Below are 66,918 nucleotides of genomic sequence, written 5' to 3'. Positions count from 1 at the left end.
ATGCTTAACACTATCCCTTCATAAGCCGAGGTCATGGAAACAGATAAACTCTACTTCCTCTGCCCCGTGGATCACCTGATCTGAAAGCGTAGGTTACCTGTTGTAAAGGTGACAATGAGTCATCGGCTATGACTCACCGTGTAGCATTGTTACCGTGTTTTCAAACTTTACTCTGACACGGATAAGCACATTTATCAACTTGGAAACGGACAATCAATTGTAGCACATGCGAAAACCCGCGAGCATTGTAAACAGAGCAATGGGCCTGCGACAGGTGGTCATAGACCTGCGACAGGTGGTCATACCTGCGGCAGGCGGTTGGGCGTGTAACAGGTGGTAAACCATGCGTGTCGATTGGCTAGATCCGGGTTCGCTGAGCGTATGCGTAGCACGCCTCACATTACTTTGAAGCCTGGGCATGCTGTAGTGGGTATGGCGATTGAAATGAGACCGTTCGGCTTAGTCCTTTTAAAAGCTGTCGTGTACGATAGTAAACGACTCTTCTGTTAGTCTTGCGTACAACTGACGTATAGATTTTTATCACAGCTGTTGCATGTGACACTTCTTGTAGATTAAATACCTTAAACCGGTGGACTCTTTTTAACCGCCTTAGTACAGTCGTTAAGGAAATCTCGTAACAGTACTTCAGCCTGTGACTCTTATATCAGCCTAAATATATTCATCATCAGTGTTTTCTTCCAGGCATCTCTGTGGGAGGGGGTGTGGGGGCGAAGAAAGTCTACTGCACTCCCCCCCCCCCCCCCCGAACGAAATGGAATTTAAAAAAGAAAATGTATACTTTTAACAGTGTCCGCCGCACCCCCCCCCCCCCAACCCCGAGAAAAAAGTCTAGAACAAATAAAAAACTGTTCATCGTACAAGCTTTAGTATATTTATTTTGTGACGCATAGAGCGGTCAAATAGTCTATATTCATAGTTACTCTTGTACAATTTTTTTTTAGTAAGAAAAGCTTTTATCCTACATTGAGTACAAAAAGCGTACGGACTCTTACAGACGTAATGTACATTCACCGAGTAATTCTTGTACAAGCTTTAGTACATTTAATGCGTGACTCTTAAACTAGCATTACTATTTAAGTTGCGACTCTTACAGAAGTCTTTACTTTAGTCACGCTTAAAACTGCTTTATTGATTTAGAATCTTTGTTACTTCAGTATTGTAAGCCCATGACTGCTAGTGCAGCCTCATGAACTGTGACTGTTACACCAGCTGTTGTCACTTCTCACAATCTTACTGTGTAGCACCCACAGTACTAGTATATTGATGGCTTTCTTAGCACGTTGTAACTTTTAAAAACAGACTACTTTGTAACTATGCGATATGATGAAGACCTTAATATTTTAAAATTGTGACTCTTGTTTAATCTATTGCTCTTAGCTTATGACTACTACAATAGCCGTAGTACACATTAACTAACACAGTTGTAGTACTTTTGTGACGCTCTGTGACTCTAACAGCTACATTATTTATGACTCTTATTACAGACAAGCACATATCCTTAGTAACTTTAGTGTGTGACTCCAACAGCTACAGTATTTATGACTCCTATTACAGGCAAGCACGTATATCCTTAGTACCTTTAGTGTGTGACTCAAACAGCTACTATAATTATGACTCCTATTACAGACAAGCACTAATATCCTAAGTACCTGCAGTGACTCCACAGCATCCCTTGTACTGTACGCCACACAATGTTGACAATGCGTGACAACACCCACCCCGGAACCTCTAACACACAACGTAAACATCTGTTTACTGTTTTCTCTTTTCTAGATCGCCCGCTGACCTCTTTCATCCAGCCAGTTCTCGTCTGCTTTAAGTCCCTCAACACAGAAAATGAACATGTCCATGAAATGTAAGTTTTCTTTTTAGTATCACTAACAATCGAAACATTAATGTAACTTACGCCAGTTTAGCATTTTTTGTTTTATGTAGATCTATATTTGGTGCTTGTTTTTTGTTTGATGCGTTTGACTAGTTTAAAGATGTAAGCCTAATATATAAAACAGAGTATGCTAAGTAAATCACAAAGTGAACTATTTAGTTAATAAAAACACTTTACTATGAAATGTATATCTACATAAATTGACATATTTACATAAATAGCAGGGCCTACGTTAGAGGTTACAATGAATTACGAAGTGAACTGTTCACACACAAAAAAAACTTTTGTGATATAGAATCTAGATTCTAGGTCTATAACTATGAAATACAAAGTGAACTAGATCTAGATTTTTATTTTATTTGTATCATAACGAGATGTGAAAGAAAATAGTCCACACTTAAGAAGCTGTTGAATCTCAATCGTATTTGATAATTTATATTTTGTTGGTTATAGGCACTTTTTTTTTTTAAATTTCAGATCTGCTGGCTTTTGCTGTATTGTTGAGTAAGTAGATTTAGTCGACCTTTTGCATTTTATTTAGCTCAGCTGGTGAAGATGATACTCCACATGTCACCATGCCTTCGTTTGAAATGAACATGATAAAAAATAGCCTATATTCTGACTGAAATGCAAGAATTCATTCACTTTGTTCTTTGTTCAACAGCATCTAGATCTAGATTCTATTATGTTTCAAGTTGGCTTTAATGTGCAGTTTATATAACATGATTAATGTATTTTGCTGAGGCATGTAATTGCAGAATTAATCAACATTGTTAGGACTCACCAAAATGTATGTTCAATACCAACATGTATTCTAGCATGGTTTATTATTTGTTTAGCAAAAAAAAAAAATACTTAGATTCTAGATCTAAGAACAATTTACAATTTTATGAATACATCTTTGAATGTTAAAATATTTTCTTTAATTGTGTGATAGATCTATATTCAGTATTGGAAATCTATTGGTATCTGTAGAATGTACCAGTTTTTTAAAGTGTATAGTGTATACTCCAGTATTGGTGATATCTGTAAAATGTATCAAAATGTTTTCTTTTTTAGCTCTGTTTGCGTTGGCTTCAGCAGCAACAACCACTACAGGTTAGCGTTGGAGCTTTATTAGCTCACTTATTCAAGCAGAACACTTCTATCCATTTATTAGTCCTATTGTGAAATATGTATCATTTAAACAAAACAAGATAGTAAATATAAATTATATATTGCATAAGATTATAAATATATATTGGATAAGAATGCAAATATATATTGGATAAGATTGTAAATATATATTGGATAAGATTGTAAATATATATTGGATAAGATTGTAAATATATATTGGATAAGATTGTAAATATATATTGGATAAGATTGTAGATATAAATATATATTGGATAAGGCTATTAATATAAAATATTGGAGCAGAAAGTAAGTTAATTGGCAAAGTTTTCAAATTATTTCAGCATTTTTTTAAAAATTATTTTAGTTGAGGAATTTTTTTTTATTATAATTGGTTATAACCATTTACATTTGTTTTCTTACAACAAAACAGCAGCACCAACAACATCAGCATCAACAACAACCATAGCACCAAAAACAGGAGCAACAAACACAACAGCACCAAGTTCAACATCAACAACCCCTAAAAGTAAGTAGCCAATGCATTACCTGATCCTTTTGTATATGCTTATTATCACTTTTTGTTTTTCAAATATATAAAATTCTATTTTAATAATAGATAATACATATAACTCATACAAAGTGAGGTTAGCGTATTTGTATGCAGGTGTGATAGTCTGCATAATGTATATGTGATGGTCTATGTGTAAACATGTTATTTTATTTTGTGTTTTTACATGTAAGTTTGATAGTCAATGTGGCGGTCTATATACTTGCACATGTAATAGCTTACTTGTTTGTATATGTAGGCCTATATTTTCATAATCTGTGTGTGGTTGTTGTTTTGTTTAATAACCAATCAAATAACCCAGTTGTACACAGATTTCAAATTACACAAAATCTCAACATATGATAACCCAAATATAACCCATTACAACTCTAAACTCATGTATGCTATTAACAAGGCCACTTACTTGTACTCCTTTATCCAGCATATTCAGCAGTATAAAGCAGCTAAGCAGAGGCGTAGCGAGGGCGGCGGGGGGGGGGGGGAGGACATATGTCCCCGGGTGCCGACTTTAGGGTAGGGCGCCAAATTGAAAGTTTGAGGGGGGGGGGTTGCAAATGAAAAGTTCAGGGGGGGGGGGGTGCAAATCGAAAGTTTGAGGGGGGTGCAAATGGAAAGTTTAAGGAGGAGGGGGGGGGGGTGCAAATGAAAAGTTCGAGGGGAGGGTGCAAATCAAAAGTTTGTCCCCAGGCGCCGGGAGGGGTCGCTACGCCTCTGCAGCTAAGATCGTTCATTTATTTACACTTAACAATATTAAAGTGTAACCAAAATGTTTTTGATCTATACAATCAAGATGTTTGTTTTTTATAGATGTGTAACAGTATTGACACATTTTTTTCTAAACATATTTATCAGCATTGACACAACCTAGAGATTTTTTAAAATACATATTCAATAACATTGACACATCTAAGACATTTATCTTGTACACATTTCATATTAAGAAGCAGCAACGATATTTGTTCTTATGTAAATATTCAACAGCATTAAGCAGCTACTCTGTTTGTTTCAGATGCTTGTGCCATGCTTCAATCTACTGCTCTAATGGTGGTTGCTGCTGCCTTCATCAGCTTGTTCAAACTGTAACTCTACAAGCCTGCCCTGGTGTTTTACTACTGTAACAAATGGTTGCTGTATATGTAACTTTATTTTTATTTATATAATGAACATAATTTATTTTATCCCAATGACATTATAAGTGAACTTGGACCAATGAGATTATTTTAATTAGATGTGACCATATGATTAAATTTGACCAATTAGATTATACCATAACGAGATGTGACCATTTATATTATACTATGATTAGATTTGACCATTTAGATTAGGTTTGACTAATTACATTGCAACATGATATTTGACTTATGAAGTTTAGTCATTATACATTCCAACATTAGATAGTCATTATAAATTATACAATTGTGGTTTGGATGTTAAAATATACTATTTAAAAAAAAATGATTTGCTTTTTAGATGCACTTTCAACATGTTATTTCATTCAAAATGTATTTAAATTTAGACGCAGAACACATGTTTTTGGAGTTGACTTAATATAATAATACATTTATTCCATTTTTGTAATTTTTAGAAATGTATGTAATTATTTTTTTTTCAAAGATTTTACTCAGCCTGCATTATGTAAAGTTTTTTCATGTTTAGCATGGTTTGACTGTGTTGAAAGTTTATGATGGGGACTAAGGTAAATGACTCTGTTGTAGGTGGCATGACAGCGTGACTCTGAACGTAACACTTCATTTGTTTTTTCCAGATTGATCTGGCAAAATAAATTTGTCTGCTCAGAATACCAATAAAATATTTTTAGCTGTAAATAATTTCAGATGTTTTATTTGTTTAGACCCCAACTTGTATACAATCAAGTACAACTTTGTTTTTTTATTCTTTTTTTTTTTAATAGTAAAAAAAAATACTTTTTGTAACATACTAACTAGAACCACCTTAAGTTTTACAAAAACCTTGTTTTTTTTTAAAGTTCTGCTTTTATTTTAATTATACCTGCCTTGTCATAGCAAACAGATGACTAGCCTAGCCCTGGATGACTTGAATGTTGGATGACTTGAGTTGTTTGTGAGATTAATTTTTTAAAATTCCTACTCATAGCTTGAGTTTAGTTTGTGGTAAATAAAATAAAAAAGTTAAAACTTATCCATTCTTATTCTTTGTACTGTATTGATTTGTCACTGTGATGTGAAAGTTTTTTTTTTTAAACCTTGTGGTCCATCGGGCAAGTGAAGTAGAGTTCACCTGTTTTCTGTGACCTCGGCATATGAAGGGATAGTGGTAGTGAAGTATCCAGTGGTTAATGTATAAAAACTTAACCGGCAATGTTTAAAAATTTAACCGGCTAAAAGTAATTTATTCAAGCACCAATTAAATTAAAACACTCGCCACACCACTATCTGGAAGTCTCGTCAAAATTATAAAAGATGTAAAAAAAAATCTTGGGTCAGGATGCTTTGAACCATGCAAGAGGCAGCTACTGACCCCACCCAGCACTGATAGTCAAGAAAACCATAGAAGGTTGAGCTGTTTCCAGGGGCGTAGCGAGGGGGGGGGGGGGGTGACACCAAGGCAAAAAATAGCAAAATATATAGAGAAAAACTCGAGGGGGGGGGGGTGCAAATCGAAAGTTTGAGGGGGGGGGGGTGCAAATCGAAAATTTGAAAGTTTGTCCCTGGGAAGGGTCTCTATGCCTCTGGGGGGTGACACCATTAAGTGCCGCACCGGGTGACACCCGACCTCGCTACGCCACTGGCTGTTTCAACCCCAAATCCTGTTTAACTTTACATGCCATGGATTTAAGTTGTCAGGTCTCAAAGTTTTAATTCTCACAACTCTATTAAAATCGTTGCATATTTCTGAAAACCATTGTTTTTTGTTGACCATAGTGCGTTGAGCCAATCTTAAAATTATACCTCGTATCGTATTTTTATGAGAACGATTCTGGTCAAAGGGAAATAACCGAAAAATATATTACGTATTTTGAATAACGCAGTTAGATCCCATTTTTTTTCGCGTGCTGCCTGATTAAATGAACAAAGACTTCATCCAGACTTCGGTAAATAAAAATGCACTGAATTTTTTAAAATGTCAAAATAATAAAATAACTAAGTAATAAAAACAAATTAAATCAACTGTTATTTAAAAACAAATATAAAATTTTCAATAGGCAGTGTCCTATACAGGGATTAACAACACCTTCACATCTGAGAGAAATGTTTTGATTATGTTCGTTGAGAAGGGAGATAGTTTTTGAACAGACTGCATATTATTTATTTAGTCTCCATTAATTAGGCTGAAACCCAGATGTTTCTAAGTAGAATTAGCAAGTAAGTCTGTATTTTGTACAATGTTTCTATAGACCGTTAGTAGGCCAACTATTGACCACTGTTTCTGTCCAGGAGATCTTCTATGGAGTAAAGCTATTATTTGTATAAGGAAAAAAATATTTAAAAAAAAATTAAAATGGTGAATCACATGAAACTGTTTTTGATAATTTAATATTGGGGTAAGGGAAACAACCAGGGAAAATAATACAAAATTTGTTAAACAAAGTTATTTAGTTATTTGTTTACAGTAAACTAGATTTATGTGTTCTGAAATATGTTTCAGTAAACTTATAAAAGTGTAATTCTAAGAGACGTGTTTGAATATTTTGGAAATAGCTAAAGGTAACTGAATTAATTAAATAACAGATTGCTGTTGTTATAGCTCCTTCACTTAAACTTTTCGTAGATCCGTATCAACTTTTGAGCGATTTCCGATAACAGGAAGTGGAACTTTTTCTATATGAATTTTTCAAAAGCCTATACTTTGAGTACTATTTCAGATAAATAAATGAAATTTCACAAGTAAGTAAAAGATCCAATTCTCTGCTTTCTGTCAAATTTTGAGTAATTTCTGTCGACCTGAAGTAGTAATTTACGCTATTTCCGATTTCTAAAAAAAACGCATGTGAATTTATAAAGTACTATTAATATCCCGCACTATTATGCATATTTTATTTGCCGTTCACTTGGTGTTCAATTCTTTTTTTTACGAGATTCTATTCTATTATAAATAGTTTAAGTAATTAAAAATGGAATACAAATATTGTCTATGTCCTGAGTTGCCACCCCATGTACAGAGTTTCTTCCATGCATCTTTTCGGCCCCCCCCCCCCCAAAAAAATTCTACCACCCCCCCCCCCCCCCGAAAATTTCAAGTGCCCCCCCCCCCCCCCCCCCGGAGAAAAAAGTCTGGAAGAAACACTGCCCCCGTAGTGTTATATTATAGTATTCGAGAAAGTTTAGCGGAGACGCAGTACCCCAGGGTTGTGCCGTCAAAATACCGCCCGCCGTAGCTCCCATCCGGCACGAAGCTCATGGCTGTCAGGATGGTGGACGACGACAAACACGATTGAGATGGTGGACTACGGAATTAAGCAGACGACAAACACGATTGAGATTGTGGACAGCATGTCCACCGTCTTTTTCTCTTTGTTAGAGATGTTGGTCGCTGATTTCACCATAGTCTGTCTCCATTTCGCCTGGTTCTTAAGTTTCACAGCGATGATAGAAGTGCTTATAAGTATAATAAGAAACGTAGCGTAAGGCGCTAGAAGATCTGTAATGATGTACGATACATAAAAAAAACAACGTAGGGATTCTGACGATAAATTACAGTCAAAACGGATCTGTTTGTATTAGGTAAAAGCACCCAATCCAAGTAACCAATGTAATATGGGGGGACTAAATTTAATGCGGTGAATATAAAGATAAAAAAATTAATAGCTATTGCTGTTTTGGTGTTGATGATGCGTTTGACTCTCAATGGGCTGACCACACAAATGCATCTTTCCAGGGAGGCGAATGCGGTGACGAAGCCGCACACCCATATGAAGTATTTGTGCGGGTAGAACGACACCATCATGACAAGGTCTCGCGCGTGAATGTCAAGGTCGGTCTGCGGGAACCAAGGGTTGATCATGACGTGGAACACCTGCAGGGTGAGCAGCGCCCCCGTGTCGCTGAGAGCCAGGGAGGTGAGGGTGATGTTGACGCTGTCCCTGGGAGCAGTGAGGTGAGGGTGATGTTGACGCTGTCGTTGAGAGCCAGGGAGGTGAGGGTGATGTTGACGCTGTCGTTAAGAGCCAGGGAGGTGAGGGTGATGTTGACGCTGTCGTTGAGAGCCAGGGAGGTGAGGGTGATGTTGACGCTGTCGTTGAGAGCCAGGGAGGTGAGGGTGATGTTGACGCTGTCGTTGAGAGCCAGGGAGGTGAGGGTGATGTTGACGCTGTCGTTGAGAGCCAGGGAGGTGAGGGTGGTGTTGACGCTGTCCCTGGGAGCCAGTGAGGTGAGGGTGATGTTGACGCTGTCGTTGAGAGCCAGGGAGGTGAGGGTGATGTTGACGCTGTCGTTGAGAGTCGGGGAGGTGAGGGTGATGTTGACGCTGTCGTTGAGAGCCAGGGAGGTGAGGGTGATGTTGACGCTGTCGTTGAGAGCCAGGGAGGTGAGGGTGATGTTGACGCTGTCGTTGAGAGCCAGGGAGGTGAGGGTGATGTTGACGCTGTCGTTGAGAGTCGGGGAGGTGAGGGTGATGTTGACGCTGTCGCTGAGGGTTAGGGAGGTGAGGGTGATGTTGACGCTGTCGTTGAGAGCCAGGGAGGTGAGGGTGATGTTGACGCTGTCGTTGAGAGCCAGGGAGGTGAGGGTGATGTTGACGCTGTCGCTGAGGGTTAGGGAGGTGAGGGTGATGTTGACGCTGTCGTTGAGAGCCAGGGAGGTGAGGGTGATGTTGACGCTGTCGTTGAGAGCCAGGGAGGTGAGGGTGATGTTGACGCTGTCGCTGAGGGTTAGGGAGGTGAGGGTGATGTTGACGCTGTCGTTGAGAGCCAGGGAGGTGAGGGTGGTGTTGACGCTGTCCCTGGGAGCCAGTGAGGTGAGGGTGATGTTGACGCTGTCGTTGAGAGCCAGGGAGGTGAGGGTGATGTTGACGCTGTCGTTGAGAGCCAGGGAGGTGAGGGTGATGTTGACGCTGTCGTTAAGAGCCAGGGAGGTGAGGGTGATGTTGACGCTGTCGCTGAGGGTTAGGGAGGTGAGGGTGATGTTGACGCTGTCGTTAAGAGCCAGGGAGGTGAGGGTGATGTTGACGCTGTCGTTGAGAGCCAGGGAGGTGAGGGTGATGTTGACGCTGTCGTTGAGAGCCAGGGAGGTGAGGGTGATGTTGACGCTGTCGTTGAGAGCCAGGGAGGTGAGGGTGATGTTGACGCTGTCGTTGAGAGCCAGGGAGGTGAGGGTGATGTTGACGCTGTCGCTGAGGGTTAGGGAGGTGAGGGTGATGTTGACGCTGTCGCTGAGGGTTAGGGAGGTGAGGGTGATGTTGACGCTGTCGTTAAGAGCCAGGGAGGTGAGGGTGATGTTGACGCTGTCGTTTATAGCCAGGGAGGTGAGGGTGATGTTGACGCTGTCGTTGAGAGCCAGGGAGGTGAGGGTGGTGTTGACGCTGTCGTTGAGAGCCAGGGAGGTGAGGGTGATGTTGACGCTGTCGTTGAGAGCCAGGGAGGTGAGGGTGATGTTGACGCTGTCGTTGAGAGCCAGGGAGGTGAGGGTGGTGTTGACGCTGTCCCTGGGAGCCAGTGAGGTGAGGGTGATGTTGACGCTGTCGTTGAGAGCCAGGGAGGTGAGGGTGATGTTGACGCTGTCGTTGAGAGTCGGGGAGGTGAGGGTGATGTTGACGCTGTCGTTGAGAGCCAGGGAGGTGAGGGTGATGTTGACGCTGTCGCTGAGGGTTAGGGAGGTGAGGGTGATGTTGACGCTGTCGTTGAGAGCCAGGGAGGTGAGGGTGGTGTTGACGCTGTCGTTGAGAGCCAGGGAGGTGAGGGTGATGTTGACGCTGTCGTTAAGAGCCAGGGAGGTGAGGGTGATGTTGACGCTGTCGTTGAGAGCCAGGGAGGTGAGGGTGATGTTGACGCTGTCGTTAAGAGCCAGGGAGGTGAGGGTGATGTTGACGCTGTCGTTGAGAGCCAGGGAGGTGAGGGTGATGTTGACGCTGTCGTTGAGAGCCAGGGAGGTGAGGGTGATGTTGACGCTGTCGTTGAGAGCCAGGGAGGTGAGGGTGATGTTGACGCTGTCGTTGAGAGCCAGGGAGGTGAGGGTGATGTTGACGCTGTCGCTGAGGGTTAGGGAGGTGAGGGTGATGTTGACGCTGTCGTTGAGAGCCAGGGAGGTGAGGGTGATGTTGACGCTGTCGTTGAGAGCCAGGGAGGTGAGGGTGATGTTGACGCTGTCGTTGAGAGCCAGGGAGGTGAGGGTGATGTTGACGCTGTCGTTGAGAGCCAGGGAGGTGAGGGTGATGTTGACGCTGTCGTTGAGAGCCAGGGAGGTGAGGGTGATGTTGACGCTGTCGCTGAGGGTTAGGGAGGTGAGGGTGATGTTGACGCTGTCGTTGAGAGCCAGGGAGGTGAGGGTGATGTTGACGCTGTCGTTGAGAGCCAGGGAGGTGAGGGTGATGTTGACGCTGTCGCTGAGGGTTAGGGAGGTGAGGGTGATGTTGACGCTGTCGTTAAGAGCCAGGGAGGTGAGGGTGATGTTGACGCTGTCGTTTATAGCCAGGGAGGTGAGGGTGATGTTGACGCTGTCGTTGAGAGCCAGGGAGGTGAGGGTGGTGTTGACGCTGTCGTTGAGAGCCAGGGAGGTGAGGGTGATGTTGACGCTGTCGTTGAGAGCCAGGGAGGTGAGGGTGATGTTGACGCTGTCGTTGAGAGCCAGGGAGGTGAGGGTGGTGTTGACGCTGTCCCTGGGAGCCAGTGAGGTGAGGGTGATGTTGACGCTGTCGTTGAGAGCCAGGGAGGTGAGGGTGATGTTGACGCTGTCGTTGAGAGTCGGGGAGGTGAGGGTGATGTTGACGCTGTCGTTGAGAGCCAGGGAGGTGAGGGTGATGTTGACGCTGTCGTTGAGAGCCAGGGAGGTGAGGGTGATGTTGACGCTGTCGTTGAGAGCCAGGGAGGTGAGGGTGATGTTGACGCTGTCGCTGAGGGTTAGGGAGGTGAGGGTGATGTTGACGCTGTCGTTAAGAGCCAGGGAGGTGAGGGTGATGTTGACGCTGTCGCTGAGAGCCAGGGAGGTGAGGGTGATGTTGACGCTGTCGTTGAGAGCCAGGGAGGTGAGGGTGATGTTGACGCTGTCGCTGAGAGCCAGGGAGGTGAGGGTGATGTTGACGCTGTCGTTGAGAGCCAGGGAGGTGAGGGTGATGTTGACGCTGTCGTTGAGAGCCAGGGAGGTGAGGGTGATGTTGACGCTGTCGCTGTCGTTGAGAGCCAGGGAGGTGAGGGTGATGTTGACGCTGTCGTTGAGAGCCAGGGAGGTGAGGGTGATGTTGACGCTGTCGTTGAGAGCCAGGGAGGTGAGGGTGGTGTTGACGCTGTCGTTGTAGCCCTATCGGTAGAAGACGAGGATGTTGATCACGTTACCGCAGATTCCGAGGATCCCGATGGTGCCGCAGACAACCATGTTGAACACCTGGAAGTAATCGAGGACGCGAGGGTCGAGGTAAAGTACAGATGTGTCCATTTGTACAGCAGTCAAATCGGGTAACGACACATTGACAAGATTATTCATCATTTTAATTGCAATTCAGCTTTATGAAATTTGTTTTTTTTTTTTAGAAATAAAACATGTGTTTTGACCTTTTTATTGAGTTAGCCACCGTGCTTTTACATTGAGAAATGCTGCCATGCTGAGCTGAATTGTTATATCTGTTTACCGAAATGACAAAGTAACTTCATTTGTTTTTCGAAATCCAAATATTCAGGTTATAAGCTAAAATATACCAGTTCACTTTTGATGCAGAAGTCCAAAAATCACATACTCTTATTAATCTTTTTATTAATCTAATAAGTAACACAAACTAAAAGACGGTCACAGTTAAGAATTAGGTGCGAATAAGTACTTTAAACTCTGTTTGGCACTTGGAATCGTAGTTTTCACCCAGTTGTGAATTTTAAAGTTTTACTGGACTAAATGAAAATACAATTAAAGTAATGAAAATATCTCTATTTTTTAACAATTCAAACAATGTGTATATGTGTATGTATGAATCCTATGACAATAGGTGGAATTGGGTGTTTACTTTAAATTAAGTAATTAAGTACTTGCATTATTTAAAAATATGGAATAAAATATACGACCCGCGGCGTATCATACCCTCCTTTCCCCCAACCTCAACCCCCCCCCCCCCCAAACCCGTGAAAGCAGCTTCCTCTTAGTTACCTCCCCTAAGTTTAAAATCGTTTCAAATTAAATTATCTGCCCCTAATAACCGTCTCAAAACCCTGCTCTACGATTGTAAACATTTAGCGTGATCCACAGCTCACCTGACCATGTGGGGGTGGGGGTGGTAGGGATATGCATAGAGAGGAAGAGAGTGGGCTGCTAGGCGCGCTTACAGCTTGGTGTTTTTATGGTCTTCATGAAGAGAATCTATATATATATAATTCTCTTCTGGGAGACGCTAGAAAACAAGCTGTAAGCGCGCTCCCTACCTCCCCACCCCTACATGGTCTGGATAATTAAGTTTGAAACGATTTTAAACTATGGGGAGGTAACTAAGAGGAGGCTGCTTTCACGAGGGGGGGGTGTAGGGTAGGGGTTGGGGGAAAGGAGGGTGGGGGTAGTATCGTCCATAACGACCTACTGATAGTTTTTTAAAGCAAATATTTTCAGTGGCAGCATTGGTACTGTCGAATTCACAAATTATGAATTACTGAAAAGTAGAAAATAAAACAACTAAATAGCGGCGTATGATATGCCGCGGGTCGGCTCGTTATATATAGATAGATGACTTTACCCTATGGGAATGTCTACGCGCTAGACCTGATATACTAGTGACTATGTATAGTACTTTGTATATTATTTAATGTGCTGCACATTATATACTTATGATTGTGTATTCTAACTTAAATGTCAATGACTAAGTAGCACGGAGCAAGTGTGGTGATGTCATGTGTAAGACAAGTGTGTACGTGTTACCGATCACTTCGTGTGTGTACACATTAGTATTGTGGAGGGGGGGGTGGAAGCAAGCGTTGTAAATGATATAGCAATATAAATAGAAAGTGATATTTCTACGTAAAGGGTAGACAAGGTACAGAATATAGTACAAGTAAAGACAAAACAGTCAGAACCCAACGGGATCCGAACCTACCATTCCACGCGGCACCAAATCGCCTCGCCTTCCATGCATCAAGTCAGACGTGTAAACACTACTGGCAATCAGCTCTAGCGCGAAGCTGGGTGTGTTAACGTGTGTGTTACTGTAGGGAGTGAACGAGGGTAACATTGGAATCGACTGGTTGAGTGATAGCGGGTCTGTTGACGTGTACGTTACTGTACGGAGTGAACGAGGGTAACAAGGGAAGCGAGTAAAAGCGCTATGTTGTGGGGTAGAAGTAGGAGGTGTGTAGCGATGAATGTTGAAGACGTAGATCACGGTTGGATCTGAGAGGTTGTGATGATAGATGCTTTAAATCTTTTTGTACATTAACCTCACCGATTTATGTGTGGCGTGTCCTTATACCTGCATTGTACGAGGTTCCTTAGTCTCACGGCAAAGTTTAAAAAAATAAAAATATGGACAATTTCGGGAGCCATGTATTAGAGAAAAATGTTTCCGACACGGTGGGCGGACATTATTGTGACATTTAGCTGCTGACATGACAAGTGTAGTCGCTACACTGACCGGTGGTCAGTGATGTTAGGTGGGGGATGATTTATTAGTTTACAGCTTTAGGCTGATAAAAGGACTAACAAAATCGGCATGGTTAGAGGATAAATACTGGCCGGAATAAGGTTTAGTTTCTCTTACTCATTGTGTCCTATAAATTAATAACAATCTTATATGTTTTAATATTAATTACCATGGGCTGATCATTATATATTAATGTCTATGTCATGTACATTGTGTAAACAGGACTTTGTTTCATTGCATCTACCGGACCCTATATTCTTGGATTTACCGGACCCTGTTTTATTGCATCTACCGGACCCTATATTCTTGGATTTACCGGACCCTGTTTTATTGCATCTACCGGACCCTATATTCTTGGATTTACCGGACCCTGTTTTATTGCATCTACCGGACCCTATATTCTTGGATTTACCGGACCCTGTTTTATTGCATCTATTGTCTTGTGAATGTACTCGAAACGTACACAATAAACACCTCTGGACACTCGATGTAGACCTATGTGTGAGGGTGTAATACAACTATGGACTTTACCTCAATGACTGATTACAATAAATTATATTCGACCCGCCAGTTTTAATGTTAAATAGCAAATAGTTCCCTGACATCATGTTAAAGTACAAAACTCACACTAAACTAGAACTTGATCGCAGTTTCTAAACGTAACAAAGTAAAAGTAATCCAGAATCCCCACGAAAAATAATCTCCCACAGCATTGAAAATTATATCCATTTCCACCCATCTGATTATAGATTTGTTAATTTTCGTTTCTCTACAAAATTGCTATATATTTATTTCTCGGACGGTAAATGAAAATAAACAACGGTTACTGACGAAATCAATAAGAAAATTGGCAATTTAATACAGGTATTTGTGAAATTAGATCAGTGTTGCTTCCTTTTAAACTATTGTACCTAGTTTATCTTTTTGTAAACTTTTATATTTCAACCGACGTTTTTCAAATGAAAACGTAAGTCTGCGAATATAGATTGAGATTTAATTAATCAAGTTAATTATCATAACCCCGAGCAGAAATTGTGTTTTTTTTATTGATCTGCGAATCGATACTATTTTAGTGTGTAGAGAAAGCATTACCAAGAAATTAGTGAAAAATTAGAATTCATCAAAATATTATAGTAAAAGTCGATAGAATTGTTTGAAAATGAATTGCAACGTCGCGTATTTAATATTCTGTGCCACTACCTATAAAAGTTATCGTTGAAAGTCAAACCGGTGATTTTTAATCGAAATTATTGTAATGAAATCAAGTGCAAATTTTTTCAAGGAAATATAAATTATATTGTTTGGTTTTCAAATTAAAAAAAAAGTTTTTACATTTTAGGCGTAAAATGAAATAAAAATGTTCTGTTAACACTAATTGTGTCGTATTTTATATATTGCATATATTTTGTGCGTTTCGAACTTTTCCTTTTCGAAATTAGCGGTACATCAAACTAAAATTAATATTAACCAAAAGTAGGCACACTTGAAATATTTGTAACTATTTTTTTTATCTCCCTTTAAAGATTTGTTTGTATTACGGGTAAGTAAACCTGAAGCATTTGAAACTACTTTGTTTTTATAACTACACAGATTTTTTTTTACTTAAGAAAAGTCACCAGGTTTAATGGCAAGTATTTTTGTTTCAGTCTTTCAATTTATCAATTCTCATTCATTTATCTCGACATAAAATAAAAAAAAAGGTCAGACAATAAGGCGCGTTGATCAGCTTTTAATGATCTTAAAACATAGAAGGGATACAATTAGGTAACATTTCTTTTGATTTTCAAACATTAGTAAAGAAATGCCACAGATGCGAAGACAGCTGTAATGTTTAATCTTTAAAGTTCAAAGTCGACGTAGTTTCATTTCGACGTATTCCAGAGAATCGGTATGTTGTGTTATACCTGCCCAGATAATTCCTTCAGCATGGACTTTACTTGCCCACAAGCCGTTCATGTTCACAGTAAAACAACCTTTAAACCACCAGCCGCTCCTCCACGTCCTGGCGCAAGTGTATGTGTCTCTATCAAAAGTGGCAAAAGCCATTTCATTGTGATTACTAAAGCTATCTGTAGCATTGCCTGTCTTGTATGTAAACTTTATCCTATACAAATCTGCTTCATTTCCCACCGTCACATTACTGTACACGGCGTAGTAGGATTTACTTTTATATTTCATGTCAAACCTCAGTTCATTGTAGCCCTGTAAAAAGTTCATTGAGTATTTTTATTACAAAATCTTAACGAGTATAAACTTGAACATTATGTCATTATGGTTTACTATTACAATAATATAGAGTAATATTATATTTTAAAATAATTATATATTTTCTGGCTCATTCTAGGTTAGACCTTGTATACTAAATATAAGAAAAAATGTTTATTATACTTCTGGTTCATTCTAAGATAGACCAAGTGGCGTCGCGAAGTCAGGTGTCACCCTGTTCGACACATCTGGTGTCTCACCACCCCCCCCCCCCCAGTACCCGCAACACAAAGTATATATAAAAAGTATATATATATATATATATATATATATATATATATATATATATATATATATATATATATATATATATATATATATATATATATATATGTAATGTAATGTAATGTAATGTAATGTAATGTAATGTAATGTAAATGTAATGTAATGTAATGTAATGTAATGTAATGTAATGTAATGTAATGTAATGTAATGTAATGTAATGTAATGTAATGTAATGTAATGTAATGTAAGTAATGTGATGTGATGTGATGTGATGTGATGTGATGTGGTGTGGTGTGGTGTGGTGTGGTGTGGTGTGGTGTGGTGTGGGGTGGTGTGGTGTGATGTGATGTGATGTGATGTGATGTGATTTGGTGTGATGTGATGTGATGTGGTGTGGTGTGGTGTAGTGTGGTGTTGTGTGGTGTGGTATGATGAGATGTGATGTGATGTGATGTGATGTGGTGTGGTGTGGTGTGATGTGATGTGATGTGATGTGATATTATGTGATGTAATGTGATGTGATGTAATGTAATGTAATGTAATGTAATGTAATGTAATGTAATGTAATGTAATGTAATGTAATGTAATGTAATGTAATGTAATGTAATGTAATGTAATATAAATATTTTGGGACTATGCGAGAGTGTGTGTATGTATTGTCGAGATGGTCAATAAGACTTTAAAACAAATTATCCATTAACTAAACAGGCAAAAAGCAGTAATTTAAGTAGTAATTTACTCTATTTTCGATTTCTCAAAAAAAGCATGTGAATTTATAAAGTGCTAATAATATTCCGTACTATTATATACATATTGTTTTTCGTTCACTTGGTGCGCAATTCTTTTTTCTACGAGATTCTATTCTATTTTAAAATGTTTAAGTAATTAAAAATAGATTAAAAATCATGTCTATAACCCGAGTTACCATCCTCCGTAGTGTTTTATGAGAAGATTCGTGAAAGTTTAGGGGAGATCACTTCAGGTTTATTTTCAGTACTTTAAACTTTTTATTTACTATAGAAGTGCATGACTTAAAACTATTGCGTATAATAGAGCGGAAAGAGTAGTACAAGACTGCCGACTAATTTCAGATAATTCTAATTAATTCATAAAACATTAATTAGTCATCCAATTAAGTCAAATTTGATGTCAGATTGCATTGTCTTCACGTCGGAAATAGCATAAAGTAATACTTCCGGTCATCGGAGATTACTCAAAATTGTACAAAAACCAAAATAATAAGATCTTATAACTATGTATGACATTCGGTCTATTACCTGAAACGGTACTCAAGTTATCGGTACTTTAGAAACCAGTAATAAAGTAAAGTGCCACTACCGGAAATTGGAGGTTAATAAAAGATTGTAAGTAATCAAAGTGTAAGATCTTTTATTATACATCAAATTTCGATTATCTAAATTAAAGAGCACTCAAGTTATCGTGTTGCCGCTTTCGGTTAACCGAAATATTTCGAAATTTGAAAGATACCCGCGCATACAAAATAATACTTGTATGTGAAATTTCGTGCCCCTAACGAAAAGGGTACTTAGGTTATTGGCTTTTGATAAACCGGTTGTAGAGTACCGTAGAGTTACCGAAAATCGCAGATAACTACAAATTTGATATAATACTTATATATGAAATATCTCCAAAAAAACTGACTGTTTACAAATAGACAGGCATACAGACAAAATTGCCTAACTAAATTTTTCTGACTTAGAGAGGTGTAAAACGTCGAGATTTTTGAAAATCTCGACTTAACGGTGAAACAATTACAAAGCATAGGAAAAATTACTGTAATTATAGTTTTACATATTATATCGAGAAACATTTAACGTACGTTTTGAGTAAGGTATGAGATCCAGTCATTTCCCAGCCAATAATCTCCTGCCAAAGATCCAAAACCATTTTTGTAGTCGTCCCAGTTTCTGGTGAAGTTTTCGTCCCCTTTAACACGTCTCTGAAAAAGCAACGTATGCGCAGAGATTTTATCAACATAATTCATATACGGATCATATAACACATGAGGAGAACTGTAATGTGATCGGCACTTTTGAAGATGAATCAGGTTTCATTTGTTTCTGTCACATTATGAAGTAAGTTACCCTTGCAGACCCTTGCATGTCGGTCGATATGCAGATGAATCAGGGTTCATTTGTTTCTGTCACATTGGCATATGAAGGGATAATATGGCCAGTTCTTCTATGCCGAGTCGCCTTTACTTTCCCTAACGTGAGTCACAGCTGGGTGGACTTAAAGCACATTAATACAATTTTAATTAAAGAGTGTATTAAAGTAGTATAGAAACAATGTAATTACACTTACAATAAACTTCTAAAGAGGTTTCCTGAGGTTACAAAATGGCATTGTGACTTTGTTAATTTTTAAAGACTTCTTTAAGGGGGAAGGCTCGGGTAAAAAACAAAATTTTTAATATTCTTTAGAAAACAGTTATTTCTTTACAGTTTTATTAACGTTCATCGCATATGCATTTCCACTTTAAAAAACTACGTGGAAAAATCTTGGTAACTATTACAACGGCGGCCATCTTGAAAAATTAACCCCTTCTTAGGTTTTCCACCATTTATAAAATATTATATTTTTAGCCCAACAAACAATCAATTCATAATCTTCTTCCATATTTTGGGAAACTCAGCTTAAAAATTTTAGTGCATATCTTCAAACTAATTTTTTATGAATTTTCAAATTGTGGGTCCATTAAAAACAAAAGTTTTAATGCCCCTAAATTCCCCAAAATTAAGTGTTTTGAACGGACCCAAATATTGAAAATTCATAATAAATTATTTTGAAGATATGCACTTAAAATTTATAGCTCAGAGACCCAAAATATGGAAGAAGATTATAAATTCATTGTTTATAGGGCAGTGGTTCCCAACCTTTTTCGAGTGGCGACCCCTTTTTATAAAAAGTAAGTGACCCTCGACCCCCGTAGAATTAAAAAGCCGAAATTAGTATGGAAATTAATTAGCACTAAAGTAAGATTTTCGAGTAGACTTTCAATATTAACTACTCTTGATAACTATTTCAATAGCATGAGTAAAATTGCATACTATTCACTAAACCTTCGTGGTTAAGTTTTTAATTTAAAAATTGTTTGTGTTAACGCCAACCTATGTCATTATAATTATCTTATTTTTTGTTTTTAATCGAAGAATAGTGTTGAAAATATATTCTCCAAAAGTCAATCAATTTTAGGTTTGGGTATGAATGGTGAATACTACACCAAAATTGTGTCTGCAATTTTTCATTTTACTCGGAATCATTCTGCAAATCAAAGAATTCATCTTGTAATTCATCGGGGATGCTGGCAACATCACGGGAAGAAGAGAATGGGTAATGCGTAAATGCAGATTCTTCTGTTTTCAGCTCAGAGAAATAGCGATGCAGTTCGTTTTCAAGAGATTCAAGATGCCCAGAAATCGCTTCTTTCAAAATGTTAATTATCTCACAATCAGATTCATCTACCACACCGCAGAGTTTCTCAAATTTACAATATTTCCAAGATTTATTTTCTTTACCGATTTTGCAGCTTTGATAAAAATGGCCCGAGATTATCATGAAAAGTTATAATATTCGTTGTTTTGTCCTGAAGCTTCAGGTTAAGCTTATCTTGATGCTCGAACACATCTGCTAGGTATGATACTCTCTCCAACTACTCTCTGTATGCAGTGGCGGAACTAAAAAAAAAAGGGCCATCCCGCAAAAAAAATTTTTTAGGCCCCCCCCCATATATATATATATATATATATATATATATATATATATATATATATATATATATATATATATATATAGGCGTATACATGATATGATATATATACAATCATAAAATACGAACATAAGATACTCATTATACTGGCCTGTTCGGGATTTGAGATACATCAATTTAAAAAAATTTCAACTTCATGTCAATGTCATGTGTGTTAGTGCATTAGTGTGTTTTGTGAAAATCAGTTTTAATTAATTATTAATAGAAGCCATCTTAACATCCAGTAGGTCAAAAATAATATAAAACATTAAAGCTTTGTATAAGTAATGGTGTCTCGTGTTATGTTTATTTTTATGTTTTTTTTTTTTGTATTTATATTATTAATTTTTTAAATATTATTGATTTAATACATTTCCTTTTTATACAATGTCATTCTTTAGTAATTACTTATAAAAAAATAATAATTAAGAGAATTAAATGGTTTTTAATTTGTTTAGTATAAATCTATTAAAAGGAGCTTATAAGCACCCCTATTTGACTATTTTTAAAAAAGGGAAATAAATCATGGAAGTGGTTTGAACATTTGCTTATCTTTGATAAGTTTAATTGTAGGAGAAAGACTCGGCTTTCACAGTGGTTTAAAAACAAAGGGAAAAAGAATATACAAGAGCGTGGGGTGGTGTCTATAGAATAAAGATAATCCAACCGCAGCTACGGTAAGTTTTTTACAAAACAACCATAAGTCAAAAAAAAAGAAACATTTTTTTTAACTATAATTTTTTTTATTATTGTCGGCTCTGGGCCCCTAAATGGCGTGCCCCCCCCCCCCGCATTGCGGGGTCTGGCGGCACTGTAGTTCCGCCCCTGACTCTATGTCGTTTTAAGTATACCAAAAAGTCTTGTTTCCTTTGCACTTCCAAGAACAATTTGATTTCAGATTTCAATTCAAAAACACAATTTACAAAATTTCGTTTGACAGCCAGTGTACTGTAGTGTAGAAGAGCAGAACTCCGTGATCAATATTAATGTTTTTGCTCAGTTCTTTGAAGGCTCCAGATTTTATATAATTTACGACTTGTACTAGCAATGGACTCTTGATGTCGATTGGTTAGGGCAGTGGTTAGGGAGCTAAATCTTTTCTGTTTTCTGAAAGCCCGATTTTGAGCTAAACATGATGGCGCACCATCCATACAAACCCCCACAGCCGTTTTAACCCATTTTAATCATCTAGTTTCAAAAAAGGTATTTATTTTCTCCATGCTATCTTCACAAAATATCAACTCTTCTTTGCTATCATCCGCATGAGTATAGACACAGACCAGCAACTGCGAACACGAACTCACGTCTGTTGATTTATTAACTTGAAAAGCAAACAATGATGAAAGCTTAATTTCGATACAAATGTGTTATTTAACATTTAGTTACATGCAGCGTTTGATGAGATTTTCTCCTATTGTTTTTTTTTAGCTTGGCATTTTCTATCGCGACTTCATTTGATGCTTGCACTAACGCTGGTGAAAACTTCCTGTTCGATCAAGTCTTTGGCGTTTGCAACTAGCTTCTCACCGACGAAAGAACTCCATATATTTTTGGTGTGTTCCGAATGACTCGTCTCAAATGGCGTTTTAGTTTTGAAGATTTCATAAATTCGTGACTGAGAACAACTTTGTACAGTGCGCTTTGTTTCTTCTCTATTACATTTCCAGTGAATTTAAAAAATTCTTCTAAATATTTATGTTTTATTTCAAATTACTAAGGTTTAGTATACCAGTTGGCGACTCCCTAGAAAGACCTTCGCGACCCCCAGGTTGGGAACCCGTGTTATAGGGCATAAAATATAATATTTTATGGATGGTGGATTTTTCAAGATGGCCGACGTTGTCATGGTTACCAAGATTTTTCCACGAATTTGTTTTAGTGGAAATGCATATGAGGATCTATCTTAATAAAGCTGTAAAGAAATAACTGTTTTCTAACGTGTATTAAGTATAGGCCTGTATATTTTTTAATGTTGTACTTGTTTGAGAAAAATAATTTATGAAATAGTTATTGGTCAAAATGCAATGTGCTTTACTACACGCTGAACGATATTAGTGACAAAGCAAAGAAATAACTAATTAGCTAAAAATCCGACACATTTAACATAACAAAGGCACACACTGATTAAGTGACTTAAATGATTCCGTTAAAAATCTGGCCACTCAATGGTCATTATTTTGTTTTTAAGAAATTTGTATTAGTTTGACCGATAAAATTGTGTAAATTTAATAGCGTACGTCTTGATGAGTAGACCTATATCAAATTTGAATGAAGTAGTTCCTTTCTTTATAGTCTAAAATCAAAAGATTCACACAAAAAAATATAAATTTATAAAACATGGAGAATGAAAGAGGTATTTTAAAAACTTAACTTACGCGAATATGCTTATTCTTTCAAATTATTTTTTTCCCAAATTAGCCAGTTCCATAGCTAAGCAAACAATGATTTATATACAATAATTAAGGCCTTAAATAGTTTAATATAGAAATGTATTTTTGGAATAGATTCTAGAGTAGATAGCGTCTAAATCTAGATCTTAGAGACTTAGCGTCTACGTCTAGTTTTTGCGTAGATTTAGATCTAGTCTAGATCTAGAATCTCTAGATCTAGAATCCAAATAGATAAAATAAATTTTAAAAGTAAAGGCCAGAAAAATTGTATTGTATATATTTCATAGCGTACGTAGCCCTAAATCAAATTCGAATGAAATACTACATTTCTTTTTATTCTAAACTCGGCAGATGACGTCATTAGTTAATGCATAAACATGAGTGATGTCATTGTTTGATGGGTTTTTTTACAACTATAAACACTTTTCCTGTTGCATAACTAAAACTGTTTTTCTACATTTTTTATTTTTCTTCTTTAAATAAAATGTTGGTTATACATTTAAAACATCTACCATATTATTTTCAATAAAAGTCCGTATCACGTTCTCCATATATCGCTGATTCTGATGTGATACCCTGCGAAAATATTTTGCGGACAGAAAGAGAGAGAGAGAGAGAGAGAGAGAGAGAGAGAGAGAGAGAGAGAGAGAAGTGCGCACATGGTCTTTTATATATTAGGATGACATTTTAGCGTCCTGTCATGGGTTAAAACATGAATTTATAACGAAATGTCTTCTTTAAAATTGGCTAACATTCAGTAAAAACATTCAACCACAAAAATGACACTGTGACTACGAGAAATGTATAATAATGAAATAACTACCTGTATAACAATCCACCCTCCGCCATCTGTTTTGGTATCACACAAAGCGAGTTTGCTTTCACTTAGCTTAACAGTCATCTGTCCTGGTAGACTTGAGACATCATTCCCGACACACTAATCATACAATACATAAATCATTGTATATTATTATTTAGCATTGTGTTATATAAATATCAAAAAATATAAACTGTTTGAGGTCGTAAAATTTAATAAATAAAATAAAAATATTTAACTTACACAACGCATCTCAAATAATGCGTTTAAAAAAGTATTTATGTTTTCCGATTTCTGTTAAGAACTACTAGCTATACACAGTTCACGGGAAATAACATCCATTAAAATAATAAAGTAAATTTGAAACATATTTTTAATATTTTCTAGTTAATGCACTAAATAAATACCTTATTCATATGTAAGGCCACGTAGATAGAATCTCGCAGCTTATTATTCTCTTCTGTGATAAATGTCTGGAGTTTGGATTTCATTTCTGTTAATTCTATATTTAAATTTTGTGTTTGGTTCTGACTATTGGCTTGCATTGATTGCATTAACACAGCCAGCGCATTATTAGTGTATTCTGATTTTGATTTGTTTTCCATCATCTCTAAAGCTTTGGTTAAGTTTAAAGTAATTTGATTCATTTTCTCATCCAACATGTCCTCAAGTGAAGAAGAATTGATCTGTTTGAAAAATGTATTTTAGGTTTTTAGCATATATCTATGAATAATTAATAAGCTATATAATAGTTGTATTTACTTGATAGAAACAAAAGACAAAGCAGAGGTAAATTGCAACTAGATAAATCATTAAAAAAGTATAGTACATTATTGTTCGCTGTTTTATAAATCATGAATATATTTACGTATCTGTTTTCTTAATTTTGAATTCATAGGGTTACCGTAGTACTCTTTTATAAATTCTAGTAGAGTTTTGTTTAGACTAGAAACCAAAAGTTAATGTTGTATGGATATTTTCTTGTGTGATAATTTTCTTTATATATTTATTTCCATCTCCTTTAATGTACTATTGAGTTGTTCTGTTTCGTTCTGTGTGCTGGCTAACATTGTTTGCATTGATTCGTTTACAACGGCCAAACTATTTTTATTTACATCTGTTTTTGAATTTAGTTTATTTTCCATCATCTGTAAAGTTTTGTTTACATCAAGAGTTACATTCATTATCTTTTCATCCAACATTTTATCATCAAGTGAAGAGGAACTGACCTGTTTATAACTGTTATTTAACTCTGTATCTGTTAGACCAAAGCTTTTGTCTGTGATGAACTTTTCGCCACCAGAATTTGGCATCTGTAATGACATTGTCATATCTCCCTTTTTCAGATTCATCATTATTAAAGATTCACGTGATTTTCTTTGTAAACTTTCCGTCTGTTTCCCAATTCTATCAATAGACCCAGTTGTATTTACATAATGTATTTCACACAGAAAAATGCCACCATTGCAGTCAGAATGTTTGGAGAGAAAAATGTCCAATTCAGAAAATGTTTTCGATATTTTCCCATCTACTTTTGTTCCAGCCCTTTTATAATCTTGAAGCTTTGAATCTAATTCTGAAATAGACGCCACCAAAATCTTCCCCTCTGGTTCACTGATCCTATAGACTGACATGTTGACAAGAGCTGATATCTGAGTGTCTTCTCTTATGTTTTCTGTACACTGGAGTTGTGCACAAAATAAATCCTCGCCGTGGTAAAAATATTCTACGCTGATATCGACATTTATACCTATAATTAAAAGACATTTTAAAAAAATAAATGAAAAACTATATTAGTTAAATATATAATTTCTTAATGCTATATATATATATACTAGGCATACAGCCTAGCTTCGCTTAGGTTTTCAAAAAATTTGAGTAATTGAATGATTAATTAATAGGTGATTGGCTGTTATGTTAAATGCTTAGGGCCTAAATTGATACATTGGGGTACTGTTATTGTAATCATAAATTAATGGAATATTCGCAAACTTATTACTCGCAAGGTTCTTAGAACTGAAAGGGCTTTCAAAAAAATTATTAATCAAATATAATTTAAAATTACTTTTGCAATTAATTTTACAATTCCAATACAATACAACACTTAATTTATAACAAAATATCCATTTAAAACAATGCTATACATTATGATTTTTGTTTTTTCTTAAAAAGAGTATACAAAATATTATAAATTGTTACATTAAAAAGTTACCTCCCATGTTCATAGACCAAATGCCCAAATCTCGTATAATTAGAATTTCACTCGCAGTCATTTTAAGCCCTCTTCGAGGGCTTTGAGTCAAACCGACAGTTTTCCCTAAAGGTCAAACCATTTACCTAAAAGTATGCAAAAAATTAGCCAGATATACTGAGTTTAAGTACCCTAAAGTCTGCGTTGAAATGACCCTCTGTTTTTCCCATAAAATACAAAGATTATATAGGGAAATACAACTGGTCAGTTTTGACCCCTTTACGAAGTTTTCCCAGATATGCCGAGTTTTTTGTGACACCCCAAAGCGTTCTCCTACCACCTCACAAAATTTCAAGGGGGGTCGTCGGAGGAAATTTGTTTTCGTAATAGAGCTCAAATCAAGAGAATTTCACTAGCGGTCACGTTTTAGCCCTCGTCGAGGGCTTTGAGTCAAACCGACAGTTTTCCCTAAAGTTCAAGCCATTTACCTAAGAGTATGCAAATAATTAGCCAGATATACTAAGTTTAAGTACCCTAAAGTCTGCGTTAAAATGACCCTCTGTTTTTCCCATAAAATACAAAGATTATATAGGGAAATACAACTGGTCAGTTTTGACCCCTTTACGAAGTTTTCCCAGATATGCCGAGTTTTTTGTGACACCCCAAAGCGTTCTCCTACCACCTCACAAAATTTCAAGGGGGGTCGTCGGAGGAAATTTGTTTTCGTAATAGAGCTCAAATCAAGAGAATTTCACTAGCGGTCACGTTTTAGCCCTCGTCGAGGGCTTTGAGTCAAACCGACAGTTTTCCCTAAAGTTCAAGCCATTTACCTAAGAGTATGCAAATAATTAGCCAGATATACTAAGTTTAAGTACCCTAAAGTCTGCGTTAAAATGACCCTCTGTTTTTCCCATAAAATACAAAGATTATATAGGGAAATACAACTGGTCAGTTTTGACCCCTTTACGAAGTTTTCCCAGATATGCCGAGTTTTTTGTGACACCCCAAAGCGTTCTCCTACCACCTCACAAAATTTCAAGGGGGGTCGTCGGAGGAAATTTGTTTTCGTAATAGAGCTCAAATCAAGAGAATTTCACTAGCGGTCACGTTTTAGCCCTCGTCGAGGGCTTTGAGTCAAACCGACAGTTTTCCCTAAAGTTCAAGCCATTTACCTAAGAGTATGCAAATAATTAGCCAGATATACTAAGTTTAAGTACCCTAAAGTCTGCGTTAAAATGACCCTCTGTTTTTCCCATAAAATACAAAGATTATATAGGGAAATACAACTGGTCAGTTTTGACCCCTTTACGAAGTTTTCCCAGATATGCCGAGTTTTTTGTGACACCCCAAGGCGTTCTCCTACCACCTCACAAAATTTCAAGGGGGGTCGTCGGAGGAAATTTTTTTTCGTAATAGAGCTCATATAAAGAGAATTTCACTCGCGGTCACTTTTTAGCCCTCGTCGAGGGCTATGAGTGAAACCGACAGTTTTCCCTAAAGGTCAAGCCATTGTCCTAAGAGTATGCAAAAAATTAGCCAGATATACGGAGTTTAAATACCCTAAAGTCTGCGTTGAAATGACCCTCTGTTTTTCCCATAAAATACAAAGATTATATAGGGAAATACAACTGGTCAGTTTTGACCCCTTTACGAAGTTTTCCCAGATATGCTGAGTTTTTTGTGACACCCCAAGGCGTTCTCCTACCACCTCACAAAATTTCAAGGGGGGTCGTCGGAGGAAATTTTTTTTTGTAATAGATCTCATATAAAAAGAATTTCACTCGCGGTCACTTTTTAGCCCTCGTCGAGGGCTTTGAGTCATACCGACAGCTTTCCCTATAGGTCAAGCCATTTACCTAAGAGTATGCAAATAATTAGCCAGATATACTGAGTTTAAGTACCCTAAAGTCTGCGTTGAAATGACCCTCTGTTTTTCCCATAAAATACAAAGATTATATTGGGAAATACAACTGGTCAGTTTTGACCCCTTTACGAAGTTTTCCCAGATATGCCGAGTTTTTTGTGACACCCCAAGGCGTTCTCCTACCACCTTATAAAATATCAAGGGGTTCGTCGGAGGAAATTTTTTTTCGTAATAGAGCTCATATAAAGAGAATTTCACTCGCGGTCACTTTTTAGCCCTCGTTGAAGGCTTTGATTCAAACCGACAGTTTTCCCTAAAGATCAAGCCATTTACCTAAGAGTATACAAAAAATTAGCCAGATATACTGAGTTTAAGTACCCTAAAGTCTGCGTTGAAATGACCCTCTGTTTTTCCCATAAAATACAAAGATTATATAGGGAAATACAACTGGTCAGTTTTGACCCCTTTACAAAGTTTTCCCAGATATGCCGAGTTTTTTGTGACACCCCAAGGCGTTCTCCTACCACCTTATAAAATATCAAGTGGTTCGTCGGAGGAAATTTTTTTTCGTAATAGAGCTCATATAAAGAGAATTTCACTCGCGGTCACTTTTTAGCCCTCGTTGAAGGCTTTGATTCAAACCGACAGTTTTCCCTAAAGATCAAGCCATTTACCTAGGAGTATACAAAAAATTAGCCAGATGTACTGAGTTTAAGTACCCTAAAGTCTGCGTTGAAATGACCCTCTGTTTTTCCCATAAAATACATAGATTATATAGGGAAATACAACTGGTCAGTTTTGACCCCTTTACGAAGTTTTCCCAGATATGCCGAGTTTTTTGTGACACCCCAAGGCTTTCTCCTACCACCTCACAAAACTTCAAGGGGGGTCGTAGGAGGGAATTTTTTTTCGTAATATAGCCCATATAAGGCGCCGGTCAGTCGAGGTCAGTTTTGACCCCCTGTCCGTAGACTTTTCGGCAAACCGTCACCGGCCCTCGTGTTCTATCGCCCCCAGGCACCATCGTGCCAAATTTGACGCACCTGCGGCGCCGAGAAGTGCCCTGTCGGGCACCCGACCATTTTGCTTTATATATATATATATATATATATATATATATATATATATATATATATATATATATATATATATATATATATATATATATTTTTATATATATATATATATATATATATATATATATATATATATATATATAAATATAAATATAAATATAAATATAAATATATATATATATATATATATATATATATATATATATATATATATATATATATATATATATATATATATATATATATGTGTGTGTGTGTGTGTTTCGTGTTTTTATAACAGTATCGCCTTCAAAAGGATGAGCGGTTTCGGCTTGATCGAGTCGGTTAAGCTCATGTTGCTAAACCGAAAAGTCTCGAGTTCGAACCCTCGGGCAGATGAGGCTCGAAAGCTGGGGATAGCCACTCTTCTATAAGAGACAACTCCAAAATAAAAAACTGCTTCCTTGTAGTTTGTTCTTGGTTGAACAAAGGCTATGGAAGCAAATCCAAAAAGAAAAGCTGGCTGAAATCGGAGTCAAACGGCCTATATGACGCATACCAAGTTAACACGTAGTACTTAATTGTATTGGAGGAAATCCTTTCCAACATTAAAATTTAAGATCGAAGAAGAAAGAAGAAAGAAGGAAGAAATGATGTTTGAACTTCGCTGGTGTCATTTTTTTAAAGACATGGAACCTAGCAGGTAGAAAGGTTTGACAGGTAGATTTTTAAAAAAAAACATTTTAATAATACTAAGGAAGGTCTTCGTTTTTGCTTCAGAGATCTATTTTAAAAAGTAGAAGCGAAACAAAAAAAAACATTTTCAAATAAAGGTGATATTATTAATAGCTAGTGTAATACAAGTATTTAACAAAAACAACAGCAATTTATAAGTAATAAAGTAGTTAACGGGATGGGTCATAGGTGCTTTGACCACAGGTGCTTTGACCATAGGGGTTTGACCATAGGGGCTTTGTCCACAGCGGGGCTTTGACCACAGATGGGCTTTGACCATAGGGGTTTTGACTATAGGTGGTTTGACTACAATGAGGCTTTGACCATAGAGTGTTTGACCACAACGGGGCTTTAACCACGGGGTGGGGGGTTAACCATAATATATAGATTTTAAAATCCATTAATAGAAATTAACATGTACTAAAAAAGTAAAGAACGAAATTTTAGTCTCCACACAAAGGCTGGTACTAGGCCTCATAGACTTATTTTATATATAAATGGAACACAAATAATGCGACATATATCAAGTTTCACAAATAAATAATGTAGATGTACTTGAAAATATATAAATATAAAGGATAATGAAGGATAAAAAAACATGCCAACAGTATAGTCAAAGAAGACATACTTATATAGTTTAGATGACTTGTATTTATACATGATGAATTAACATTTTATTACATCCTGTCGCAATTTAAAATATAATTACACAACTTTTGAAGTTAATCCTTACAATTAATGGACAAAGCACTTGTTATCAAACGCCAGTATTGGACAAACTACCTGTAATCAACAACCCTACATGGACAAACCATCTGTGGTTAAAGGCGGACACAGCTCTTGTGATCATACACCCGTTGATTAAAGACCCTCTGCTGAGAAAACACCTGTGGTCAAAACCCCTATGATCAAAGCCCCGCTATGGTCAAAGCTTTCTGTGGTCAAAACCCCTATGTTCAAAGCCCCTCTATGGTCAAACCACCTATGGTCAAACACTCTATGGTCAAAGCACCTGTGGTCAAAGGTCCGCGCACCACCGGATGGTGTAGAGTTTACCAGTTTCTGTGACAGCGACATATGTGTTTAGCACTATGCCCGGCCGCTTTTTTTTATAGACTCGAAACAAAACTCAAAGAGCGAGACTAAGCGGATACAATCTACCACCCAGCCTCACAATACAAATATTGTTGATATAATGTTTTTAATGTGAAGCGTAAAACAAGTATCTAAAAATGTCTAAAACATGTGAAGACCGAAACAGTTTATACTTTGTGTAAAATAAAACTTACATGTTTATACTTTGTGTAGAATAAAACTCACCAGCGACGACAAAAACAGTAATAGCAAGCAGGCAAAGTTTCATGATGCAGGCCATTGTGACTGCCGGAATCTTGTCCGCGTACTCTGCAAACAGATGGCTGGAGAGCCCGTCAATGCTGTTTATAACGTCTTGACAAATTGTTTATATCACGTGTTTTAATTTAATCCCATAGGCGGATCCCATCTTACAGTTTTAGGGTCCGTAATATTTGTATGTATGTGTGTTTGGATCAGGCGTCTAAACATACACCATTTGTAACGCTAAATAAGAGCGTCAGCAATTATTAATGTTTCAATAATGTGTGTTTGTCACAATAAATAAAAGTATTAGACCCGATTGGTATCAGTTATTGAAAAAAAATTTAAAGCTCTTAGTTCATTATTTATTATTAAAGATAGACCGAAGCTGTGACTGTGATATATTTTGAGAACTGCGAGCAACAACCGTCGTGAATGCAATCAAAACGTCAACACATAATGATTCTTGCTTTGCGTCTAAAACTTTATTGGGTTTCCTGTTCATAAAAGTGTCAGTGCAGAAGAATTATAGCTGTGTGGTTATGTGAACATAATATGTTTAGTAGTTTTCTGATAATTGAACGTGGTTAAAAAATAAATAGTGCGCTTATTTTAATTATTTCATTTCATTAATTATATAATGACGTATGGAAAACTGTCGATTAATCTTGATTATTTTTCAATAAACAATTAAATTCTTTTGTACACTATTTACTAGTTCTAATAATGCATCCATCCTTTCAGATATTTGTTCCCATTCGTGCATAAATTCACTCGAGCACTATGTTTCTTTCAAGCATGTCTTCGAATGAAATAGAATTAATATAGAAAATATACAATTACACACACACACACACACACACATATATATATATATATATATATATATATATATATATATATATATATATATATATATATATATATATATATATATATATATATATATATATATATATATAGGAAAATAGGGTCTGCTCCCATCCCTAAGTGTTAATTGCCCCCGGAGAAAAAAGTCTCAAAGAAACACTGTACGAGCATTTGTCTTATTCCGGCAAATGTCCATTTCGGCATTTGTCTCATTCGTCCATAAGGCTATTCGGGCATTTATCCAATTCAGACAAACATCCACACTTGCATTTGTTACATTTGTCGTACACCCTTAATAAATTCTCTCTCTGAATACGGTCATTGCCGGATAAAGCAATGCTCTAACCAGGTAGACCTAAACAGGATAAAAAAAACAGATTTTCTCTCAATAATTATTACCAGATTCATCTAATCTCCTGGGTGTTTGAGGCCCATGATTTGAACTCATAACTTGCGAGTTAGCAAGCGTTCTATTGTTAAAATACTTTGTTCCCTGTTTTTTATACTAAAATGGGTGTACAATACTGATATTTCTTCAATCTGAACTCATGACTTGCGAGTTAGCAAGAGTTCTATTGCTAAAATACTTTGTCCCCTGTTTTTTAAAATACTAAATGGGTGTCCAATATTGATATTTCTACAAAGGCCTGAATTGTACAAGGATATGACAGAACTAAGTTTAGCATGAAAATTATGATATCTTAGCACATTTATTTAGCTAATCATTAAGTCTGGTGTGTGAATTTAATTAAAGTAATTAAAGCGTTGTTTGCTGATATATGGCAGACCATTTTATGAGTTTACCTTTAAAGGTAAAACATTAAAATTAATTCAGATCCCATTATGTTCTAGTGTGAAGTTTTTTTTAGATGTAAACCATTAATAAATTTGTTAAATACGTAAGCATGACATAAATAAATTAAATTTCTAATAAGCTGTAAATTTCTACCTAAAATCAATCATAACTTATTAGGCAAGTACAAAATTGATTTTTAATAAAACATGAAAAAAAATCCCAATAAAATTAATGATTTTGTTCTATCAATTAACTGTTTATATAAATAATATTAGTAAGACTTGTATATAAAATAAATGTTTTAAAGAAGTAACACCCATATAAGCAAATTATCGGATGTACGTCTCTCAATCAGATTAATCTTTAAAACTAAATTGGTTATTGATTACACAAAGTAATTAGTCACATACATGCCTGTAATGAGTTGATGTCTTTGTGTAAACCTTTGCTTATTATGAAATTAATCAAGAAATCAAATATTAAACGGAACTAGTATTTCTTGCAGGCATCTCTTCGGGGGCTACGCCCACCTTCGCCCCGAAGAGAGTCTACCGTCCTCCCTAAAGGAGATGTAATTGATAGAGAAAATATCATAAAGAAACACTATGTATAATCGAACTTGATTGATAGGCTATACACACGAGGCATGAGCAGCTATGGTTGGAAGACAAGTCCTGCACCATATGGCTTGTAAGTAGGTCACCAGCTTCTTGTTCTGGTACATGCTAGCTTGAAGCTATCAAACTAAATGTGAATATGTTTAATTGTTAAAAAATAAATAAATGGAAAAGTTACTTCCGCTATTGTTATGATATTAAAAATTCAAAACAATGCTAATGATAGACTACAAGAGGTAGGCTAGTTTAAATAAAAATATATCCTACGTTAAACTGATTTTTTTAAACATGCGTAGTGTGTGTTATTATTAATTCGAATGCCTAACAAGTTGTCCTAAACGTAGTTACAATATTAATATAATATTACTAAAAGCTTAGGCCTACCGGTACTTAATTTGATTCTATTGTCATAAATATAAAATGTACAACTGTTCTATTTTTTATGTACTCTTGGTATTTTAAAATTTTGAAGCGAGACCTAGAGACGGCTAGCCGCCATTTTTTAAAAACCATTAATTTAATTCGAAAATGTATGTATATATGTATATATATATATATATATATATATATATATATATATATATATATATATATATATATATATATATATATATATATATATATATATATATATCTGGCTAACGACATTTCGAATAATTTTAATCGAGAGAGACTGAGACTTACAAGCCCTATTACATTGCAACACTAAGAATTTTCAGAAAGCAGATATGATACGTAACTTATCTATATATGCACGTGTGATGGATTTAAGAAAGAAAAGTTTTTTATAGTGTAAACACCACAGTAATATGGAAAAGTATAAAGCTCTATGGAGTTCCAGAAAAAAAATACATTTACCTAAAATGCTAGGTGATATACAATAGTATCTACTGTCTTGTCCACCCCTCTCCCACCGTGGACGTCATAAATAGATGACCCCATTATGCGATAAGTTTTAATGAACACACGGAAATAAACTACTAGTTATATTTTGCACAATAATCTAAGCTTGGATATATCTTTTTTATTATCCAAAAGCTTTTTGGGGCTCCAATGTTTACTTAGGGGCCAAACGTAAAACCTTTCCATGAGTATTCTTAACAACTTTCTATAGGATTAATGTTTTATTGCGATTGGATGAAAGGTGTAGTAGTTCATGAAGCAGTATATTTATGTCTTTACTTAAAGGGGGTAAGTTTAGCTGAGTTTTAAGCACATATATTAAAACTAACATTCACAAATCAGTATACAGAATAAAAACCCAAACATATATTTTTTTATTCAATAAAGCATGTATATAAGTCTGCTAAATTTAGACATAATGTACAAACAGTAATTCCAACTCAGTTTGAAGTATTTTTACACTATTTTTTTATAAATATTAGTTTATAATAAAAATGTTATTTACACTTTATACCCCTAATATTTTTTTGTTGGTTTTATTTGTGGTTGTCTAATGCAAATACGGCGACATTGTATTCTGCTTAAAATATAACTTAAATACAACTATCATAGAGAGATAGTTAAATTGTTCATCTTCACGACTGCCGTAGTTTCATCTCAACCTGATCTAGAGAATCACCCTGGGTTGTTAAGCTAGTCCATATGATTCCGTCGGCGTATACTTTACTTGCCCATACTCCATTTAATTTAACCTCATGACAGCCTTTAACGTACCACCAGCCACCTTTATGAATCTCAGCACAGTTACGGGAATCCGACTCATTGTCACGATCATAGGTTGAAAAAGCAGCACCCTGTTGAAAGTTAAAGTCGTCTGTAACGTTGCCTGTCTTGTATGTAAACTTTATCCTATACAAATCTGCTTCATTTCCGACCATAACATTACTGTACACGGCGTAGTAGGATTTACCTTTATATTTCATGTCAAACCTCAGTTCTCTGTAGCCCTGTTAACAGATACAAACATATTTTTTAACATCTAGTTACCGTATGAACTATTTCGAAACAGAATCCTCATTAAATTGAAGGGGTTATACTATTTTACACACACAGACATTCACACACACATACACACATACACAAGAACACGCACACACACGCACAAGCACGCACAAGCTCGCACGCACGCACACACACATATATGTAGGCCTCTCTCTCTCTCTCTCTCTCTCTCTCTCTCTCTCTCTCTCTCTCTATATATATATATATATATATATATATATATATATATATATATATATATATATATATATATATATGCAATATGCATCGAAAATTATCAAAATATGTGTTATTTTATAGTAATCTAATTATTTCAAACTGAAATGTACCTACCTTTCTGGTGAGGTTTGAGATCCAATCATTTCCAAGCCAATAATCTCCAGCCAAAGATCCAAAACCATTCTTGTAGTCGCTCCAGTGTCTGATAAAATTTACGTCACCTTTAACACGTCTCTGAAACAGCACAGTGTGACTAGACTTAAAAGGGTCATATAACAAATAAAATAGTCACCAATTTTATCCGGCCGTTTAAAAAACTTAATTAACATAAATAACGAAGTTACCCTTTCGGAATTCATCTGTCTCTATTACATTGGCAGTGATAGTTTTGCCAGTCTAGTCTAGTGCCGAGTCGTGTTTATTTTCTATAATGTAAGTCAGGTACCCATTAGATCTGAATGACTCAGGCACGACTTCGTTTGCTCTACAGTGCAATCCCATCAAATGCAGTAGCTCATGGGCAAGGTGCCAGTGGGGAGTGGGCGAGTGGACAAAGTAGAAGATGGTGTGGTCAGACAAGGAATGGTCTTTCGCACCCTCGCTAAAGGCAGCAAAGGACAGGGAATGATGGCTCGGTCTTATAAAAGAGTCAACAGTGATACCCCAATAACCCTTCCACGACATAATGGATAAGTCTGAATAGATCAGTTAAAGAAAGAAACAGAAAGTAGAGAAAGACACATTTTTAATCTATTAACCAAATTAATTATAGTATTTAAAACACTTTGTGATGGCTAAACCAACCACGAGACTTTTACATTTTCGAATTAACAAATGAAAGACAATGGAGAAAAAATGTACCGAAAAAATATAACAAGGAAATTCGTACTATTGTTGAACTTGTTGTGTCTCGTGTTATACAAAAAAAATGTGTTGTAAATAAGCATTTAGTATTGCTGAAAGTAAATGCACATCGTGTATTTTACACAAATATATGTGTGACAAATCGTATCTGCTTTTAATTAAACATTAACTTTTAAAAAATTAACTCCCTTTCGTCTGTCTTTCTGTTTTATAATAATAAATAATCTCTTATGTTACATCTGTGTAGTGGAATTATAAGAATATTTTGTTCTTAAATAACGTGAAAATAAAAACGCATTGTCAAACTCACCACTGCATGATAGAATATTTATTAGTATATTCACAAGTAGCACAACAGCTATCATTGTGATGCGGCTTTGAGACTATCTATTGTATAATATTTTAAAACTGAGCACACAGTTACTTTAACGCGAGTGAATTCAACTAACGGTACGTGAACACTGACGGGTTTAAATAGCGCATGTTTAATTGTAAACATCATTATCTTTGTGACGTCAGTTGATGAGTTTAATTAAGTTTAGATTATGGGCTTGGCAAGTTTGTAAATTTTTAAAATCAAAATAAACTCAAGAAGTGTTTTGCTTACCCCATGTATGATTTTTATAAACAGAGTCGGGTTGTTGACATGGAATATGAGGATGTAACTTTGTTACTGTACGATCTCAAATAGTCGTCATAATTAGATAGCAGTAACACATAGTAATAATAGACATTAGTTTTATATTGAAAATACAAGATAATATATTGACCCATGCTTTTCTTTACAGTTATTTGAATAGTAAAATAGTATAAAATCATTTATTTTCGCCTAATTAGTGCATAATTGACCCATGCTTTTCTTTACAGTTATTTAAATAGTAGTGTATTATTATATATTTCAAGTGAATCATTTATTTTCTACTTTTTAGTGCATAATTATATAAAATCTAGCTAATGTTATTAAAGCATTTTTTAATGATAATAGTTTTTTAAATTCGTATATGTAACTCTAGCGAGACCATCAACAAATCCAACACTTGTTTATCTAACCAGATATAAACAACTGTCAACGCCATGTGGACACCTATAAACATGCACTGCTCAAGTATCTGTAGTAGTCTTAACAAGAAGATTTTATTCATTGAAAATATAATTCAAGTTGCTTTGTGTAGTATTTTGTAGCTTTCACCAAACGTAATGGTATAATAATCGTCAAAAAAGAGACCATTAATGTGGATATACGCACGTTAAAAAGCGTTAAGATATTTTTTTAAAAAAAACGTAAAAGCAATGCCGTTTTACTTTCTTTAGACTAGAATTAACCACACACCATATTAGGAAATATTAGTTTTGGACGTTATAGAAACAAATCTTTTTATATTTACCGAATATTGTGTTTTTATTTTATAAGCAGCAATGTGTTTTTAACCATTTTTTTTAAGTATGTAAATTAATGAAAGCGTTTACAATAGCAATTTAAAAAAAAATGTTTTACAATAAAGCTGGACCATTTCCATTCTTGTTATGCCTCAAATTTGGGTAAATAGAACAGCAATATACTCGTGTTAGCATACCTAACTAATGGGAACTTTAATCAAATCATTCTTTTAAAATAAAGATTAATTCATTTATCAAACTATTTTTTTAAAACTTAATACAAATATATATATATATATATATATATATATATATATATATATATATATATATATATATATATATATATATATATATATATATATATATATATATATATATATATACTTTGATATTATTAAAAGCAGCTATGTGAAAATGAAGAGTAAAAAGCTAATGTTCTTTCAGATATAGAATTTTATTTTTAAAAAGTACGAATATAATTTTTAAATCATTAAAAATAACTATAATGAACAGTGTCTAACAATATTTATTGTCTTGTTAGTTATCTTTATGTCCCTTGGATTATGTATATTGTAGTTACGTCCCTTAGATACTCAGTGTTTAGTGTGTAAGATGTAGCGGGAGACTAGGCTTGTCCCCTGAGGTTATCTGACATAAGCAAGAATAAAATACTAAAGATAACTCATAGACGTGTTTGTTCTTACAGAAACTAGTAATGTAACACTTATATTTGCTTTGAACTAAGGATTAAGAAATTATGTATTTTGGACTGCTAACACAATTTAAGTATGTTATTAATTTTGTTTCATTTAATTTATGTGCATCTATCCAATAATAACCTGACAGTGTTTGTTGCGTGTTGGAGAGTTCGCACGTTTAGAACAAAGTAAGCCGGGCGAAGAGGGTTTTAAAAAAAGCTGTTCACCCACAAACCAGCTCTTCCTCTCACGCGCTGCGTGCCACTCACGTGCACTGTTGAGCGAGTTTACTTTACGAACTTTTATGCTGACACCAGTATATTTTTTGTCTTGATGTCGTTGGTTCAACATACTAAAGTCCAGCGGATCTTTATGTATTAGTTGTCGGATGTGGATGGTTTACACTCTATATGTCAGCGGCTCTCACAATGTTAGTTTATGCTGATGTGGATGGCTACACACCTTTATGTTCAGAGGCTCTCACAATATTATTTATATTGCTATGGATGGTTATACGCCGTAAATATATATATATATATATATATATATATATATATATATATATATATATATATATATATATATATGTTACTATTCGTTCTAAATGTCTGCGGCTGACACGATCAGCAGCAGATTTTCTTTCAGGGTTATCTGAAACACAAACACATGCACACTCACACGCACATACCCATATACATACACACACACACACACACACACATATACACATACACATACACATACACATACACATACACATACACATACACATACACATACACATACACATACACATACACATACACATACACATACACATACACATACACATACACATACACATACACATACACATACACATACACATACACATACACATACACATACACATACACATACACATACACATACACATACACATACACATACACATACACATACACATACACATACACATACACATACACATACACATACACATACACATACACATACACATACACATACACATACACATACACATACACATACACATACACATACACATACACATACACATACACATACACATACACATACACATACACATACACATACACATACACATACACATACACATACACATACACATACACATACACATACACATACACATACACATACACATACACATACACATACACATACACATACACATACACATACACATACACATACACATACACATACGTGGTTTAAAAAAACCAACTCTCAAAATATGATTTAATTTTATTAAAAATTAGTTTATATAAATGCATAGTTAACAGATGGTTTGAACTTTTTTGTTGTTCACTGCTCGCTGTTTTGCTTTTTATAACTTCTTATTTTACATGAAGTTATAATTACTATATATTAACGTATTATGTTATTTAATGAAAAACTTTTTTAACTTATACAAGTAGTCTTTAAAAACAATTATACTTATATTAGTTCAAATTTTGTGCACATAATGTTTAACCTTTAAATTAATATTAACCTGTAAATTAAAATAATTTTAAATAGTAAAATACTTTTTTATCAAATGATTTAATCAATGCTTTATTAAAATTTACACAGATTATATATATTTGTGATAACTAGTAACTACACCATATGAACCTAAATTTTTGTTCATTTTTACGGAAAATATATCAACAATATTTTATTTTTATTTAATTTGATATTCGCAGTAAACTCGCTTTAACGTGTTTGGGAAAGCGTTTTAAAATGTTTCCCACGTTTAAATACAAAATAAAATAAATCGTTAGATAGTAGAAAAAGATTAACTCAAATTTTGTTTTTCGACCTTGGTATTACCATATGCGTGGGAATTGCGTTTCATGGTGCACAGCGTTTTTTTTTAAAGAAATAAAAACAAACAAAAAAATTGCAAAATTTTAATAGACCGGGTAAACTGTTTACAATCCAAGGTCATTCTTTATGTGAGAACTGTTTGTCCCAGGAACGAAGCAACCTACTTTTTTTAGGGTCACACTGACCCTAAATATCATAAGAAGGTAAGTTAAAAAATATTTTTAAAAAAAACTCGCAGAAAAAGTAAGCATGGATAGATGTTACACACACATGATTTTTTATAAACGTCTTTAAAAATATTTTAACAATTTTAAATTGTTTAAAAATACCGGTACAGAACTGTCGACCTTGGTAATACGATATGAATGTTGGCCTAGAGACGATTATATTCCAGAGTTCACAGTTTAATGCTTACATCAACAACAAAGTTGTGCTAGTTTCTCAGACACTGCGTCGATTTTCTTCCGCTCTAGTCAAGGTCAGTCTTCGCCTAGTCTTTTCTATTCTGAACTGTAAACCTTCTAAAATTCTTAATCATAACAATTGCTTTTTTTGTTAAATATTGTTTTAAAGGACTTTACTTTTATTGGCTGTATTATTAAACACAGAAACGGTAAGTAGACGGTAAAACACACCATTCAGTTGAATCAGAAACGACGTTGAGTTTCGTAAAGAATGTTCCCGTTTAATTTTAAAATAATATTCAGAAATAACTCAACAAAACCGGCCAAGATCTAGCAACTTAAATTCAGCACCTTTACTATCGCCGCATCAGTTTTACCTCTGTGAATTCCTAACCACTTACTAGGCTCTCGTTCACCTATTAATTTTTTTTTTCTTCTTTGTTCTTAGCCTTAACATCGGCGCAGTCCGGTCGATAAGGCTTATAGTTATCAAGAATAATGAGTTCAACTCCTGAGCAAAAAGGCCCGCTAGCTGGGGACAGCAACCCATTTAGGAGAGAAAACTCAAAACTAATCATCCGTAGCATTGTAGCTTCTTATTGGATGGACAAAGACTATGGAAGCAAATGCAGAAATAAAAGCAGGCTGAAATCGGAGTCAACGAGCCATATATGCCATAAGGGGCATAACATATTGACACATAATATTTAATTGTGTTGGAGGTAATTCCGTCCTACTTTACAATTAAGAACGAAAAGAGAAGAAGAAACTCAATTTTATTTCCCTAGACATAGTTAAGATAACAGTGCCAAAGATTATGCACCATTTGACACCTTGACTCGATTTAATTTCGCCTTTCTTTCTGTGTTTTTGTAGCCTTCGATCATATTTCCTTTTTTACCCAATAGCATCTGCAAGGAGTTTTAAACTACGATTTAGTCTCCCCTGCATAGCTAATGAGACTAGTTTGTCCAGGGTTTTGAACCGTGCTCAAGACTTTAAAGTTAGCAGTCAAACACGCTACATCCTTCACCTACACAACGATGTATTTCTTACATTACATCAGTTTCCCTCCCCCTCCTTCCTACAATCTCACCCATCGTCCCAATTAAACATTCTAATTTCAACAGTTTTACGGTAATAAACACATCACATTTACTTGGGACTTTTTTTTTAAATTGACATTTTCACTATTTAACAGAATAGAAACAGCAAAGAAAGTATTTTATTCCTTTAAAATAGTAAACTTTACTTGTCTTTTATCTTTACTTGTTATACATATATAAACATTAAAGTAACACCCATTTTATGAACATTTAATGTATAGTAAATGGTTACTAAGTAATAGGAATAAAATTAGAAAGGGTTATGATGTTTAATGTTAATATTTTAAAAACTATCATAGAGCAGGAAAAAAAATGTAAGACTTACGTTTTTTTCTCAAAAATATTTTTTCTTTCAATTTGCTCTAAATACTAGGTTAAGGTCAAAGAATGCATCTTACAGCTATTTAAACGGCAGGGATCCGATTTGTCAAATTCAGGATAGAGAGAGCAGTTCAGTTGAAGAAGCTTGAACATAACATTTGTGTGTAAATTTAAAAAAAAATGTTTGCAGTTTTGTGCAATCTATTGATTGCAACAACTTTCATTTCAATCAATGGTGAGATTTTAAAACATTGTTTTTCCGCTTCAATCATTCAAGCATTCTAACATACTGAAAAAGTTTAACATAAGTCTTCAAAACAAGTATGTGGATGATTTTGAAAAAAAGTTTACACATTTTTAAAAAATAAATAACTTTCATTTAGATCAAATATGATGTATAATGTTAAACTCCTTCCTGAATGTTTCCTTTTAGCTGATAAATGTAAAACAATTATTTGCATAAATCAACGGCGGTTTAAATTTAATGTCAATACTTGGAATTAAACAGATGTTTTTCTCTAAAAATATTGGTGAAGAATAAAAAAAAAATGAATCTTGAGTTCTAAATCAATGTCATATTTGAATCCTCTAGTGACAACTGTATTATTTCAATATATAAATTATCAAATATTTTAAATATTTCAAATAGTATATTGAATTCTTAACAAGCAGCAATGATAGAATTAAACATTTATTTATTACTTGAGATCGATACATTTTTATGGAAAATTATGGAAAAGATGGAAAATGTAATTAAGTATGCCTAAATAGAAATAAAGAGTAATGTAGCCTAATATGTATACATTTTTAAAAATTGCTTTAATTATTTATATTTCTTTGCAACTGAATTATTTTACCAAACTTTTATTAACCCAGCCATTATTCTTAAGCTATATAAATAATGATCAATTACTATTTTTAGGAAGATAATTTTATCTTTTTTTTATTATAAACATTTTTAGAATTTTTTTTGCGTTTTTCACTTTTTAATATTAAGAAATTCGAATGGCAAAAACAAGCAGGCTGCTATAAAGAAATGTTTTTTAAGAAGTGGGAAAATTTAATTCTAAGTTTTAACTCATTACACACGGACAAAGCATTTTGGACGACAAAAGCAAGTTAAATAAAGCAGCATTGGTTTTGTGTAAAATATGGACAATATTTATGAATGTAATGTGTGCCCATACCTAATAAAGTAAGTTTATATATTTTAATAATCAGCCCTTTAAACAATTGTTAAACGATTGTTAAAATAAATATTACCATAGTAGATTAGAAACATTTAGACTCCATAGCTATAATATTTTTTTAGAATATATTAGTCGATATTGTAGAAAGACATTTAAGGCATCTAAAAATCTGATAAATTTAAACACTATATTTTTTATTTTATTTTAAGAAAGCTTCTCTAATTGTAGGTCTAAAAATTGACATGAGCAGAGAATATTTTTACCATGGCAAGGATTTATTTTGCGGACAACTCCAGTGTACAGAAAACATAAGAGAAGACACTCAGATATCAGCTCTTGTCAACATGTCAGTCTATAGGATCAGTGAACCAGAGGGGAAGATTTTGTTGGCGTCTATTTCGGAATCAGATTCAAAGCTTCAAGATTATAAAAGGGCTGGAACAAGAGTAGATGGGAAAATATCGAAAACATTTTCTGAATTGAATATTTTTTTCTCGAATCATTCAGACTGCAATGATGGCGTTTTCCTTTGTGAATTTCATTATGTGAATACCACAAGATCAGTTGATAGAATTGGGAAAGAGACGAACAGTTTGCAAAGAAAATCACGTGAATCTTTTATAATAATGAACTTGAAAGCTAAAACGTCTGACTATGTTAAATCTGTTGACACAATGGCCGATTTTCTCAAATCGTTTGAAGACCCAGACAGACTGAAAGGTGCAGACATGACAATGTCATTACAGATGTCACATTCTGGTGGCGATAAGTTCAGCACAGACAAAAGTTTTGGTCCAACACATACAGAGTTAAATCACATTTTCAAACAGATCAGTTCTTCTAAAATTGAGGACATAATGGATGATAAGATAAAGAATTTAACAGCGGATTTTAACGAAACATTACATCAAATGGAAAATAAAATCACAACTGCAATGGAGAAAGAAGTTAATAAAATAATTTTGCCTTATATTGAGACACAAAAACTGGATAAAGGAAACTCTCAGGGCATGTTAGATTATAAAATAGGAAATCTAACATTGAATTTTAACGAAACGTTACAACACATGGAACATAAAATTGCAACGAAAGTAGAGAAAGAAATTGATAAAAGAATTTCGTCTTATATCGAGACACACAAATTAGACCAGGAAACGTTGACCTCTTTAAATAAATCCGTTCAAACAATCACCGCAGGCACACAAAAACAAATAGAACAATGGAATTTAAAATTTGCTCAGATGGAAGAAAAGCTAAAGAAAACTGAAACACGGGAGGATTTTAATACAACTTTGAACATGATGTACGATATCAACAAGACAATGCACACATTTTTAGACGAATACAATCATATGGTATGATACATTTTATATTTTTATTTTGACATTTTTAACCATCCTTAAATTATTTAAAATATTGATAAATATCAATTGTTTATCTGGACTATTTATTTTTAAAAAAGTGTTTTATCCTACTTGGAATACAAATGTTTAGTAATAATAGGACTCTTATAGCTTTTGCGAAATAATGCTCAATTTTAGTTGGATGTTTTAATCTACGGGGAGTGACGACCTAAATATTACATGACTTTCGTAGCATTAGAAAAGATGTATTTTCATTAGTCGGTTTGGTACATCAAGTAAAACTAGCGTTTAATATAACGTCATTAGTTCAATACCGAAATGCCAACAAACCTAACGTTCTAAAATGTTTAAGAGAATGAAAGTAATTATAATCGGACTTCAAAAGGTTCAATGAATATCACCTTTGATAAAACATCCTTTATTTAGCAGTCAGTGTACATAATTGAAAATGAATAATAGAGGGAAACGGAAACAAATGAGAATTAATTATAATTTTTAAAATGGCATTGTATTTTCCTGTTTTCTTTTAATAACTTTCATTAATCATCTTCTACCCAGTGTGTCCGTAGCTATCGCCCAAGTCTACCTGACCGAATTATTACTAACTTAAATGAAACTAAAATTGCCTTGTGTGATACCAAAACAGATGGGGGAGGATGGGTCATTATACAGGTAAGATTTCTATTTTTTAAATTCATATAAATGTTTATAGTGATTTTCTTAACAATATTTGTTTCTTACAAGATTTAATTAAAATACAAATGTTCACATTCCACTTTTAGACTACTTATTTGTTTTATTCCCCCAAACATTTTTTTTTAAATTTTAAGTTCCAAATAGTTAACAGAAAAATCCATAACAGATTAAAAATGACTATGCTGTGTATATTGATAAATTAGGGTATTTATTACCATTTACTGGCAGAGATGCTACAATTTTTTATTCTTATAGAGGCGTGTTAAAGGTGATGTAAATTTTACCAGAAACTGGAGCGACTACAAAAACGGTTTTGGATCTTTGGCTGGAGATTATTGGTTGGGAAATGACTGGATCTCATACCTCACACAAAATGCAAGTTAATGTTTGAACTTTCTTTAAAAAAAATAGTACCTTACCTTAGCAAATCATTACAACCAAGGTGCGGGTAACTGTTAGGCCGAAAAACATTTATATCGAGCGCTACTGGGTATTAAAAACTTTGTTTATTGATAAGTAAACAAAATTAACATATATATATATTGTTTTTAAATTGTGCAATATACATTTACCAAATTATAAGAACTGGTGAATCGAATACACCATGTTTAAACGGAATTTTGAGGTAAAGCAAAACAGATACGTACAAACAACAAGGTTTGTATCTTGCTCAGATTTCTATACATTATACCAAATAACAAACATAAATGCAGAAATAAATAAACATAAATATTGAACCCGAAATTTAAGTTAATTACTACACACATATTTTCAGATTCATACTACTGAGAATGAAACAAAATGATAAATCGTTAATTTGACTTAAAGAAAATTCTCTTTTTTGTTTAAATATCTGTCTTGTATTTAGCTGCACCTTTAATAAATTTACACATCTAGAAGCCCAAAGCTAAGTTGTTTAGTTTAATAAACGTGACATTTAAAAAATCTTAGGTACCCAGTTGATAAAATGCTAGGTAATTTTTATACCAATTTCCATGCACATTTTTAAATACAAACTAGACTACCCGTCATCCGTTGGATAACTGTGGGTTTCGGGGGTCATCCATCAAAAAACATCACGTCTGTCACTCAGAGGCATAGCGACCCTTCCCGGCGCCCGGGGACAAACTTTTCGATTTGAACCCCCCCCCCCCCCCCCCGCAAGATTTCGATTTGCACCCCCCCCCCCCTCAAACTTTTGATGTGCACCCCCCCATTCAAACTTTCGATTTGCACCCCCCCTCAACCTTTCAATTTATTTTTCCAAACCATTTTGGCGCCCCAACATATGTCCCCCCACGCGCCCCCCCTTCCCCCTCCACCTCCCCTCCCCCCCCCCCCGCCTCCCCTCCCCCTCCCGCCCCCCCCCCCCCCCCTCCTCGCTACGCTACTGCAGTGTCACTTATCGTCACAAAAAACAGATCCCACATTCAAAAATATGTTTCTTATCTTTTAAAAACACCGAAAACACCGATTTCGGACTATCCCTTCATATACTGACGTCACATGTGACCTACTCAACTCTACTTCACCTGCCCAGTGTCCCGCCAAGTCTCAGACAACATGTTTTTATCGTTTAAAAAACGATTCCAGCCGAGCATGTCTCTGACCACACTATCCTTTCATATGCTTAGGACAAAGAAACAGATGAACTCTACTTCACCTGCCTTGTATCCTTCCAAGTTCAGATAGGCAACTTTATCATTCACATCTAAAAAAAAAAAATATATCATTGACATATTGGTCTAGAACCTGTGCCACCCACATGAGAGCGGGCTACGCTACCAACTTAGCTATTTACACGTGACGTCACAAGTGAATTTTTATACTATACTTATGCAACTTGATTTAAGCGCATAGATTCTAGATCTAGGTATAGTAGTACTAACTTTCAAATTAAATTTTATCTTAAATTAGCCAATTCCATAGAAACTTATTATTATCTAAATCTAGATAGAATTATCTATATTCTAGATCTACGACTGAGCTATATCTAGAGTTTACGTTCATAATTTTGCAAAATTAGCAGTATAGAAGCCGCGTATAAATCTTAAATTATGCAAATAGAGGCCATGGAGCGAGCATTTCCTAATTAGCATATTTCATAGCTATACAAACAAAGATTTATATAAAATAAAGAAGGTCTGAAATTATCTAGATCTAGATAGAATTATCTAGATCTAGATTCTACGACTCGTTTGCTTAAGTCTTAAGTTTAGTTTTTCTTGCTAGATCTAGAATCTAGATCTAGATCTAATCATTAGCTACGCTGATGGGCCCGGAGCGAGCATTTCAAAATTACCATATTCCAAACAAAGATTTATATAAAATAATAAAGGTCTAAAATAGTTTAGTATATAGAAAATCACTATTATCTAAATCTAGATAGAATAGAATTATCTATATTCTAGATCTACGACTGGTTTGCTTAAGTCTCTTTTTTTTTGGATTGTATTTATAATCAATAAATATTTGATTTGACCTAGATTCTAGATCTAGATCTATAAATAAATAAATAACTTTCTTGGACAGATTGTAGATCTAGAGAAATTTATCGTAAAACTAAATGAAAAAGACAGTTGAAAATTGATATAAGTGTTGGAACGTAATAAATACAGCAAACGGACGTATTGTTAAAGTTATGACCGACAGAAAATTAGATTTGATTTGACCTAGATTCTAGATCTAGATCTATAAATAACTTTCCTTCGACAGCTGATCTTTAGATCTAGAGAAATTTATTGAAAAACTAAATGAAAAAAGACAGTTTAAAATTGATATAAGTGTTGGGACGTAATAAATACAGCAAACGGACGTATTGTTAAAGTTATGACCGACAGAAAATTAGATTTAGAACGCGTTAAACTTTTGAATGGGAACACAATTTTCTTCAATAGACGCCGCCATTTTATTGTACTAAAGAGTAAACAAAAACCTGTGACGTCACTATTCCCACAAAGTTTAGTCAAGGTTTTAACATTTTAAAAAAAAATGGGTTATTCTGCGTAGGAATAAATCAATAAATTAATTAACGTCTTTAAATAAATTTGTGATCAACAGTCTGTCTGCATTAAAAAATTATTCTCTACCTGCATACCATTTTACAGCTTTCCAGATAGAGTCGAACATATCACAATTTTCGATCAGGCAAACAAATAAATATTCAAACATGTAAACAAACTTGACTTTTAGTAGTATATAGATAGATAGATAGATAGATAGATATCTTCAAGAAAAATTTCGAGTTTTATTTTTATTATCACCGTAATACTAAGTATTATATTGCCGCGTTATTTCGGGGTTTTTTTTATGGGGGGGGGGGGGGGGGGGGATATATTAAGTTTCAAATTAATATCTATATTACAAACAATATTGCTGTTCATAATAATAATAATTAAGAGAAGCAATTGTTTTTTAATTTACTTATACAAAACTTTTAAAGGAGCTTAATAGGCACCCCTATTAGACTATTTAAAGAAGGGGAATAAGTCAAGGATGGCAACATGGTAGTTCCGCCTCATGTCCATATCCCGATTACACTGAAGTTGCCATTCCTTGTAGTGTTTTATGAGCATATTAAAAAAACTTTAGAGGAGATCACTCCCGCTTTATTTCTAATGTAATTTCAATCTTTATTACATCTAAAGGGAAGAAGTTAGTTTTTTTTTCAGAATAAGTTACTATTTTTGAGAAGGATAAAAAAATGTAGCTTGTTTTTGTTCTTTGCACTTTAAGTTAATTTAAACGTTAGATTACAAGATGAATTAAATGCACACATCCTAAGGCGCCGGAGGACCACACGGTCGATTTAGTGAACGATTATAGTAGATGTTGTATCTTCTCACTAATCTTCATCCCCAGCAACAATGATACCACACTAAAAATTCACATTCTTTCTAACTGCGTTATAAACTCACCATCTTTTATTTATACAAAACATTTCACAACACATATACTCGTTCACTTTAATAATAGTGTTTTTTTTCAGACGCGTAATCTCAATTTCTGAAAAGATCTTGTAAAAAAAGACGATGATAAGAAAATATCTTCATCTGTTAACTTTCTCGGAAACAGATTATAGAGAAAATATTGTAATTGTGCTGAATAATTATACGATATTCTGACAGTTTTTGCTGTTTTATAATTCTGTCTGTGATTGTAAACAATATAGCTTAAGTACCGTTTCGTTTACTTAGATGAAGTTTCAAGTATAAGTATTATATCAAATTTGTAGTTCTATATCAACTTTTGAGCGATTTTCAGTTACCGGAAAATGTACATACTAAACTTTTGGTTTCTTAAAAACCAATAAATAGAAAACCGTTAAAACTAGGTAGACGAAATTTCATATATTAATTTGTATGCGCAGTATTCTATAATCTTTTAAATGCTTTTCATCAAACTGACGTGTTACTTTACTCTATTTCCGGGTGAACTCTTTTTCTTTTACTGTTTCAGTTCCTGTAGAAGAAATTCTATATATTAGCATTGGATCTTATTATCATCGTCCATCATCTTTTCTTTTTTATGACCAAGACATGCGACGCCACAGAAAGCTCCCTGCACTTTTGTCGGTCTCCGGCAATTTTCTTGCCAGTCCCCTATGACAGTCCCCCATATCTTCCTTTTTCCTTGAGGCGTCCAGTCTAGCGCCATTCTTGCGATCTCTTCTGAATTCATTTCATTCATTCTTAGCACGTGCCCCGTATATCGCCATTTTATTTGTTTCACTTAATTTGGAAACTGCTTCCATGTCCATCTCTCCAAATAATGGATATTATACTTAGATTTTTCTCAAATTTTGAATGACCTCTGATAACTGGAAATGTATTTTTCGTTATTTCTCGTTTCTAAAATACCGATAACGTGGAGCAAAATTGTATATATAGATATAAAATCTTATTATCTTGAATCTTTCACAAATTTTGGGGAGATCACTAACGCTTTATTTATTATTAGAAGTGTTATAAACGCCAAATCTCAAACCTGCCGGGGCGCCGGAGGATACTTCTTGTTCGATTGAACCTCCTCCGAACTTTGAAGGTACTCTACACCAGGGGTCTCCAAACTACGGCCCGAGGGCCAGGTGCGTCCCGCGAGACCCTCTGATCCGGCCCGTGGAAATAATGTTGTCTAAGGAAAAAAATATGGAAATTTACGTGTATCCTGCAAAGATTAGCCGCCGCTTACATGGACGTTACGTTTTTACCGAATTAAAATAGAAGCGCACAGTAGTGCGTTATGCTTCCCAAACGACCATTACAGCGCAAAACATCATTGCTAAAAGTTTGTTGGAGGTGCCTGAAGAACTTTACCCAGAAACGTCAATACAATTTGAAAAAATAACTTTGGGTGCAAATACAATTGCCCGCCGTGTTGCAGAAATTTGTTAAAACATTGTGACTCAAATAGCAAAACATGCAAGCACGTTTTTGCCATTTTTCAATTGCAATGGATAAGTCGCTGGACAGCTTTTCAACCTCTCAACTGCATTGTGTTCATTTGGGGTGTGGATGGAGACATGAATATAACACAAGAGCTGGCTTCCTTACATAACATGTTTGGCATTGTTACTGGAGATGATATATTCAATGAGTTGAAAAAAACAATTTGCTGATTATAACTTGGGCTGGACTAACCTCAGTTATCAGAGGAAAGAAAATGAGTGACATAAAGAAAGGCTTGTTTGGACAAGCGAAGCTGATGTGTAATGAGAAAAACATTCTACAACCAATGTTCCTGCACTGTATTATTCACCAGCAAGCTTTGTGTGCTAAATATGTGAACAAAAGCAGTGTACTGAATTTTGTGGTGAAGATGGTGAATTTAATAAGGTCACATGGGCTCAACCATAGATATTTCAGTGAAAAGTTGAGAGATCCAGTCACAGAATCACAAGATTGACCATATTACACAGCAGTAAGATGGAAGTTGTGGGAAAGTTCTGGGCATAGTATTTAAGTAACGAAAGGAAATAGGCGACTTCCTGGAAAGTAAAGGCACGCCACAGCCATTAATGTCTAATGAAAGAGGGTATGTAAATTGGCCTTTGTTGAAGACATAACTAGTCATTGAAATTTTCTAAACCTTAAACTACAAGGAAAGGAAAAATCTGGTTTCTGATTTATACACCGACCTACAGGCTTTCAGATGATCCAAACTTGTCATGTTTTTGGAACAAGTACAAGCCAACAACTGGCTCACTTTCAACAGTGCAAGGACTTCATGCCTGAAGCAACAGCTGAGTTTCCCGTGTCATTTGCATCAAAGACCTTTAACTGCAGTTTCAGCAGAAATTTTTGTGTGATTTGGATGCAAAGGTAGGAGAAGTGAGACTGTTTCAAAACCCATTTGAAGCAAATGTAGCCAGTTGCCCAGATGAACTGCAGCTGGAGCTCGTTGAGTTGCTTGCAAATGACCTCCTTAGTGGCAGTTTCAAAGAAAGACTGGTTGGTTTTTACAAGTTTTTGCCAAAGGAAACCTCTCTTATTACCAAACTTTTGAATTAAGGTTCCTTTCAATATTTTGAGCAAACTATGGGAGCAAACTTTTAAGAATGATATACGTGAAGAACCATTTAAGATAAAACTTGTCCGATGATAATGTCACCATTCTATTAATACAGTGACATGCTTTCATGTGTAGTGTAGCAATGTGTTATTATATAATAACTGAATAAAATAGTATTAAATAATTAATTAAAAACAACATCAATGTTTTGATTTGGCCCCCGAAATACTATTTAATATTTAATGCGGCCCTCAGGCTGAAAAGTTTGGAGACCCCTGCTCTACACCATGAGAATTATGGTGGGCCATACATAATTATTCCATTGACTTATGTGTGCTTACCTGGACTTTCTACAATATTAAATATCACCGGGTTGCAGGAATAGGCAAATATATAAAATAAAATTATACATATATATATATATATATATATATATATATATATATATATATATATATATATATATATATATATATACATATATATATATATGTATATATATGTATATATATATATATATATATATATATATGTATATATATATATATATATATATATATATATATATATATATATATATATATATAATAGGCAAATATATAAACCCGGTTGTTAATTACAGGAGATCGAAATTGTTTCAGATCTATTGTTAGTGTGTGATAACTTAAGGTGGGGTGGTGGGTAGTTAAGGGAGTTGTTAAAGCATCTGCTCAAATAAACGATGTTCACACACACTGCTTAAATGATTAAATCTAAAGGGATTTCGTTACGATTTATTTGTATTAAAAGATAAAGTCGTGCGTTCAATTTACTTACTAATATATATGCAAGGCCATTATATCTTATTCGATTATGCCGTACAATGCAATAGAGCAACAATGCTGTTTGTAATAATGTTTTAATTATACGTAATAGAGATGGGTAACAGAAAGAAATTAGAAATTAAACTACAAAACGGCGACCATTGATTTCTAAATTACAGCAACAATGTATTTGCCTTCTCTTAAATTTCTATCGTAGAATTACCTAACTCATAAATATATGTGTAAGAATTTAAAATTATTTGTATTTACAGGGCTACAGTGAACTGAGATTTGACATGAAATATAAAGGTAAATCCTACTACGCCGTGTACAGTGATGTGGCGGTTGGAAATGAAAAAGAGTTATACAGGATACAGTTTACATACAAGATCAGCAACGTTGATAATAGCTTTGAAACACAGAATTCAATGGCTTTTTCCACCATAGACAGAGAAAATGATATGGATTCTAATCGTAACTGTGCTCAGATTTTTAAAGGCGGCTGGTGGTATAACTATTGCCATCTTGTCAATGTAAATGGTGTCTGGGAAGGTACTATTTACGGTGAAGGACTTAACTGGGAGAGTTTAACAGGCAGTTACGAATCTCTTGAATACGTTGAGATGAAATTACGTCAGGCATAATCTTCAAAGAACAAACATGGATTTGAAGTTAAATTTTTTCTTTTGAATAGATCAGTATCATATCTTGCTTCTATAGATTTCTTTTTGTTTTTGAATATACCCACACTTATATATTTTACGACAATATTTGTTTTTCATACACTACATTCTTATTTTCTGCATGGATGTTGTATACTTATTCATATGCGTTTTTTTAGAAGTACAACTTCCGGTCTTCGGAAATTACTCAAAATGTGGCAAAAGGCGGCAGAGAATCAGATCTTTTACGAACAGGTGAAATTTCATTTATCTATCTAAAATAGTTCTCTGGTTATAGGCTTTTTAAAAATTGAAAATAGAAAAAGTTCCACGTCTGGTTACAGGAAATCGATAAAAAGTTGATACAGAACTACAAATTTGATAAAATATGTATATATGAAATTTCATCAACCATGCTGTAAAGGTACTAAAGTTATCCAGTTCACAGACATATAAAACACACACATACACACAGACGCATAGGGGAGCAGGGGTAGCGGCCGCTCCCACTCAGGCCATTTTCATCAAACTGGCGCCTTTTTTGGAAACTTTTTAAGCTCACAGTTTTAAACGATGATATTTGTTGAAAAAATATTTTTGGTAGGCACATCTATGTAAATCTCTTACAAGATTTCTTTTCTTGCAGCAATTCAGCATTATTGTACTTGACTATTAGCGTCAACGTTTACAACACGTATTAACAGCTGTATCGATTTTGTCATTCTAAAAATAACCATTGTGATGCATTGCAATGTTTTTTGAAAACCTCTACGGGTGGTACCGATTGACTAGAGGGGTTTTAAGTTTAAGTCCATTGTATAATGTATTTGCTTAAGAATAATTGAATTAGAAAATATTATACATCAATATTCACAAATAATTACTTTATATATAACGTTTGAATCGTGTAATTATTTTTTTAGAATTAAAATAGAAACATTTTGACAAGGTCAAAAGTGATTCCGACTACAAATTATATGACACAGTATCAACTTTATATTAATTATTATTTTAATTTACTGTATCTAGATCTATATTAAATTTTGTATTAAAAAACAACTCTACTTAAACTAACACTGATCACACAGTTAATTATACGCTCAGCTCTTGTATTGTTTGAATTTGTTTCGAATAGTTAGTAATTATCAAAGTTACTTGCACCATTTAAATTCGTTGTAGTATCGAACTAAATATAGTGCAACTTAGACAACAATTCGTTAGTTAAGAGTTTATTAAATGGAAAGAAAACCAGTAAAGAAGAAATATTCAGGGTGGAAGAGGAAGAAATTGAAAGACATTTCAGATCGCCAATAAACATCATCAAAATGTTTCAAACTGGATACATAGCTTTCAAGCTGTACGCTTTTTAACTTCGACAACAACACAACCAGAGGTTGATGTGTTTCAAGACACCCAAGTACAAAAGATACAAGCAACCACTCAAGACATTATTGTCTTTAGCATTTTTAGAAGACGATATTGACGGAAAAGTACTAGTCAAAGTTAACGCTGTGTATATACTACTAAAACTCAAGTTTGTTTACAATGGTGCGTGGGCAAGTAAAGCTTGGGGTAAAGGAATAAACTGGTATACTATAACAAACTATTCCGATGCTCTGGACCACGCTGAGATGAAACTACGACGGCCATAATTTTTGAAGACACACATGTTAGAACCCAACAAAAAGAGTTCAGGATAAGGATTTCACTATTGTTTAACAAACTTTTATAAATTTGTTTTGAAAGTCAATCTACAATTTTAGCATTCTGTTGTTTAACATTTTGAATGTCCACTAATTTTATTTCTGTTCGAGCAGAGGTATTGAAATAATGTATTTGAATTGTCAAGTGAGAATAATATTCTCCTTACTTTGTATTTCTATATACATATTTTGTTCTATTTATTTTAACAATATCTAGCGGAAATGTGTCAATTGACTGACCTAAAAGAGTAAGTAAACAATTTATTTTGCATATTACACAAGTCAATAACGGAATGTTTTTATTAAAAGTCAATAAAAAAAGTTAAATGTATTCATTTCATTGTGGTGTTATAGTGTTTATAGTGTTTTCAGCTGTAGTTATAAAAAATTAAATACATCACAATTCGGAATCGTTTTTTGGTTATTTCATATATGGGAATATATTATTTTAAAATTTACCAATGCTCTAAACTATTTTTATTTTACAGCTAAATATATTTAACACATGTAAATAGTATATGTAGATTCCTACTAGTACATAGTGTAATTCTTGTTCTAAATATTTTATAATATGAGGTTAGAACACGTTTGTACTGAAAATTTACAGCTGCACTATTACGTTTTCGCTTTTTAACTTACTAGAAAGTACGGCGTGCATATTTCTTAGATCAAATAACAATGCTACATAATTTTATTTTGTCAAATTATTTGACCAAAATAGGCAAGTTAGTATGAGGTTGGTGTTTAAAAGCTCCCAATTCGAAATTAAATAATATAAAGCGGTTTTTATGATGTAAAGTACTGTAAATGTAGAAAACCGTAAATATATAATTTGGAAACGTCGTTTACCTTACTATGAATATGTCAGTATAAAATTTTACTAAACTGTCTATGATACATTTAGGAAATACGCTTCCGTTTATCGAAATTCGGTTTAATAAAATTTTATAACTTTAAGTTTAAAGCTGCATTAACATGTTGTTTTTCAACATACAGGTGCGTGCAAATGACAAAAATTAACAATGCAATAAATACTTTCATGAAATCCTAATGTCGCATGTGCATACCATTTAGTTACTTGTATTTTTAGAGTGAGATTGTATGGTAAGCTTACAGCACAAACATCCCATGAAAAGTACCATACAAACAGATACATCATTGATATGACAAAAATTAACAATGTAATATACACTTTTAATTAAATTCTAATGCCGCATGTGCATACCATTTAGTTACTTGTATTTTTAGAGTGAGATTGTATGGTAAGCTTACAGCACAAACATCCCATGAAAAGTACCATACAATCAGATACATCATTGATATGCCTTTAGAGCTCTGTTAACAGAAAGTAAAAATTACGTCCCATTACAGACCAGCCTTTACGAATTTCTTTATACTCTACTTATAAAGATATATCGTCAATTTAGGTCAGGTACCCGAATGTGTTAATTTTACTCAGCCGTGAAATGAGTTTATGAGATTTGGGATGGATATCCAAGATAGCTTTCTACATTTTAAAACAGTTTATTAAAAAATTATCAAAGATTTATGTTTGGTAAGGTGTCATATATGCAATTGATAAGTATTTTGTTTGTTTAGATGGCTAAATTACAAGGTCTTACAATAATACTACAATAAAATTAAATGTGGTTTTAAAACTTGAATATGCATTAAGAAACTGAAAACTCTTAAACCTACAGTAATTATATAGAAATGTGTATGTACATATTTTTATATCTTGATAAATAAAGATGTTACACCATAAAACGTACAAGCTCAGTATTTTTTTTATCATGTTCATTTTTTAAACAGGTATCAGAGTGTAAAACTGTAACCACTTTTTCATGTTATGTACTGTTTAAAAATTCCTTTATAATAAATGCATAATTAAGGGTACATAACTAGATATCTAAAAGGCTTAACAAATTTGTGCTGATTAATCTCCCTTTCTCTATCATAAAAATGTGACTGATTTCGGCCTCGTTAATTGATCTTTGCTCGACCAGTATCGAAGCAAGATGAAAGAGTAACCACTTAGCACATATGAAAAAGTGAAATTTGTAATGAAAACACCTTTTAAACATTGTTGTCGACTATGAACTCATGAAAAGCGAGAAAATAGCATTCATTTTGTCAAAAGTAACATAAAAAAAAATATCAAAATAGTTTTTTTAAAACGTTAAGCACCGCGTTTACACTTAGGACATGTATACTAGACTTGACCTGCTTGAGTGTGTACTAAACTTGTTATGGGTATATAGAACATCTGAGCAGCAGGACACAAAACTAGGACTCTTTTTATGTTCTGAGTCAAGATGTTCTGAATTTGTTTTTAGAACAGTGCGCATGCGCATCCTAATTTCTATCTCTCAGCTGATTGCAAAGTTAACTTAAACGAGCCGCCCCGCGGCGTATCATTGCAAAATCAACTTAAATATACTGATCTTGAGGTTTTTAGAACACAATTTCAAAAATGTATAATTTCTCCAGGCCCAACTAAAAATTACATTTGTTTAATAATTACCTATTATTTCTTAAACACATTTTAAGTTGTAATGCGTAAGGCATTTAAATTTTGAAGCTATAATTAATGTATCTACCACGTTTAACTAAATACGTAAGAAAAGTTGACGGTTCTTTGTACATTATCTTATAGTATTTTTACTTATTATTATTGTAAATCATAATGCTTTTAACGTTTATAAATATCCAACAAAAATAACTCAACCCACACCAATAAATAACCACAATTTTACAATTTGAAATAAAAATATTTCTTAAAAGGTTTTTGTCACTTTTTTCCCGTTTACATATTTCCTTTGTGCCTTTTGTCTGTGACTTTTTTTCCTAGCAAAAACTATGACTTTTATCCTGTGTATTTTCCTGTGTCTTTTTTTCTATAACGAACAACAGGTGGGCAATGTTTACAACCCTTGCTATTATACACAGCATTACAAAAATTGTCAGGCTCAGTTGCTGACACTCCAATAAAATTTCTAAAAACTTGAATGTTCTCTATCTTTTAGATAATTTATTGTTGAATTGTTAGCACCATAGCCACACAATTTTCTTTTAAAAAATAAAGCTGCTTGCCCACTATCTACCTTTTTTCATACTTTGATAACGCTTTCTTTTTTTATATAGACCTACATAGCGGACGCTTCAGATCAAAAGTCTTGTTTGTTTCATAAAATAATATATAACATTCTGTAAGTGTAAACGCTAAGGTATACATGTTCTGTGAAGAAAATGTTTTCAGATAAAATAAACTTTTGACGGGCTTTGTGTTCTAGGAACATGTCGTAAGTGTAAATAAGTGTCGATATTTTAGAAAAAAAGAAATAAAGTATCACTTCCGAATATCGGAAGCAACTTATATATGAAATTTTAGTTACCTAAATGTGACCAGAGGCGTAGTTACACATTCCGGCGCGCGAAGCGAACTATACATTTTACGTACCCCTACCATTTATATATTTAGTCACGTTATCAACCCCTACCCACACCCCCATCCCCCCGGAGCGCTTTTTACTTTTGCTGTCCCGTAAAAGTTTTTATTATAGTTTCACACAACTAACGTACAAAACAGTCTGTTACGTTATGTCTTGTGATTTATTACGTCCCTTGTATTGTGTATATTATGGTTACGTCCCTTGAGTGTTTACCGTGTAGCGGATGTGTAGCTGTGCGTTAGTTAACTGCAGACAGGCCTAGAGACAAGTAGTGTCATCTATGTTGTCTAGGAAAACAAATATATAATAAAAATTATGTTGTCTAGTGTAATAAATCATCAAGGTTAACTGAAGAAACTGTGTCTGTTGTAGTAAATGTAACACAGTCCATAAAGCCAAGTAGCAGTTTATTTTATTAACTTCGACGGTGTATAATTTAGTAATGTAGCTCAAAATCAGCCTTTTAATTATATTTTTCAACCCCGTTTGGCGCACCTCAGGTCGGTACCCTGGGCGTCGCCCTACCCGCTGTTTTCCCCGTTACGCCACTGAATGAGACATCTCATGTTATCGTGTTCCTACGGCGAAAAGTACCATTTTCTTTACCAAATATCGTATAACGAGCCGGCCCGCGGCATAACATACGCCGCTATTTAGTTGTTGTTTTTTCTACTTTTCAGTAATTCAAAATTTGTGAATTCGACAGTACCAACGCTGCCACTGAAAATATTTCTTTAAAACACTATAAGTAGCTCGTTAAGGACCATAACCCCCCCCCCTCTTCCTTCCCCCCACCCTACGTTTTAAATCGTTGGCTCTGCTTGTAAACATTTAGAGTGAACACAGCTCACTAAAACCATGTAGGGGTGGGGAGGTAGGGAGCGCGTTTACAGCTTGTTTTCTAGGCGCGTTTGCAGCTTGTTTTCTAGCGGCTCCCAGAAGAGAATTATATATATAGATATTTGATAAAAACCTGCGTATACAATGAAATACTTATACGTGAAATTGCGTATACCTAACACAAACGGTTCTCAAGTTATTGGCTTTTGCGAAACCGGAAATAGAGGAAGTATCACTTCCGGTTACCGGAAATCACTCAAAAGTTGAAAAGGGCTTTAAATTTGACATAATTCTTCTTTCTGAAATTTCTTTAACCTAACTGAAACGATACTGAAGTTATCGTGTTCACAGACAAACACAAATACACAGACATACATACAATTACAAAACTACGTTATTCCGACTCAGGGTAGGTTGTCTCTTGACCAGAGGCGTAGCGAGGGGGAGGGGGGCGGGTGACACCATTTAGGGTGGTGATACGTAGGCAAAAAATAGCAAAATATATAGAGAAAAATTTGAAAATGCTTTAATTATTTATATTTCTTGCAACTGAATTATTTTACCAAACTTTTATTAACCCAGCCATTATTCTTAAGCTATATAAATAATGATCAATTACTATTTTTAGGAAGATAATTTTATCTTTTTTTTTATTATAAACATTTTTAGAATTTTTTTTGCGTTCTTCACTTTTTAATATTAAGAAATTCGAATGGCAAAAACAAGCAGGCTGCTATAAAGAAATGTTTTTTAAGAAATGGGAAAATTTAATTTTAACTCATTACGCACGGACAAAGCATTTTGGACGACAAAAGCAAGTTAAATAAAGCAGCATTAGTTTTGTGTAAAATATGAACAATATTTACGAATGTAATGTGTGCCCATCCCTAATAAAGTAAGTTTATATATTTTAATAATCAGCTCTTTAAACAATTGTTAAACGATTGTTAAAATAAATATTACCATAGTAGATTAGAAACATTTAGACTCCATAACTATAATATTTTTTTAGAAATATTAGTCGATATTGTAGAAAGACATTTGAGGCATCTAAAAATCTGATAAATTTAAACACTATAATTTTTATTTTATTTTAAGAAAGCTTCTCTAATTGTAGGTCTAAAAATTGACATGAGCAGAGAATATTTTTACCACGGCAAGAATTTATTTTGTGGACAACTCCAGTGTACAGAAAACATAAGAGAAGACACTCAGATTTCAGCTCTTGTCAACATGTCAGTCTATAGGATCAGTGAACCAGAGGGGAAGATTTTGTTGGCGTCTATTTCAGAATCAGATTCAAAGCTTCAAGATTATAAAAGGACTGGAACAAGAGTAGATGGGAAAATATCGAAAACATTTTCTGAATTGAATATTTTTTTCTCGAATCATTCAGACTGCAATGATGGCGTTTTCCTTTGTGAAATACATTATGTGAATACCACAAGATCAGTTGATAGAATTGGGAAAGAGACGAACAGTTTGCAAAGAAAATCACGTGAATCTTTTATAATAATGAACTTGAAAGCTAAAACATCTGAATATGTTAAATCAGTTGATACAATGGCCGATTTTCTCAAATCGTTTGAAGACCCAGACAGGCTGAAAGGTGCAGACATGACAGTGTCATTACAGATGTCACATTCTGGTGGCGATAAGTTCAGCACAGACAAAAGTTTTGGTCAAACAGAAACAGAGTTAAATCACATTTTCAAACAGATCAGTTCTTCTAAAATTGAGGACATAATGGATGATAAGATAAAGAATTTAACAGCGGATTTTAACGAAACATTACATCAAATGGAAAATAAAATCACAACTGCAATGGAGAAAGAAGTTAATAAAATAATTTTGCCTTATATTGAGACACAAAAACTGGATAAAGGAAACTCTCAGGGCATGTTAGATTATAAAATAGGAAATCTAACATTGAATTTTAACGAAACGTTACAACACATGGAACATAAAATTGCAACGAAAGTAGAGAAAGAAATTGATAAAAGAATTTCGTCTTATATCGAGACACACAAATTAGACCAGGAAACGTTGACCTCTTTAAATAAATCCGTTCAAACAATCACCGCAGGCACACAAAAACAAATAGAACAATGGAATTTAAAATTTGCTCAGATGGAAGAAAAGCTAAAGAAAACTGAAACACGGGAGGATTTTAATACAACTTTGAACATGATGTACGATATCAACAAGACAATGCACACATTTTTAGACGAATACAATCATATGGTATGATACATTTTATATTTTTATTTTGACATTTTTAACCATCCTTAAATTATTTAAAATATTGATAAATATCAATTGTTTATCTGGACTATTTATTTTTAAAAAAGTGTTTTATCCTACTTGGAATACAAATGTTTAGTAATAATAGGACTCTTATAGCTTTTGCGAAATAATGCTCAATTTTAGTTGGATGTTTTAATCTACGGGGAGTGACGACCTAAATATTACATGACTTTCGTAGCATTAGAAAAGATGTATTTTCATTAGTCGGTTTGGTACATCAAGTAAAACTAGCGTTTAATATAACGTCATTAGTTCAATACCGAAATGCCAACAAACCTAACGTTCTAAAATGTTTAAGAGAATGAAAGTAATTATAATCGGACTTCAAAAGGTTCAATGAATATCACCTTTGATAAAACATCCTTTATTTAGCAGTCAGTGTACATAATTGAAAATGAATAATAGAGGGAAACGGAAACAAATGAGAATTAATTATAATTTTTAAAATGGCATTGTATTTTCCTGTTTTCTTTTAATAACTTTCATTAATCATCTTCTACCCAGTGTGTCCGTAGCTATCGCCCAAGTCTACCTGACCGAATTATTACTAACTTAAATGAAACTAAAATTGCCTTGTGTGATACCAAAACAGATGGGGGAGGATGGGTCATTATACAGGTAAGATTTATATTTTTTAAATTCATATAAATGTTTAAATTGATTTTCTTAACAATATTTGTTTCTTACTGGCTTTAATTAAAATACAAATGTTATTCACATTCCACTTTTAGACTACTTATTTGTTTTATTCCCCAAACTTTAAAAAAAAATTTAAGTTCCAAATAGTAAACAGAAAAATCCATAACAGATTAAAAAGGACTATGCTGTGTATATTGATAAATTAGAGTATTTAATACCATTTACTGGCAGAGATGCTGCAATTATTTATTCTTATAGAGGCGTGTTAAGGGTGACGTAAATTTCACCAGAAACTGGAGCGACTACAAAAAAGGTTTTGGATCTTTGGCTGGAGATTATTGGCTGGGAAATGACTGGATCTCATACCTCACACAAAATGCAAGTTAATGTTTGAACTTTCTTTAAAAAAAACTAGTACCTTACCTTAGCAAATCATTACAACCAAGGTGCGGGTAACTGTTAGGCCGAAAAACATTTATATCGAGCGCTACTGGGTATTAAAAACTTTGTTTATTGATAAGTAAACAAAATTAACATATATATATATTGTTTTTAAATTGTGCAATATACATTTACCAAATTATAAGAACTGGTGAATCGAATACACCATGTTTAAACGGAATTTTGAGGTAAAGCAAAACAGATACGTACAAACAACAAGGTTTGTATCTTGCTCAGATTTCTATACATTATACCAAATAACAAACATAAATGCAGAAATAAATAAACATAAATATTGAACCCGAAATTTAAGTTAATTACTACACACATATTTTCAGATTCATACTACTGAGAATGAAACAAAATGATAAATCGTTAATTTGACTTAAAGAAAATTCTCTTTTTTGTTTAAATATCTGTCTTGTATTTAGCTGCACCTTTAATAAATTTACACATCTAGAAGCCCAAAGCTAAGTTGTTTAGTTTAATAAACGTGACATTTAAAAAATCTTAGGTACCCAGTTGATAAAATGCTAGGTAATTTTTATACCAATTTCCATGCACATTTTTAAATACAAACTAGACTACCCGTCATCCGTTGGATAACTGTGGGTTTCGGGGGTCATCCATCAAAAAACATCACGTCTGTCACTCAGAGGCATAGCGACCCTTCCCGGCGCCCGGGGACAAACTTTTCGATTTGAACCCCCCCCCCCCGCAAGATTTCGATTTGCACCCCCCCCCCCTCAAACTTTTGATGTGCACCCCCCCATTCAAACTTTCGATTTGCACCCCCCCTCAACCTTTCAATTTATTTTTCCAAACCATTTTGGCGCCCCAACATATGTCCCCCCACGCGCCCCCCTTCCCCCTCCACCTCCCCTCCCCCCCCCCGCCTCCCCTCCCCCTCCCGCCCCCCCCCCCCTTCCTCGCTACGCTACTGCAGTGTCACTTATCGTCACAAAAAACAGATCCCACATTCAAAAATATGTTTCTTATCTTTTAAAAACACCGAAAACACCGATTTCGGACTATCCCTTCATATACTGACGTCACATGTGACCTACTCAACTCTACTTCACCTGCCCAGTGTCCCGCCAAGTCTCAGACAACATGTTTTTATCGTTTAAAAAACGATTCCAGCCGAGCATGTCTCTGACCACACTATCCTTTCATATGCTTAGGACAAAGAAACAGATGAACTCTACTTCACCTGCCTTGTATCCTTCCAAGTTCAGATAGGCAACTTTATCATTCACATCTAAAAAAAAAAATATATCATTGACATATTGGTCTAGAACCTGTGCCACCCACATGAGAGCAGGCTACGCTACCAACTTAGCTATTTACACGTGACGTCACAAGTGAATTTTTATACTATACTTATGCAACTTGATTTAAGCGCATAGATTCTAGATCTAGGTATAGTAGTACTAACTTTCAAATTAAATTTTATCTTAAATTAGCCAATTCCATAGAAACTTATTATTATCTAAATCTAGATAGAATTATCAAATTTCAAATTTATTCAAATTTATTCAAACAACGGTTACAATTGTAGGCACAAAGGCCTTTTTTCACATTGGCCGTTTAAACAAATAAAGCAATTCAATAACACATAGCAGTAACACATAGCACTGAAAATGTGGAATAAAGAAACAATGGTACATAGCTATCATACATAATGAGATATATTCTAGATCTACGACTGAGCTATATCTAGAGTTTACGTTCATAATTTTGCAAAATTAGCAGTATAGAAGCCGCGTATAAATCTTAAATTATGCAAATAGAGGCCATGGAGCGAGCATTTCCTAATTAGCATATTTCATAGCTATACAAACAAAGATTTATATAAAATAAAGAAGGTCTGAAATTATCTAGATCTAGATAGAATTATCTAGATCTAGATTCTACGACTCGTTTGCTTAAGTCTTAAGTTTAGTTTTTCTTGCTAGATCTAGAATCTAGATCTAGATCTAATCATTAGCTACGCTGATGGGCCCGGAGCGAGCATTTCAAAATTACCATATTCCAAACAAAGATTTATATAAAATAATAAAGGTCTAAAATAGTTTAGTATATAGAAAATCACTATTATCTAAATCTAGATAGAATAGAATTATCTATATTCTAGATCTACGACTGGTTTGCTTAAGTCTCTTTTTTTTTGGATTGTATTTATAATCAATAAATATTTGATTTGACCTAGATTCTAGATCTAGATCTATAAATAAATAAATAACTTTCTTGGACAGATTGTAGATCTAGAGAAATTTATCGTAAAACTAAATGAAAAAGACAGTTGAAAATTGATATAAGTGTTGGAACGTAATAAATACAGCAAACGGACGTATTGTTAAAGTTATGACCGACAGAAAATTAGATTTGATTTGACCTAGATTCTAGATCTAGATCTATAAATAACTTTCCTTCGACAGCTGATCTTTAGATCTAGAGAAATTTATTGAAAAACTAAATGAAAAAAGACAGTTTAAAATTGATATAAGTGTTGGGACGTAATAAATACAGCAAACGGACGTATTGTTAAAGTTATGACCGACAGAAAATTAGATTTAGAACGCGTTAAACTTTTGAATGGGAACACAATTTTCTTCAATAGACGCCGCCATTTTATTGTACTAAAGAGTAAACAAAAACCTGTGACGTCACTATTCCCACAAAGTTTAGTCAAGGTTTTAACATTTTAAAAAAAAATGGGTTATTCTGCGTAGGAATAAATCAATAAATTAATTAACGTCTTTAAATAAATTTGTGATCAACAGTCTGTCTGCATTAAAAAATTATTCTCTACCTGCATACCATTTTACAGCTTTCCAGATAGAGTCGAACATATCACAATTTTCGATCAGGCAAACAAATAAATATTCAAACATGTAAACAAACTTGACTTTTAGTAGTATATAGATAGATAGATAGATAGATATCTTCAAGAAAAATTTCGAGTTTTATTTTTATTATCACCGTAATACTAAGTATTATATTGCCGCGTTATTTCGGGGTTTTTTTATGGGGGGGGGGGGGGATATATTAAGTTTCAAATTAATATCTATATTACAAACAATATTGCTGTTCATAATAATAATAATTAAGAGAAGCAATTGTTTTTTAATTTACTTATACAAAACTTTTAAAGGAGCTTAATAGGCACCCCTATTAGACTATTTAAAGAAGGGGAATAAGTCAAGGATGGCAACATGGTAGTTCCGCCTCATGTCCATATCCCGATTACACTGAAGTTGCCATTCCTTGTAGTGTTTTATGAGCATATTAAAAAAACTTTAGAGGAGATCACTCCCGCTTTATTTCTAATGTAATTTCAATCTTTATTACATCTAAAGGGAAGAAGTTAGTTTTTTTTTCAGAATAAGTTACTATTTTTGAGAAGGATAAAAAAATGTAGCTTGTTTTTGTTCTTTGCACTTTAAGTTAATTTAAACGTTAGATTACAAGATGAATTAAATGCACACATCCTAAGGCGCCGGAGGACCACACGGTCGATTTAGTGAACGATTATAGTAGATGTTGTATCTTCTCACTAATCTTCATCCCCAGCAACAATGATACCACACTAAAAATTCACATTCTTTCTAACTGCGTTATAAACTCACCATCTTTTATTTATACAAAACATTTCACAACACATATACTCGTTCACTTTAATAATAGTGTTTTTTTTCAGACGCGTAATCTCAATTTCTGAAAAGATCTTGTAAAAAAAGACGATGATAAGAAAATATCTTCATCTGTTAACTTTCTCGGAAACAGATTATAGAGAAAATATTGTAATTGTGCTGAATAATTATACGATATTCTGACAGTTTTTGCTGTTTTATAATTCTGTCTGTGATTGTAAACAATATAGCTTAAGTACCGTTTCGTTTACTTAGATGAAGTTTCAAGTATAAGTATTATATCAAATTTGTAGTTCTATATCAACTTTTGAGCGATTTTCAGTTACCGGAAAATGTACATTCTAAACTTTTGGTTTCTTAAAAGCCAATAAATAGAAAACCGTTAATGTTAGGTAGATGAAATTTCATATATTAATTTGTATGCGCAGTATTCTGTAATTTTTAAATGCTTTTCATCAAACTGACGTGTTACTTTACTCTATTTCCGGGTGAACTCTTTTACTTTTACTGTTTAAGTTCGTGTAGAAGAAATTCTATATATTAGCATCTTATTACATCGTCCATAATCTTTTCCATTTTATGACCAACACATTGGACGCCACA

The 66,918-nt window shown here is 34.3% G+C and overlaps 3 protein-coding genes across 3 annotated transcripts in view; 2 read left to right on the top strand and 1 right to left on the bottom strand.

Moving 5' to 3' along the window:
* Positions 1-16,045: 16,045 nt before the first annotated feature.
* On the bottom strand, positions 16,046-31,051 carry LOC131958528 (angiopoietin-related protein 7-like). Its single transcript, XM_059323614.1, has 6 exons — positions 30,962-31,051; positions 25,026-25,546; positions 24,204-24,482; positions 23,803-23,916; positions 18,661-18,780; positions 16,046-16,532 (listed from the first exon to the last, which is right to left on the bottom strand). Exons 1-6 carry the CDS (start codon positions 31,014-31,016, stop codon positions 16,176-16,178), a joined length of 1,446 nt encoding a protein of 481 aa, XP_059179597.1. The 5' UTR covers positions 31,017-31,051; the 3' UTR covers positions 16,046-16,175.
* Positions 31,052-42,172: 11,121 nt separating this feature from the next.
* On the top strand, positions 42,173-53,377 carry LOC131958524 (angiopoietin-4). Its single transcript, XM_059323610.1, has 5 exons — positions 42,173-42,287; positions 43,471-44,597; positions 45,165-45,278; positions 45,558-45,677; positions 52,888-53,377. Exons 1-5 carry the CDS (start codon positions 42,233-42,235, stop codon positions 53,257-53,259), a joined length of 1,788 nt encoding a protein of 595 aa, XP_059179593.1. The 5' UTR covers positions 42,173-42,232; the 3' UTR covers positions 53,260-53,377.
* A 7,026-nt stretch (positions 53,378-60,403) lies between these two features.
* LOC131958527 (angiopoietin-1) overlaps positions 60,404-66,918 on the top strand; it is a 10,396-nt gene continuing 3,881 nt past the window's right edge. The window contains exons 1-2 of the mRNA XM_059323612.1: positions 60,404-61,516; positions 62,084-62,197. Of these exons, the coding sequence (XP_059179595.1) occupies positions 60,404-61,516; positions 62,084-62,197 (1,227 nt within the window). The remainder of the gene's footprint in view (positions 61,517-62,083; positions 62,198-66,918) is intronic.

Source organism: Physella acuta, unplaced genomic scaffold, assembly GCF_028476545.2.
Source record: "Physella acuta isolate Inbredline_101_S28 unplaced genomic scaffold, ASM2847654v3 ptg001332l, whole genome shotgun sequence".
In the NCBI taxonomy this organism is placed as follows: domain Eukaryota; kingdom Metazoa; phylum Mollusca; class Gastropoda; family Physidae; genus Physella; species Physella acuta.
Note: the sequence above shows the minus strand (reverse complement) of the source record. Positions and strands in the feature narration are given on the sequence as shown.

Bases quoted from the DNA above. Each gene is read 5' to 3' on its own strand.
- LOC131958528 (XM_059323614.1), bottom strand. From the start codon at position 31,016: ATGGCCTGCATCATGAAACTTTGCCTGCTTGCTATTACTGTTTTTGTC. The intron at 24,483-25,025 runs GTCAGTTCCTCT...TTTTTCAAACAG, and splicing joins TAAATAACAGTTATAAACAG to ATCAATTCTTCTTCACTTGA. The intron at 16,533-18,660 runs GTACGTTAAATG...AACTTTTTACAG, and splicing joins TCTCATACCTTACTCAAAAC to GGCTACAATGAACTGAGGTT.
- LOC131958524 (XM_059323610.1), top strand. From the start codon at position 42,233: ATGTTTGCAGTTTTGTGCAATCTATTGATTGCAACAACTTTCATTTCA. The intron at 44,598-45,164 runs GTATGATACATT...TCTTCTACCCAG, and splicing joins TAGACGAATACAATCATATG to TGTGTCCGTAGCTATCGCCC. The intron at 45,678-52,887 runs GCAAGTTAATGT...TTGTATTTACAG, and splicing joins TCTCATACCTCACACAAAAT to GGCTACAGTGAACTGAGATT.